Source organism: Nuphar pumila, chromosome 13 (assembly GCF_984573655.1).
Source record: "Nuphar pumila chromosome 13, dmNupPumi1.hap1.1, whole genome shotgun sequence".
Lineage (NCBI taxonomy): Eukaryota > Viridiplantae > Streptophyta > Magnoliopsida > Nymphaeales > Nymphaeaceae > Nuphar > Nuphar pumila.
The window spans coordinates 28,107,643-28,179,731 of NC_143261.1; the positions used below are offsets into that span (position 1 = coordinate 28,107,643).

The 72,089-nt window shown below is 38.0% G+C and overlaps 2 protein-coding genes and 1 non-coding gene across 3 annotated transcripts; all 3 read left to right on the forward strand.

The window, feature by feature from the left end:
- Window positions 1-12,227: 12,227 nt before the first annotated feature.
- LOC149818192 (small ribosomal subunit protein eS6-like) lies at window positions 12,228-18,276 on the forward strand. Its single transcript, XM_089984919.1, has 6 exons — window positions 12,228-12,341; window positions 12,446-12,510; window positions 16,499-16,556; window positions 16,639-16,747; window positions 16,838-17,110; window positions 17,762-18,276. Exons 1-6 carry the CDS (start codon window positions 12,336-12,338, stop codon window positions 18,001-18,003), a joined length of 753 nt encoding a protein of 250 aa, XP_089841045.1. The 5' UTR covers window positions 12,228-12,335; the 3' UTR covers window positions 18,004-18,276.
- Window positions 14,421-14,543, forward strand: LOC149818193 (small nucleolar RNA snoR103). The gene has a single exon (XR_016427507.1). It is a non-coding gene; the product is annotated as a small nucleolar RNA snoR103 (small nucleolar RNA).
- Window positions 18,277-35,365: 17,089 nt separating the features above from the next.
- On the forward strand, window positions 35,366-51,108 carry LOC149818194 (serine carboxypeptidase-like 35). Its single transcript, XM_089984920.1, has 8 exons — window positions 35,366-35,702; window positions 39,922-40,029; window positions 43,619-43,807; window positions 43,877-43,965; window positions 46,143-46,430; window positions 46,602-46,738; window positions 50,143-50,235; window positions 50,679-51,108. The coding sequence occupies exons 1-8, from the start codon at window positions 35,420-35,422 to the stop codon at window positions 50,932-50,934; spliced, it is 1,443 nt and encodes a 480-aa protein (XP_089841046.1). The 5' UTR covers window positions 35,366-35,419; the 3' UTR covers window positions 50,935-51,108.
- Window positions 51,109-72,089: the final 20,981 nt, after the last annotated feature.

Sequence of the window (72,089 nt, forward strand, 5' to 3'; positions counted from 1 at the left end):
CATAGACAAAGCTCGTAAACTCAAATTATGATAGGACAAATTGTTTTCATTTTATGTTCGTGGCTCTAGAGATTGTGATAGAATACTTCTATAAAAAAAGTCACGATCTCTTATAGAAAGAACTATATAATTAGTGAATGTTATGTTACAACAAAGAATTATAATTGGTTGCAAGCTAATCGGTATCAAGCAAATCACAATAGCACGTAGCCTTCATACGTACAAGTCGTTTCAGCCTTTTATCAATCATTGTGCAAATCATGATAGGAAGACAACTTGTAAAAGCAAATCATAATTTCTGCAGTACACAACGCTAAATCTTCTTCGATTTTTTTTTTTATGAAGACAAACATTACAATGATTTGTTCAGTGACACTTGTGTGTTACACTTATTAAACAAAGAATTATACATTTATAGAATGTCACGTTTCAAAAAAGAATTATAGAAATATAATAAAGAATTATAGAATTGCAATAAATAATTATCAGGATAAAAAAATTATATTATATTTATTCAGTGGCACTTGACGACTCAGATGGACTATGATATATAAATCGTCTCTTTCTCTTCTTTGGTGGACTCTCTTTCCTCGGTGGCCTCTTGGTTCCCTCGATCTTATTAAAACCACTGATAATCATCTTTATCAGTGTACCATATTGTGATCACATTTGTCTTCCCAAATTCTTCACCTGCTTTCGTAACTCCTTATTCTCCCTCTTCAACACCTTTAACCTTGTGGCAGAGACTACCTTCTTTTTTGTGAGTTGTGTTAGCTCCTCATCGTGTACTGCAACTGAGGGAATCGTTGTTGTAGCTGGAGGAAAATGATGGACGTTTTTTTATGCTGGGAGACGACATGATGGAGAACAAGAGAGACGCATGGGTTACCAATATTTTTACATTGCTTTTTCTCAATCTCCATATTTTGATGCATGGGTTTTCAATATTTTTAAAATAGTTGGGGTCATATTGGCGTTCTTTATAATCATATGCTATGGCACAAACACCTCCTTTGTACCAGCTATCCAATTGTTCCCTAAAGTGTTCATGCCAATTCATGTTCCTAGCCCCACCACTATTCAACATCCTTCTCACTTCCACAGGCTGCTTTGGGGTAGATTGTCCCAAGCCATCTTGTAGGAGAACTCCACTACCATGTTACAACTCAGCTTCAGATTTGCTAAACAACCAAATATCGCAGCCAGACACTCTCACAGCCTCAACAACAACCTCTTGGTCCTCGTCCTCCCCATCTCTATACAATCTCCATACAACTTGTACATTGAAGATTATGGTTTAGGTATAGACATAATTATTCATGCTAATGAATGCTGAATATTAAAATGATTTATAATAATGAGTGCTAAATATATTACAATGATTGTTACTAATGAGTGATTTGTATTAAAATGATTTACACTAATGAATGCTACATATTACAATGATTTACGATAACGAATGTTAAATGCTAAAACAATAACACTTTGTACTAGCAAAGACAAAATCCAGCAATGATCATTACTTAAGAATGCTAAAGATTACAATGATTTACACTAATGAAAGTTAAATGCTAAATCGATAATGATTTGTATTAAGAAATATAAAATCCTGCAACGCTCATTACCTAAGAATTCTAAATATTAGAACGATTTATACTACTGAATGCTAATGCGATAACGATTTGTACTAGCGAAGACAAATTTCTGTAGCAATGATTACTTAAGAATGCTTAACATTTCAACGATTTATACTAATGAATGATAAGTGCTCAAACGATTGTAAACAATTTTAAACTGTTTACCTCATTTAATTGCAGACCATCTAAATTGAACTTAGCATTGTCCTCATTGACATTTATTCTAGCCCACCGACCGATCTTGGAAAAAGCACAAATCACAGGGCCACACTGAGGACACAAGGCGACAATATGCTTTAACGTCAGACCTACAAAATAAATATATTAGTAAGACTATAACCTTCAACGATCTTAGTATACAACTACCAAATATGTAATAAACAATTATATGGACAAATGACCAAAACCCTCTCACAGTTTTTGTACCCTTACTCACACGGTAAAGTTGACTGTACAAATATGTGAGCATAGCAGCACTCCATGCATAGTTGTCGACTTCATCTAAGTCTTTCAAGAACTACATTCACAAGTAACTTAACCTCAAACCAAACAAATCTGAAAATAAAGTAAGTCTAAAAAAAATAAAAAGGAAGTCGCGCAACTCTTGGTCAACTCTTTTAGATGCACATGTAGCGGACCGACCTTCCCATTTATTACAGAAAGAATAAACTTTCATCGATGTGGAATTGCTTCCACCAGAAATACATTGACCTCAGTCCTCCATCAATATTCCTAGAAGGGCTGTGCACTTGTCCCATGCGTTATAGTTTGAATATGGTAATATGACAACACTTCTATGGCACTTAAGACCTGTAATCTGCATCACATCCTTTAGGGTCATGGTGATCTCAACAGAATAAACTAGAATGTGTTTGTCTTATGATTCCACTTATTTACCAGGTGAGTCATGGTGTTCCGACACGTTTTAAAATAATACTGGTCCAAAAGACCGCTGAAGTGCATATTTTGTAATCGATCCTTCTAATATTCACTCAGCTGTATATACCACGACAGAACTACAGGCCACTGACACCGCCCTCTGAGCTTTTCACATGGTGCTCTACTTCTCTTCTGACCTCCCTGTAACACAAAATAATATATTATTCGTATCAAATCAAAATTAGTAACATTTGTACTTCTACATGTCGTTGTACATAGTAGTCACTGTATATAATAATTATTGTATACTCACTATCACAGTAATCACTATACATAGTAATCGCTATACATAATAATACCTATCACAGTAAATCGTTCACAGTAATCGCTATCACACTAATTGCTATACATAGTAATCGCTATTACATTAATTGCTTTAAATAATAATACCTATCATAGTAATCGCTATACATAGTAATCACTATAACATTAATCACTATACAACGCTAATCGCTATCATAGTAATCACTATACATAATAATACCTATAACAGTAAATCGTGACAGACATGAGTGGTTTACATACCTTTGTCACACTTTTCTCCTCTTCATCCCCTCCCTCCATCCTACCTTTCTTGTTGCTTCATCAATCATTCCTCCTCCTCTCTCCTCTGTCTTTCTTGTTCCCTATTTATTTTCTCCTCCTCTCATTCTCTACCTTTCTTGTTGTTTTTTCGCTCCGCCGCCTTTTTCCTCTGCTTTTCTACTTCTTTCTTCCTTCGCCTCCCTCTTCTGCTTTTCTACTTCTTTCTTCATTTTTCTTCCCTTTTCTTCCTCCTCCTGCTTTTTCCTTTCTCTTTCATTCTCTTCCTCCTCGTGCTTCTTCCTTTCTCTTTCCTTATCTTCCTCCTTTGTTTACCTTTCTTTCTCTTTCTCGTCCTCCTTCTCATTTCTTTGCCTTTCATTCTCTTCCCTGTCTTCCTTCTCCTTGATTTGCCTTTCCTTCTCTTCCCCATCCTCCTCTTTCTCCTTCCTTTGCCTTTCATTCTCTTTCTCGTCCTCCTTTTCCTTCCTTTGTCTTTCCTTCTCTTCTTCATCCTGATGCTTCTTTCTTTGCCTTTCCTCTCTCATCTTCACCATTTGCCTTTCCTTCCTTTCCCTCTCCTCCTCCTTCTACTTTTTCAATTGCCTTTCCTTCTCTTCCTCCTTATTATTTCTTTGCCTTTCTCTCTCCTCTTCCTCCTTTTTTAATTGTCTTTCCTTATCTTCCTCATTCTCCTTATTCTTTCTTTGCCTTTCCCTCTCCTCCTCCTCTTTCTTCATTTGCCTTTTTTTCCTTTGCTTTTCATTCTCCTTCTCTTTCTTCCTTTGCCTTTCCTTTTTCTCCTTCTTCATTTGCCTTTTTTTTTTTTGCTTTTCATTCTCCTTTTCTTTCTTCTTTTGATTTTCCTACTCTTCGTCGTCCTTCTTCTTCTTTTTCATCTTTAGTTCTTCCTCATTCTTCTTTTATTGCTCTTCAACCTCAATATCTGATGGGAGCATTATACAATTCCAACGCTTTTTCCCTGTCTTTATCATTCTCAATCTTTATTATATTTTGGTACCTTTTATAATGCTCATATATATGGGGCTGGAGAATAATTTCTCCAATAGTCATCCTATCGAACGACGGGGCTTTCTTATCTTACAAGCTTTAGTCATTGCTAACCTGCACAACACATAAATTTAACTGCATCATTATATGTTACAACTGTCTCTCTAAGTATATAATATTACAAATTATCCCATTCGTTAAACAATCACCAACATTATAAATCATCGCAATATTTGACTTTATAAGTAAACATCGTTGTAAGATTTAACAAACTTAAGTACAACTCGAGGAAACTTCATAAATACACATCGCTACTACTTTAAATGTATAAATCGTTGTTGTTTCAAACTTACAAATCATTATAGAAATCGTAACCTTCAGAAGTACATATCATTGTAACGCTTGGGATTCATAAGTAAACATTGTTGTACGATTTAGCAAAGTTAAGTACAAATCATGGTAACTTCATAAATCATAAATACACATCGCTACTGCTTCAAACGTATAAATCATTGCTGCATTGAACGTATAAATCACTACTGCATTAAATGTATAAATCACTGTTATATTCCAACATACAAATCGTTGTAGAAATTTAACCTTCATAAGTATATATTGTTGTAATGTTTGGCCTTTATAAGAACACATCGTGCTAATTGTTTTTTGATGCCCAGAAGGTGGATAAGTATAAATCGATTTGTTTCAGTATGAAAATAGGTGTTATTTAGCATGAATATTGTAATCAGTTGTAAGATTTAGTATTCAGATTTACAAATTGATTTGTTTACATAATAAAACCTTAAACAAAACTCACTGAAACGCCATGAGTTTTGATAATCCGATAATGGAGGAGAAACACCCAGAAGGTAGATGCAATCGATGCTGGCAACAATGCTTTCATTGCGCAAACGATGGCAAAGGGTACTTCGACGACAACAAACAATGATAAAGGGTGCTCTAGCGGCAATAGACGATGACAAATGGTGCTCTGGTGGCAGCAAACAACGATAAATGGTGCATCGTCAGAGGGAGCTCCTGATATAGCAGATGGTGCAAATGTTTACTGCTTAGGGAAAAAACAAAATGTTTGGACTTTAAAGAGTTAACATCCTTCTCCTTTTTTCTGCACGGAGGACATTTTTGTCCTTTTCAAAAATCGACGTTTCACTTTTCTAGATGGAGGATCTCGAACCGTCGTTTCACTTTTTTAGATTAAGGACATTTTTGTTCTTTTCTCGAATCGTCGTTTCATGGCGAGAAAGGGTACTTAAGTCTTTGCAACCACACCGAACTTCCACGCTAAGTGATGCCAACACACACGGGGATACGAGCCCCATGTGTGTAATAACCCAAAATTTTTGAGTAAGTTTATGCATTTAGGGTCCAAGATCCATTATCAGATCCAAAAGAGTATATATAATGAAAGATTTGGGTAATTGGGGTTTGGACCCACATTGGAGTCAAATGGACCCAGCTAGTGGATCCTACAGTTCAACGCTGACCCAGATCCATTTGGATCCCTCATGTTAGGTTGATCCAGATCCATGTGAGGATGGATCCAACATTATAAAGCCGACCCGAATCCATGTTAGAATGGATCCGGCGTTGCGGGTCACGGATCGGACCCAGACCCGGACCCGAGCTTTGTTTTATAAAAACACACGAAAACAAGAATCGTGCTGGGGGGGCACGATTCTTGCAAGATCCAAAGGGGAAGGGGAGTCTCGCCCTTCTTTTCCCCCTACTCTCATCTTTCTCTCACCCTCTTTTTCTCACGCTATCTCTCCTCTCTTCCTCCTCCCGCTCTCTCTCTGTATCACTCCCTTCTCGTTGGCTTCGTGCAGGCACACAAGGTCACCGACGTCGGGAGGCTCTACGACCATCTGCGACAAGCCATCGACGTCGACAACCCTTTTTCTTGCAACACCGACAACCTCCCTGCTCCCGATCTTGGATGTCAAGGCAACCCCCTCGAAGTTTGGCGGGGTATTTCTCGGACAGCCAGCGCCAACCATCTCCTTCTTCATTCGCCGAAAAACAGATAGGATGTTGTTTACTTTTTTCTGGATGGGTGTGGACTGAATCCGGTAGTGTTTGGGATGGGTCAAGGGGAGAGCAATACCCTGATTTTTTCTTACATTCCAAGGGTTCCTATGGGAATCTTGGCTACCAGAAAAAAATCGACGTTGTGAGTTAGGGTTTCCGATAGGGATGATGACCCATTTGAGGGGGGGGGGGTCCTGGTCTAACCCTAACCCAGTGAACCCAAATCGAAATAATTTGGGGTTTCACTTACCTAACGTTAATATGGAAAACCCCAAATCTTGTTGATTGAGATTTCTTGGCTGAAGCATGGGAAGGCCCAGTCGTGGGGTTTCCGGTTTCTTGGATTGGATAACCCCAGATTTGGGGGTTTCCTACCGGGAGCCGATAAACCCAGATTTCCAAGGAGGGGAGATCGATTCTTGGTTGTACAAAGTAATACAATATAGAATTATCTAATTCTGTATGTCACTATTCTTATTGCATACATTGTTAGACGTAAAGGGATTCATAAATTAATTGTAACCCTTTTAGTTAGCAGAACACAACATGATTTGTGAATTGCTGTTAGCCGATCTTGTGAGTCTATTCCATGTAATATTACCAAGCAATGTTTATATAACCCCGGTTATGTTAATTTGAATCATTGTATTTTAGTTACTTATTAACAGATTTGAATTCTACTCATTTTCCTGTGTTGTTACTAACTGACAATAAGCTTGAATCCTTATGTTTTAGTACCTGTTAACAAACTTGATTTCTATCCATTTAGCTAATCCTGTGCTGTCAGTAACTAACACAGTCTGAATCTATATGGTCTAGTCACCTGTTTTCTATTCATTCATGTGCCGTTATTAATTAACATTAAGTCCGAACACCTATAGGTTAATCACCTGTTATCAGACTTAATTGCGATTCATTTTTAGTTATCCGATTCTATGTGTTCATTCAAAGTCTTACATATTGGTATATCAGTGAAGCATGTATACTTTAAGAATTTCTGGTAATCAGTCAAATGATTAAGGTCTGAGATGCCAGTCATTTTTTTTAATGAGTGTAAATGATGGTATAATAGTACATTCATATACATTTGTTTATGCAGATAAAATGAAATAATTACATTCTCTTGTTCTGATGAAATGGCATTAGTTTACACTTTGGATTTTCCATTGTTGCATCACCACATCGATTGTTAGATATATGGGTTGTACACACATTTATTAAAGGTATATCCTACACTGAGAGTTTTCCATTCCATAGTGTCTCTGAGGGTAGAATCATGAAATCATGTAAACTTGAAATGTATATGACAATAGATTATTGTTGCACCCAGTTGCTGTTTGGGCTATACAGGGTTCTTTAAATTGCGTTCTTCCAGGTTTCTCTAGTGATGTAACTGATTTACATGAAATACCACGTGCTTAAACTGCTTTTTGTCAGAAAATGTATAATTTGAATTGTTTGTATGCAACTTGTTATCTGTGTTGAGGAATGAGGTTGTTATATTGGTTACAAATATATGATGGTGCACTTAGTGACATATGCATATATGCTTTGCCTAATGGGCAATATGAATGGATTACCCGATGTGGGTACTTAGACTATTAGCTTGTGCTATGGCAATCAAATGATGAAAACTTAATTGTAAATATTGTGTGCTTGACTGGTTTAAAGGCATCAAAACATTTTAAGTGGGTTTATGAAATCAATACTATAAATGATTGAGACTGTTTTATAAACCTTGGTAAAATTACTACAGTTGTGATCAACTGCTAAGGTAGTAAGAGGAAGTGGGGAAATGCCCTGAACTTCGGAACAATAACTAAACAATGAAACAAGTTTCTGAGGCTTACCTTGGAGAGGGTAGGTGGTACACAACTTCGAGGACTTGTGTTGTGTTACGAGCGTGAAGCGGCTCGTGGGTCCCCATCCTCGGAGTTAGGGACCAGGACTACCTATGTGTCCTAGGTGGTAGTTCCATGTCTTCTGCAGAAGTTAGGGATGCATCCTGTCTTGAGTTGAGCCCTTGGGAGATTCTCTCGGCTATTGGTCGCTTCCTTGGGGATTCAGTCTTAGTTAGAATGTTCGGGTTAATAAAATACTCTTGAATAATATACCCCCGAACGTTCTCTTCTCAGATGGTCACCTGTGCCCGTGTGTACCCGCGGGGTAAGATAATTTAAACATAATTTTAGAGCAGTTAGGTATCACAGTGAGTGGAAATACTGGAGGTATGTGTTTATGTTCTTTAACATGCTTTATATTCTGAGCTTGTGATGAAATAAAATTATGAAATATGTAGATATGAGGTAGTTAAACACTTATCTGAGAGTTGCACATGTTAATGATTATGAATGTTGCAATACACATCTCACTTAGTAATGTTACAATCTGTTATTATTATGACTGTTGCATACCATACCTCGCATGCTTATTAATGTTGCACACTATGCTTTACCTGCTCAGTTATGATTGTTGTATAACTGTTCACATACTCATGTATATGAATGTTGGTTGTTGTTGCATAAACTGCCTACTTGTTTAGACATATGTTGAGATTCACCTTTGACACCCACATCACATGCTAGATTCATGACATACCTGCATTAAAAGTTACAGTTTTCCTACTTAGACGTGGTAGTCTAATTCCTATAATTTTTACCATTTTCAAGTGAACGAGTAGACTTATGACGGGATGAGGCATTGAATCAAGATTGTTGATTTACTGTTCCATTAATTCCTTGGGTCTATGGTAATTTAAATATTTATATCATAATGAAATGAAATACCTGTGTCGAGTTTTATCTCAAATGTAATGTTCCAAAATGCTTAACCCTATATTGGTTATTCTTTCCGTTGTTATAATAATAATAAAAAAACCACATAAATTTGGGTTAAAAATTTTGGGGCGTTACAATGTGCTTATATACGTGGCACTTATTCGGACCCCCGAACACAAAACGTTTGCTATAACGCATCTTCAGGGAGAGGGGGGGTGGGGGGGGAGAACATATAACCTGCTTCGATTCTTGAGTGTTATAAACTCCCCTCACCACCATCGTGTTTTCAAATTCACTCCCTCACCACCCTCTCATTCTCCCTTAACTGTGCACCTCATTGCACCCACGCACCACCACTCCTCTACCAGAACCACCTATGGCTGCCTCCCCTTCCCTTTGTGTCTCTCTGCAGAAGCACACCAAGCCCCCATACGCAGATGAACTCCCTCCCCTTCTTCTTCTTTGTTTTCCTTTTCAGCCAAATGAGGAAAGAGTCCTCTAACACTCCCCCTTTGCGTGTTTCTGTCAAAATTGAGGCAGTCCGGAGGCCCACCTCCTCTTTTGCCTTCCTTCTGCTTTTCGGCGCCCAGCTGTCGCCACCGTCCAAGCTGACTGACCTTCCTCTACATCAGTCGATTCTGATGAACTTGCGACAACAATGCTACTGCTGCTTCCTACCACACCCTCCAGTCACCCAAGCTCCGAGGTGTCCCTACATCTCTAGTGGGGGATGGGCTCGACTCAATTGAGCCTCCAGCCACCCAAGCCCTGTGGTGCCTACCCCTCTTTCTTAGAAATGAGGTAGGCCAAAGGTCGACAAAGTTAACTATCCATTTTTTCACCAGTTTCATTGCCGCTTTCACCGGACCACGTCTCGTCCCAAGCCGAATGTTGCTTTGTCGATTCTCCTTCCACGAACTGCCACCTCTTGCCACAAATTGCTGCATCATTTTGCAATCTTGCATAAGCGCTACAATCACGTGCATTCTCGTATCTCCATCATAAATACCGAGGCATAGGCAAGCCTTCGCCTACACTCAGATTTGCTGAAGGATCACACATTTTTTGAGGTAAAAAAATATATGCGATGACCATATTTGTACGGTCCTGATATATGTATTATGTATATATATGTATGATTTATTTATGTATGTAGTTTTGCCTATGCTTGCTTTATTTAAATTGCGTGCATATTTATTTATAATGATATTTATACACATACTGTTTTATTTAAATTATGTATGCATTTATTTACATATGCAATTTTGCGTCTGCTTTCTTTATTTAAATTATGCATGCATTTATTTACGATAACATTTATGCATATGCTGCTTTATTTAAATTATAAGTGATTTACTTACATACTTTTATGTGCGTACATGTGCTTTAATTTACTTTTTAAAAGCATGTATATGAGATTTTGGTTCGCATGCATGAGACATTTCAAATGTCAAACTTTATAAAACATTAACCCCATACGGTTAAAACTTTAAAAGTTGTTCAAAAAGAATAACTTTGATACGTTTCAAGAATATACAACTGAATTTATTTTTGAACGGGCAAATGCAAGACTTCGATTATGTATACTTTAGTTGCACATACATCAAAATCTTTGATATGCATATAGAAACAACCTGGATTTACCTTTTACTTGAGGTTTGTAAAATCATTTTTTATAACAATAATTTCCTAGAATATACCTGTTGATTTTCAAATACAAAAGTATTGATCTTTTTGAAAACCAGTTTAATTATCACCATCTTTGTATTACAAAACATACGAGTAACCTGAAATTCATCCCTTTGTGAGAGCACCCATTTCATTTCCATTTAGAAAGGCTTACACCATTTCTCTCTGAATGCTCTGCTTTGCTCTTTGGAATGAACGATGACAAAAGAGAAGTGGAGAGAGTTGCAAGTCGTTTGGTTGTGTTTTTGAGTCTACGGCTTTTGCCTACGTGCACCAGAACTCATAAGCAGCGCAAAGAAGAGGAGTCGTATACGAGGCCACTATCTCGCTAGACATGCTCATACACTAACCAATAAGTTGAGGTTTATGACAAACCTCACATTATAATGATACACCGTACTATGAATGAGTTGAGGTTTATGGCAAATCTCAAGGTGCAACAATACACTATAGTTTAAAAAAATACAAGTACGCAAAAATCTTTTTACCTTGCAAAATTCTCAAGGAGTATCGCATAAAGTATTGCAAAATTACTAAAAAATTGCGAAAGTCCTATATTACAAAATTCTTAAGAAGTATGAATCGTAATGTTATTGCAAAATTTCTCTCTCCCTTTGTATATAAATGATGTTTTATTTCTCAAACCCTTGTTTGCATGAAAATGCCTTATTTTTTTTTAATTATAGGGCTCTTTTGGTCGCCAATCAGTGGTCTTCATTCCTCTAAAGACATTCAGGCCATATTTTGACTTTGCAAAAATCTCTCGTCGAGGGCCGTTCATTCTGTGTTTCCTCCTCTTCTATCTAAAATCTAAAACTCTAGGATGAGACGATTGTTCTACATTTTTTTATTTGGTTATCATCATGCTTTTGCATATAGCTTGAGATGGTCGGTTGCTATAGCTATTATTTTTACAAGCTAAATAATGTGATTTGATTTAAAAAAACTGGCATCATTGTCAAGAAAACCATGTAGCAGAATCTCTCATCAATGTATATTATAATCTCGTACCAAAACTTTTGGAGACACATTTCAATTGAGGGCTTTGCTTACCCAGTTAACTAACTATGGCTGCTACCACATGATTCAAAAGACCCAGGTATTCGGGTTTGGGTCTGGTACCTGATAAAAACCTGACCCATTGAGCACCGTATCTCTACGTTTGGGCAGTACCAGTGCTACTATCATCTTGTCCACCAAGATATCCATAAATTTAAAAAACTAAAAATAAAAAGGTAGTACAATTTAAAGACATGTAAAAAAATCAAGTAAATGCTTATTCCATAGTTCACTGATAAAAACATGACTGTCACGTTGAAATAGCAATAACTTCAAAATATTGCGATATATTGAACGTTCCACTGGGTCGAGCAAAATTGACCCCGATCCACACTGTAATCGGCTTCACTGTGCTCGGATTCAAACCGCCACAGAAGTCAGCACAGAACTCATTTAAAATCCATGGATATGGACTACGTCGGGTCCGGATCCCGACTCTTTGGCATCGCTGTTTAGTGAGAAGGGACATTTTTGACAGTAAAGGCAAAGCCAGGGTTACAAGAAAACCCTCACTCGACCCTCCCCGTGGCTATAAAAGCCAAAACCCTACCGTCGCTTCACCCACTTCCCCCTTTCCCCCTCGCTCTCTGGTCTTCGTGGGAGGCGACGGCGAGGCTCTTCCCGCCATTGCTCTCGGTGGAGAAATCGCCCCAAAATGAAGGTATTCTCTAGATTTTCCGTCGGATCCCTGAGATACGCCGTCCGATTTTGTCCTAATTCTTGCCGTGCTTTGGGTTTCTTACGTCTTACCCTCTTGTTGTGCAGTTCAACATCGCTAACCCGACCACCGGTTGCCAGAAGAAGCTGGAAATCGATGATGACCAGAAACTGTGAGTACTTTTTTTTTTTGCGTTTTCTCGTGGATCTTGTGCTTCACCGTCGTTGATTCAGAAACCCTAGCTCGATCTCTGCGTATGGCTGATTCACGGATGATAGAAAACTTTATCTTTTGCTTTGTATTATGTATCTGATGTATTACCGTGTGCGTTAATGGTCTTTGATGGATTATTGATTCTTTTTGTTCTTCTCTCTTTCTCTCTCAATCCGAACTATTTTACTACTTTTTTTTTGCTATAATGAGAAGCGATATATGTAATGAAAGTGAACGACTTATTTAAGTGTATAATAAAGGGAAAAAGTAAGAAACGGCACGAAGCTTGTGAGCTTGAAAAATACTCGCTAGTGGTTGCTATTTAAGAACTCGAGGTTTCAATTATTCGATTGACAGGGGGAAGATTATGGTCTTTTGTATATCAAATCGTAGATTCAGAATCTGTATTTATCTCTGATGAAGAGATTGACACAATACAATATTTGATTCTAGGCAGTCTGCATGCTGAGGGTAATTAGTGAATGAAGAGGTTACTAGTTGAGAGTTAGGTGGTTTTGGTGGATGGGAGTGTCAAATTTTCGAATTCTATGTTGTTAACTGTTCCTGCAACATGTTTACGGGTGGATTGTCTTTTTGTTGTGCGTGTGAGATTCTGTTGCTCTTGGTGAACTTGGCATGATTGACGGCCTAGTGATTTTGATTACTCGACTGTGTGAAATGGGTACGTGGTGCTTAAATGTTTCGTCTGGAGGTGCCCTGCTGAAAGTCACTGCTGTCACTATTCTAAGTTTTGTTAATGTCCACTCAGCTTTTTTATGTTGTTTTGACTGCGAACAACTTTGCCATGTCTTCAGTTCGATGTTGACTACTTAATATTAAGAACAAGCCTAGAGGTATTTAAGGGTTCATGCTTTCTTTCATTGAATTGAAATTATTTATTATTGTAGGATTGTTTGGGGCAGAGAATCGGTATCTGAAAGCTGATTTCATTAATGTTTTGTTGCTTCTTATTCTTTTGTTATGATTGTAGAATTCTCTTGTCGTTCCACACAGAGCAAACCATATGGTGCGTGATTTTGATAAATAGAAGCTGTGGGATTATCATGACCTAAATAGACTGCAAGCATGGCATATCATTAAGGAAAATTGTGATGCAAAATTCTTTCGCCAATCTTGTGATCTTGGTTGAGCGTTTCTGTCCTGCAGGGGTTATTACATACCACCATCAGTAGCAGAATTTGCATGATGGGCCTTCATATGCATATCTTTCAGAATACATTTTATTTGGTATATGATTTGGGTATATTAATGATTTTCATGTCTTTTCCATCATCCATATTCTCACTGTTTGGATGTCAGTGAAATGCTTCTCTATGACAATAATACAATTCACTTTGTTTACTTGTCAATCTCTGTTCTGGAATTTTCCCCATAACTTGTCATATCATCACCAAACATGTTATTGAAGATTTGGAACTTATTTCATCCCTTTCAAAAGCAGTTTTCCAAATCTTTTTCTTGCACACTTGCTTAATCAAATGGGATTTGCGCAATACCCATCTGAAATCATACTTAGTTAATCAGATGAAATTTTGAGCAATACCTATCCAAAATAATACTTTTGTGAGCATGTGCCTGCTGTTTCTTTTTGATAATTACAAATTATGTGCTGCCATCGGATTTACTTACACGACAACCCTTTATTGTTAATATGGTTCTTATTTTTTTTGGTCATTGACTTGTTATCAGTATCTTTTCTGGATCTTAGTGCTTTATTTTAAAAAAGTGTTTTGCTTAGATTTGACAACAAACTTTCTCTTTGCGTGTGATGCTAGCTACCATTATTCATGGATCTCATCAAAGCTGTTTTTTAATATTTTCAAAAGATGTCCTAATTCTTGGTAGGCCACTTTAGATGTGTGCTTGCTGTAAATGTGGACAGAAAGCAAAATTTCATTTCTTTGAGGTTTTGGTGGTCTTTAGGTGGGCATATAATTAGTAATGGTGTCCATAAAGTACCACCATACATATTCCCAAAATACATACTTTATCACCAACTGCGTAGTCAACTCTTATGTAGTTGAATGATACAAATTTTTACCATGTAATGAGCATAGACTCTGCACTGGCTATTCTTTTACTCTTTTTCTTGCTTATCTTAAATGATGTTTGATGAGGAAGACATTGCATATGGTCTGCATCTGTTTATAGGGAGAACAGGATGATTTCTAGTATTATTTGTCCATTGTATTGAAGGAGTTGACTTGGCATTCTATGGAGCTTGCTTTTTGTGGACTCCTGCAACCAAGATAGGATTACTTGAGGCATATTTAGCTGATGTATAAGTAGCTGGTGCATGTCCAAGGTGGTAGAGTTTTAACAATTACATATAAGGAGTGTCTTTCACCAAAAAATATGAACAATCAATTTGAATCACTTCCCTCCACTCCAGACAGCACTTTCATCATTCTAAGGATGACTCTGTCCTAATCATTGCAGTACTATCTGACTAATAACATCTATCAAAGTCGCCACTCACAACACTGACTTGACTTCTTCGTTCTTTGACTGCCTTCTGGAGACTCAAGCTAGGCCTATGAGTGTAGAGTGGCGACTCTTCTCCACTTCGGAGCGAGCCTTCTCTTCTTCGGAACGAGCAAGTGCAGAGCAGCGGAAGCAATGGGAGAAGAATGGTATTTGTAATACCAGTTTTCTGGATCCACCAGGTTTTCGATGAAGTGGAGGTTTTTTATCCTTGAGACATCATACTCACTCTCTATTGTGCCGAATGGCTCCACAGGCGGTCATGCCTGCCCACAAGTATGGGATCGAAATTGATTCTGCTAAAATCTGATTTATTAGAGACCTCCAGCCTTGCTGGAGACCCATCCTTGGCACCGTTGCCGGGGACATAAGTTGGACACATCGTTACAGGCAAGAGCACGAAGCCTAAGAGAAACTAAAGTTATGTGGGATGGGAGTCAAATCAATGTCGGGGAACCCAATCTTTTTTTCAGAATCAATGTGTGGTCAACTATGGATGCAACTATTTGAAAGGTGTACCATGGGCTACCTGGCAAAACCTAGACCACCATGGCTCGCTTGGAAAACGTTTGGACGTTGCTAACCTCGTATTCTCCAATCTTTGAGCTCTTCTTGAATCAAGGATTTAAAGCTCAGCTAGGACAGTTTCTCTCTCTGATGGATGGTCAGGGTTCCACACCAGTTTCTTTTGGGCCTTTATTGGCTCAAGAAGTTGACAATCAACATGAATAGTGGTCTATTGAGTGAGCCGAGTGTCTTCTTTGAGAAAAAAATGTTCGATTAAGTTTTGGCACCAGTTTAAGTTTTGCATATGTGAATTAGGTGATATACTATTGTGAATTGTATGCCATGGAGAATCTTTTATGTACTATGTATACAAAAATGAAGCACAATAGTGTTTTGCTTTCATTGCCCACAAAAATATAATCTACTCCCTAGCAGTGAGCATTTCTTTCTTGATACAAAATAGAAAAGGACATGCGACCTGTTTTCTATTGTTTCAGCCTTGTTTCTGGTGTGCACTATATAAACATGTTGAAACAAAGTCCACTGGAACTGCAATATGTTTCCTACATATGGACACTAAGCAGCTTTGCAACATATTCATCATTGATCATTGTACTTGGATGAAGATATGAATCTAGATTATGAAATATGTAGATGATCTCTATCTGGTTTAAAGCTCCATATTTTGTTTCATTGTTTTTTCCCTTTTCATTGTTTGGAATGCTGATTGGTGGTGGACTAGTTAGTGAAATTGGAAGGAGGTAATTGTGTTTTGTCTCCTTAGCAGAAGTCTGCTTGTCTTGGAATCGGTGATGTCAATTCTTCATAGTTTGCATGCTTAAGAGACTCTTGTTCTATTGCTTATTCTATTCAATGTAGACATTTTTATGGTAGTATTTGTTTCCACGGCTGCTGAAAATTCTATACTTTTGCAGCCGGGCATTTTTTGACAAGAGGATCTCCCAAGAGGTTAGCGGAGATGCTCTCGGTGAGGTATGATTCTATAGCAATCTTCCATGTTTGTCATTTTTTTATTCTTGGGATGAATTCATGCTTATGATTGTTGTGTTTTCAGGAATTCAAGGGATATGTATTCAAGATCATGGGTGGATGTGACAAGCAGGGTTTCCCCATGAAGCAGGGAGTACTGACTCCTGGGCGCGTTCGCCTGTTGCTGCACAGAGGTAAGGCTTCAGCTTCATGGCTTTTAAGTTTGTTAATCATTGTGTGCCAAATATGGCTGACCTGGATTGGTCTATGCAATCATTGAATAGGAACACCTTGCTTCCGTGGATATGGAAGACGCAATGGTGAGCGCAGGAGAAAGTCTGTCCGTGGTTGCATTGTTAGCCCTGATCTCGCAGTTCTGAACTTGGTCATTGTGAAGAAGGGTGGGAATGATCTTCCTGGACTGACAGACACAGAGAAACCAAGAATGAGGGGTCCAAAGAGGGCATCAAAGATCAGGAAGCTATTCAACCTTTCCAAGGAAGATGATGTACGAAAATATGTTAACACATACAGGAGGACATTTACAACAAAATCAGGTGCTGGTTTATTTTCAAATAAATTTGGTTGTACCATGATTTTATCGTAGATCTTTCATAAGAATAAAATTTCTGTTCAATTTTTCGAAAATTGTGATTGTACGTTTTCCTATGTTGGTAAATTAGTTTTAGTGGCTTGTTGTTGCTTCCCCTGCTGTTGCTATTGCAACTGCTAATAGTAGTGCTTGTAAAATGCAGGTGAAGTATGAATTGATTGCTAGCATTCACATGCCTGTCATTGACGTCATTATACGTTTATAACTATTAGTCTAGAGGCCACAATGGCTATGATGGTCCTATTTTATATCCATATTGTGTTGCTGTTCATGTTATTAGCAGTGTATTCTGCAAGAACCGTCATTGCCTGAGTTTGTGAAGATTGTGATCATTACTGCCGTCACACACCACAAGATTATCAGCTTATTGGGATTATTATCAGTCCTTATTGTCCCTTGCTGCTGCAGTCATCATCGTCCAAGTGTTCTTAGTGTCGGCATTTGTTTGCATGAATGTTGAGTATCAGAATCAACTTACTGTTCTCCTGCTCCATTATTAATGTATTTGGGGCGGGGGTGTCGGCTGTATAATATGGTGCATGGGTTATCTATGATTGTGCTCTGTTTGATAGTGGAATACTTTGTTATTTGTCAGGTAAGGAGTACAGCAAGGCTCCAAAGATTCAGAGGCTTGTGACACCACTGACTCTTCAGAGGAAGCGAGCAAGGATTGCGGAGAAGAAGAAGAGGATCACCAAAGCCAAATCTGAGGCTGCGGACTATCAGAAGCTGTTGGCAACAAGGTTAAAGGAGCAGCGTGAGCGCAGAAGCGAGAGCTTAGCAAAGAAGAGGTCCAGGCTTTCTGCAGCAGCCTCAAAGCCATCTGTTGCAGTTTAGGCGAGCCTCTAATCTTTCACTAGAGGATTTTGTTTGGTTTAGGTTTTATGATTTTAGAGTTTGAACAGTCTCTGCTATGATTTTGAGGTGATTTTTTTTGGATTATATTGAATTTCAATTTTGTATCCTAAACTATGAGCTTGCTACTATCTCCGAGAGTTCTGGGTCTAAAGATTGTTCCCTCTTTTATCTTTGAATCCACCGGTGCATATTTATGCCACTCTGCCCAAGCTGGTTGACCAGTGACATAAATATGGTGAATATTTTGTAGTATCACGCCTGATAATTTTGTAGGATTTTCAAAATCTTGATATTATTGCGAGATTTTTAAAGCCTTGCCTACTTTTAATGTCATGATATTATTAGGATTTCATCACAGTATCATCATATTTTAATATTTTAAACAATTTACATGTTTTTAGTATTCTTAATTATCAATATACCAACCCTGGAATTTTGTAAGGGATAAAGGTGCTACTTCACCCGGAGCAGATCCAGTGGTTCTGGCCTTGGGCTGCACTCACGTTAGTGATTTTCTGTGTTTTTAGTTGCCTGAGTACCTTGTAATTACTCAGGCCCGATCACCTAATCACGCCTCTACTGCACGTCATTACAAACTTGTTTGGCCTAAGCATTATATTCCTCGAGCTGCAATCACTGGCTATGTCGAATTCCCTATTAACGCAGGACTGCCTTCAACGTATCGGATTTCAGCTTGCATCTAAATGCTATTTGTGCTATCATGCAGCTGATTCAATTGATCACTTCTTACCAACGGGCCTCTGCGTGGTTGGTAGGAGCTGTCAGTGCACGTCTAGTTGCGGTGGGTCGTTGCAGGTTCAAAACCCAGTGGTACGTTGAATAGTAACTGGTGTGGTCTCATCCAGTAAAGGTCACTTGTGAATTTCACCAAGTTGACAGGACATCACAAGTTCAAATCTCATGGGTAGCGTCCCTTGCCGCAAGGTCGAAGCTGGTTTTACTCCCACCGGTGGGCATGGGGGGACCCTTAAGGGTTTTTACCAACCAGATGCCAGCCAATGTGCCATATGGGAGGGGGATATTACCCTTGGATTATCCAAAAAAAGGATCAATATATACCAAGATCTTTATATTTTCTGGCTAAAAAACAAACGATTTCAATTTATCACAAGATTTTCCCCTGCTGAGAAAATCCCAAGAACGAGACATATGGATTACCCGGGAAAAATGATCCAGTAATTCTTTGGAGTCTAAAACTTGGTATAATCTGGATGGCTATTGGGCTGGAACCATGTGCTGTTTTTGTCCATGGTCTCTGTTCCTGCGTTGTTGGTTTAACGCCAGCGGCTGATAATCTTGTCTAATGAAAACCGAAAATGGGAACAAGGTTTCAGGTTTTTTCTTCCTGTTATTTAATAGTTATGTTATAAGAAATAACGATGCGTTCCCAGACTTTCAGATAAGTTGAAATCTTGCATGAGAACACTAGAAGAAACCACAACAGACTAATTCAAGGTTCCCCAACAGAGCCGAAGATGCTGGCACCGTCTTAGGCTCTGTTGGGGAACCTTGAATAGGTCTGTTGTGGTTTCTTCTAGTGTTTTCATGCTCTTTGTTGTTTGGGTGCAGTGGTTTTGTCAAAACACAGCATTGGTTCATCTTAGGCTCTGTTTGGGGAACCTTGAATGGGTCTGTTGTGGTGTTTTCATGCTCTTTGTTGTTTTGGTGCAGTGGTTTTGTGAAAACACTGCATTGGTTATGGAGCAACACCACATTTTAACGCCATTCACAAGAGCATATTTTTTGGCAAATACATCCTCAATACCATATTTTGGCGAAATCATTTGGCACATGGAGATGTTGTTCCTGTCACAATCCAAGGCTTTTCTACTATGACTAAATCCACATTTGGATGTTGGGCTGTTATTTCTAATTGAAGAACTTGGCAGGGAAATATTACTTGACCTTGTTGCTGAACGGGATTAACTTAAAGGCTCATAAAGCTTAAATCCAACTCCATACTAGGGGACTCAAATTTCTGTGCAATGCTGCTGTCACAAAACCAAAGGTATATTTAGTGTTGTGAGATCCTTAAAATAAGTCCACATGGTATATTTTGTATTTGTTATATTTTATAAATGACTTGAAGAAATTGTGTGGGATCAAAGACCTGATTGTGCTGGCTTAGCTTGCCATGCATATATGGTCGTCATCCCAAACGTGCAAAAGTTTGAGGTTAGGACCCGTGCCCCTAAGGCATATGCTGGATGTCAGCTTGTGCAGGGAGTGACGCCCGCAGGAATCGAACTTGGACCGCTCATTTAAGGGCCTAACCAACCCCGGCTATGCCAAACCTCCTGGGCAATGTTATCAGTATCGGCCGATACACATCATATCGGCAGAAAATAGATATGATGCAAGCCTGAATCGGTTATTTTTTAATAAATATAAAAATATCAAAATTTAATTTTTTATATTATTTACTATTATTTTAATGGTTTTAACACGTGTCACATTATGATTGAGTCACACATAATTAATATTTTTTTATTAATTTTAAGCCGATACAAAATGATTCACTTGAGTATCGGTATCGGCCGATACAGATACTGACAGCATTGCTCCTGGGGCAACCCTTGAGAGCTTAGTTGTCAAACTCATAATAGGGTCCACATTTCATAGTGACAAATGTCAGACGAAATTGTTAAAATAAAAAAATATTTTGGTTGCTGGTTTAAACGCCAAAAATATCATGATATGTAGCCTATTTAACAGAAAATGATACTTTTGATTTATATATATTTTGTTATTTTTCCTTACAAATTTATTTTGTATTTTTATTTTATTCATTTTCACTGATATTTCGTTGATAATAATTCAAAAAATAAAATTTTCAAATTTTCAGAAGAATTTGGCGGCCGCTGTTTTGTCGATTTAAACATTTGTTACTATGATTGCGTCGAATAATCACGATCCCAAAAACTGCTCAACTTTTCTATTAAATAAAACAGTTTTTTCATAAAGCAAGGAAGTGGTTTGAAAAAATCAGCCTCGGCAGCTCTTGAAAGTGTCTCTTTCAAAATCATCTTATATTGTTTTGCTGATTTCAACGATACCCTTCTTTGCTAACGGTTTGGGCTTCGGGCACACCCTCTTCTCCCAGATCCCCGGCCGCCGGAAAGCCAGGTTCTCTCTCTCTCTCCAAGAAACTTCCCTTCTCCCATCTCTCCTCGAATCTTCTCGCGCAACCTCACAAATAACAGCGCAACCCTCTCGCTGATGCGCTAAGATGGTCTTTACCAAATTTCGAGTCGTCTCCAGAGTCCATTACCCAAGAAGGACAAGTTTGGGCGTACTAGATTCTGAAATCGATGAGAAAAAAAAGGTAGCGTGGGACTGTTTCTAATTGCTTCATTTGTCCATGTTTAATTGATTGAGGAAGTGATGATTTTCACCATTTAGTGTTCTAATGCCTATTGAATTGATGTGGATAGAATTTTAGGTGTCGCCTGTTGGGGTTTTGTTTGGTGAACTGTAGATGGTGGATTGGGGGCATCTGCATCGGTTATGGGAGAAATGGGCTTCCAATCACATTGGTTCTTCTGGTAAGCAGAAGGGCAGAGTTCTCTTTTCTTGCGTTTTTCTTCCTTTTCCTTTTCTTGGGTTTTCAGTTTTCACCCTTTGAACATGTAGCGAGTTGTTAATCTTCTCTCTCTCTCTCTCTCTGTTGTTTTGGAGTTGTAGGGAAACCATTGAAGGCAGCTTTACTTCTCAACTATGAACCGAAATGGCCATCCCGTTATGTATCTGTCATGTAAGAATCTATGTCTTGCTTTCTTTTCTTTTCGTTTCGTTTCCTTTCCTGTTATTATTTTGGTATCCTATTTGGTATTGCTACATGCCTTCCATTTCTTAACAATGTAAGTTTGTATTTCTAATCTTGACGATGCGCTTTCCTGTTCACTTGCTTTTTATTTTTTTCCCTTTTATTTTAATACCCTCGTTAAACTGCAAGTATGTTCTTCTTGGTCATTTTTCTAAATTTTTGGTTGTTTGGATAATATGGTTTTAAATGTTGGATGTTTTTTTTGGAATGTTGGAGATGCATAGTATAATGCTGTTGCAAAGAGCCTGTTGTAGCAAGATAAGATGCTGGGGGCATCAAATTATGAGAGAAACTCTACCTATAGAGTTATATAAACGATTAAGGAGAGATTTGGTCTAATAAGAGTGAAAAATGGCATACCATTCATGTTCCCTAAATTTCTGAACACATTGCTCAAACTTGCCAATCAAAAAAAAAATTGGTGGTTGTGCTGCATCCAAGCATCCGCAAATACTTCACAGAATGATTCTGTCCTGTCTTATTTTTTATTATGCAGTTGAACCAATAAAAACGGAAGAACTATTTTATGCATGGAATATGGATCCAGCTTGCCTTTTTCGATATAGTGGATACATATGGTTCCAGCCATAGTGATAAATATCGCGAGAAATTGCCTAAGTTTAAAACGGCAATTTCTTGCCAGATTTTCAAAATATCGTGACTTTTTTTGGCAAAACATAAATGTCATGATCTAAATGCGATATTTACGTTTTAAACGACTATTTATCATGAAAAATCGTGTGGTTTTTATTTTTAAATAATTTTATTTATATTTTCTTATAAAATTTATTTTTATTATATTTTAATTTATTTTTTATTGCCGAGATTTGCCAAAAAAATGCGAGATTTAAAAAAAATCAAATTCTCATTAGTTTTTTACTGCCGAAAAAAACACGTTTTAAACTTTTGTCACTATGGTTCCAGCGGCAAACTGATTATGCAAGATTACTGTTTAGATGCAGAGGTGATAAAAAGTACACTTAAACACAACCAAGCTATATTCTTGCATGATATCATTGTAGTCGTAGGGTAAGTGATACACCATTAATCACAAAAACAAAAACTGATTGACTTATATGCTCTAAAGAATAGTTTATGATCTGCATGAGAGTGGTAATATGGATGAACCGTTGAAGGCATAGAAAATTCAAAGGAGATTGGTAACAAAAAAGTTACAAAGACATGACCTAGATTTGTGGTGTCAGAAATTGTCATGTTCAGGTTCGTAAGTCTTATGGTTGACTTTGTATATATTTGATGTTATATATATATATATGTATATATGTTGGAAGAACTCAAAGAAGTATATAGGAGCAGTCCTGATACTTTCTTGAAGCAAATGTATAAACTATGTGATTAAGTTGATGAAATCATTGTATGGATTGAAACAACATTCTTAAAAATGTTTTGAAGCTTCCAAAAAAGCATGGAAGGGTTGTGGTTTTATTAGGCCTGCAATGGTCTGGTTTTTCTCTTCAGACGTTTCTCTTATATCAAATGAGGCCGGAAAAATGTGTTACATGGTCACAAACCATACCTGTATGCTTGAGCCTCATGAAGACTTGCCTTGCCGTCTAGGCCATGTGGCTTAGCAGGAACTGGATCTTTCACTTCTTCTAGAGTCACCCCAAGTGTGGATGGAGCACCTCCCTTCTCTTTTGCAACCTTGTCTTTGGTGCACCACTGTAGCTTAGCACTTAAGATACATAGTTGCATTTGTGACTATGGCTGAAGGTCAACCTGCACTGCCCTGAAGTGCTGCTGTATATCCCAAAGGATGTTTTCTAATTCTTTGGCATATGTGTAACCATAGGCACTTCGCACATCTGGCTAGGTGGGTTGGCGCAAGACATTCAAGTTAAAGGATGTCATGAGTTCCATATCCGCGGTGTGTGTCCCTTGCCTTTTGGCCAAAGCAGTAGGGTTCCTGATGGGCAAGGGGGCCAGCCAAGGGGTTTTAATTACTTGGGTGTTGGCCATACGGCAGACCGTCAATCTCTTCAGGGCCCCACCATCTGAACTGGCGAGGTTCTCCCTTGATAAATATAAAAAAAAAAGTGTAACCATAGGTCCTTTCTATTGACAAATTGTTTTTCCCTATCAAATGTCTCTCAAGGTGGACCCTCTTTTTTACAACAATAACTAGCCAAATTTGAATTCAAGAAAGTTTCAAGTCCTCTTCATAACAATAGGTTAAGGTTGATACTGATAATTTATGTAGGCTACGTCTGTGATGAGAAAGTCTAGAATATTTTTTGGTTGGACCAGGGAAAGGTTTTACAACTCTCACTTGTTCTTTGTTTGGGAAAATGCATGAGGAACATTGCACCCTCCTTGATTTATCCTGTTGAGAATTTTCTTGACCTTTTTGATATTTTTTCATTTTTCACTAAATTATTTCAACATTTTGACAAGGTTTAGGACCTTGTACTTCAATTTTCCTGAAAACTGAATTGCGTCCATGTGCCTCTTGCTTCTTTACATCAATGGTTTTCAGATCAGCTTATGTTTTGTCACTTTGCTCTCCCCATTATCTTTGAGCTCAATTTTAGGAAAGCCAAATGCAACCAATTGTTTTGACAACTTTCATCTCTTGAATTCCTTCTGGGTGAATAGTTTCGTCTTTTGTTGCTTCCATGTTTCTTAAGGTGCGTATATCTCATGGCTTATTGATAAACAACTTCCTTGTCTATGAAGCTGCATGTATTGCTATGTTTTAAACTTTTAATGCTTGAATTGTATTTAAGTTAATGTATTGTCTTATTCTGGCAGAGCAGAACAATATGGGATCAAAGCGCCCCTTTCTTGACATTATCAAACGGGACAACCTTCAGATGGAACACTTTGTCATTGGAGCCAATGAATGTGAGTGCTCTTTTGCTGAGAAACTTGTGTATGGCTAAATTTTGTATGGTTTACATTCAGGTCTTCCATATGAGAATTTGAAGGCAGTGCTGTCAACATCAGAAGCCTAGTACTGTTATGTGACAAGCTTTAGAGCTACACATAGTAGCCTGCTTATCTAGAGGTGCTTGACCTATTTTGGTTTGTATGCACATATTTATAAAGGTGCTTTAGAGAATGCCTTATTGATTTTCCATTATCAACTGAGTCATCTCAAAGCATACTCAACCTGACTTGGTTGAGACAGAGCAGTTGACTCTGGCGTTTGAGACATTGACTAACAATAGAAACTAGGTTGTCCTCGAGTGTTATTTTTTGTCTGCTGTTCTATTTCTCTTTATATCTCAATTTCTTCTAGCTTTTCATGGTTAAGCTGTCATTTGGGAAATGGATTAATTGTTGACATCTTGAAGCCTTTGGTCCAAGTTCTTGTTTTGTACTCGAGAGAGACCAATATTGCATAGCAATCTTTAGGGACATATTTGAACATGGCATCTGCAAGGTATCTGTTACAATTGGCCTGCTATAGTGAATTCCTTCTGTTTTTCGTGTAGGCTGCTTCTAAAATGATTGAAAGCAGGAAAGGTGGATGCCACCATGTCCTTTGCTGCATCCAAGATTTTCATTTTTGTTCGTTCCCACCTCCCCCCATACCCCGCCCCTTGTGGTTTTCTGAAGGATTGTTACTGTGAGTGATTGACAGATTTGGTCACGTCAATCCATGAGAGCTGGTTTTGCGCCAGGTGCATAAATACATCTAAGCCAACTGGTGAAGGAGCCATTGTTATGCAGACTGCTTCATTAATCTTGGTTACAATGTACCTCTCTCTCTCTCTCTCACACACACACACACACACACACACACACTTGCATGTATGGGAACAACAACTTCATGGTCGAACATGGATTGTCCCAATCTTAATAATTATAGCCCTTGTACTGACATTTGATCTTCTCTTTGTATATCCTGAATCCACTTCTAGGTATGACGGTTCTATCAGTGCAGCTTCTCAGGCAATTGTGGCAGTTGATCAGCTTGCTTGGCAGCTAAATCGAAGAAACACCTAATGTAGAGATTCTTTTGGAGACTCATCATGCAATCCAGAGCCTGAATTTTCTGTTCAGGTTGCAACTAATTGTAGAGAAATTAGGGAGCCGCAGGTGGTGATCAAATGAATTTCAGGACTTGCATTTATGGGGTTATGGGCATAGATTGTTCGTCTCACATCCTCTGTTCTTCAGTAGTACACAATTCATCTGTTTGATGCAGCAACCATTGTGCATTTTGCTGTTTGAAGGAACACTTACCTACCACTTTGTTCACCAATGACCTGTGAATGTTGGGTCCATTTTTTTCATCATTCTTTTCACTCTGCATTATATAATTCAATGAATCTCAGGGAAGGTCGGGCCGTGGGGGTCAATCATCAGCAGTGTGCCTGACCCCTTTGAGCGTGTGGTTCCCTTCAATTCAATTTTTTGGGGTCAATGTCCAACATCCATTTCAGTGTGTAGATCTCATAGAAAATAAGGGCAGTGTGTAGATATGGTGAAACAATGTGCTTGATGTTCCCAATGCAATAATCACCGCCAAACTTCAAGTATTTATAAAGCACCCATTGTCTCATGCAGTTGTCATGAGAAATTGCAGAGCTGTCACCCTTTTTCTCTCTTTCCTACCTAACAAATATCCATGAGAAAATGCTACGTTGACACAACTGCCTTTTTTTTATGTTCAAATCCCTTTGTACTTTTTCATAAGTCTAAGCTGACTTTTTTTTTAGAAAATTTGTGCTTCTTTTCTATGGAACTCGGTAGAATATCATCAAAGTACACAACCACAGTTTTTTTTTGAGAAATTTGAATTTCTTGTGTCATAACATTCGTGAAAGTATTGGGTGTATTAGACAAACTGAAGGGCGTGACCATTTACTCATAGACCTCATCTCTAATTTTAAAAGCTGTCTTATATCTCTCTCTTGTGAATGTGAATTTGATGATACTCACCTTTTAAATATATTTTTGAGAAAACTCTAGAGCCATCACACGTCTAGTATATCATCTAAGTTGAGAAAAAGAGAGACAATATTTCACAATAATCTTGTTTATCTGCGGTACACTTGTGCTTTGTACAAGGACTACTCTTTGCAAACCCTTTTGCAGTAACTCTTCAAGTTGCATTGTAACTATGCATTATCCATAGGATTCATATGATATGCACAGGCAAGTTAGAAGACTAGCTTCAGGAGCAAGGTTTATAACTTGTTGGACCAACCTCATAAGCGGTAGTCCAAGTAACTCATCAGGCCTTGATGTTTTGAAACTTCAAAATAAGAGGTGCTATAGCATCTGGTACACTAGGAATAATACTGCAAACCGCTTTTGCTACTAGGACATAACAATAATTTTTGTCATGACAAGCATCCAAGAATTTCTTATATGACAAACCAACTAGTCTTGAAAATTTGACTGGTTTGGCTACCTTAGGAAACCCCGTCTTCTTGTTGGGCAAAATAATGATCTTTTGCCATGAAACTTAAAAGAGTGTGTTTTTGGGTCTTATATGAATAGTCTTCATATTGTATTGCCAAGGACATCATATCAAGATATGACATGCATCCATACATGCTACGTCATGCCATACTTCATCGGTATAGTATAGTCCAATTGTTAGTTTTAAAAGACATCTGAGTGATAGAAACCTCGTTCCTTACGCTTGAACCAAGCCATATTATATGGTTTTCAAATTTTACATTTCAATCATTTATGAAGACACTATATTCTTGCAAGCTCCACTATCAATAATGATATTACACACATGACCCTCAATTTTGCAATGATTAAAAAAAATATTATTCTACAACTATTTGCTACCTGTGAGAGCACATGGGAATACCAATGTAGGACAAATTCAATAACTTAATCTATAGCACTATCATTATCAGACTCAATCACATCCTTAACATCAACATGCTCAGTCTCGTCACCCATTGTGTCCTAATCAGCTAAATGTGTCTACTTGGTTCGAGCTGCAAGATGTCTCAACCCTTGACAACAAAAACAACTGTTACAGTGAGTGTTGGACCTAATATTATAGGCGGGTCCTAAATCCTTGTCTCACTGTGGGGATTTAGAGTTTGCCTTACCAACTTTGGATTAGAGAAATTGATTGAAGGACCCAACTTAGGTTGTAGGGACAAATCTCCCTTAACTCATTTTTTTGGTTTTAATGTTTTTATCCACGTTCATTGCATATCGGCTTGTCTGTCTTACTACAATTAAATTCATCACATAAATTAAATTAGGACTGAGTATGCTAATGTACCTAACAAGCTGCTGCTCAATCTTTGGGGCCTAAGCAACGATGAAGGGTGATAAGATAGAGTAACACGTTAAAAGTTTGTAATTACATTGCACTTGATCCTCCCTTGGTCTTAGATTGCCAACCGTTCCGATGATATAAAACTCTACTCCCTTCAACCCCCAAGGAGCCTCATTGCTTCACCTTGCCTTGTGGAAGTGATAATAACCTACTAGTACCAACTACATTTTTTTTTTCTTATCGGAAAACCTATCGCCAACCATAGTTTCTAAATGTAGCAATGCCAATGCCCTCGTAAAATTGTTTTCCATGTGTTGGTAATGGTAACTGCAATTCATATGTTTAACATATAAAATTTCAAGTTGACAATATACTAATAAACCATAAAAAAGTGTTTGTTTTCCATGTGTTAGTAATAAATTATTTTGAATGGACTTGTGCTAGTAATAAATTTTTTGGAATGAACATGAGCTAGTAATTAATCGTCAATTTACAAGTTTAGCAAATATAAAAGTTTTTTAAATTATATATGTAGAAAGGCATTTTCTTGACATCCTTTTTGTTAAATATTTCACAAGAAGAAATCCAAGCATGTAACCACAGCTAATCACGTAAAGATTCTTCATAAAAGTAAATTTGGTTTTCCATGAGTTATTAGTGGCAATTGTTGTTTACACATTTCAGAAACATATACATATTTTCAAATTATTGAATAAATAAATTACTTTTTAACGTGCTTCTAACAAGACACTTTAGCAGCAGAAGAGAAGCTTTTGATGGGTTTACAATCACATGAGCAGGGGTGAACGTCTAATCAGATGGCCGGCCAGATAAAATTCCGGCAACTATTAACTGGGCTTAAAGGGCTCAGCCCCGAACACATTCTAATCGGACTGGACATATGCAGGGATGTAAATGGTTGGGGTGCAACTCAATACCTGACCCGAATCCGAGTTTATTAAGCGGGTTAGGTAGCTAAATCTGCATCTAATTAATGATCGGATCCAGGTTTGGTATTAAGTTTTGCATTTAAATCCGAATCCAAATATGACTAAAACCTAAGTCCGACAAAATCCGATCCAATTAAGTGTAAATACCGGGTTTTAATCTAGTCGGATACAGGTTTGGTTTTATATTTTTTCATCTGAATCCGAATCCGACTAGGCCAAACCTCATTAAGTCAGACTTGGTAATGCTTAGATCCGACCAAAATCCGAACAGTTTACATCCTTAGACATATGTTGGGCTTGAATTGGAGTCGGGCCTGTCAAGGGCTTACTAGGCCCTATTTGGACACGTGCATGAGATTAAAAAAGTTTAAAAGTGAGCATTATAAATTTTAAAATAAAGGCTTCCATACTTTTTTGTTGCTATATATATATATTTAATATAATAATAATAATAATAATAATAATAATAATAATAATAATAATAATAATAATAATAATAATAATAATAATAATAATGAAACCAAATGACCACCAGAGACCATGAAGCCAAAGGAGGGATTGAAAGAAAATATGTAAGCTTGTGTCTGGAAGGGAGGAGATATGACAGACCTTTTCCCAAAACTAATAATACTGTCAAGTCACGAGTTGCCATGGGGAGCTCACCCCCTCCCTCAGGTCCCACACCGGTTTGTAAAATGAGAGAGAGAGAGAGAGAGAGAGAGAGAGAGAGAGAGAGAGAGAGAGAGAGAGATGTAAATGGGCTGGGTTTGTATTGGATACTCGATCTGATCCAAACTTAAATTTTTGGGTATGAACATAAAAAAGTGTCGATGTGAATAATCTTGGGGTCTACCTGAACTCGACCTGAACAATATGCGGGTCAGGTTTGGGTCATGAATTTTGCTGAGTACTCAACCCAACCTGACTTTTTCTGCTGGGCAGCTGACCCAACTCCTGTGTTCTATATGTATTTTTAGTAAAAGCAAACTTCTGAAATTATATGGATCAGGTTTTGAGATTTTATTTTCATGACCTAGCAAAACCCAAATCCAACAATTGTTATTTGGGTGGGTTCGGGTACACCTTCATGGTGGGGTACCCAACCTGTTGAGAGAGAGAGAGAGAGAGAGAGAGAGAGAGAGAGAGATCTGAAACCCGAATATATATGAACTCGATCCTTTTCTAAAAAAAAATATGAAATCGATCCTACTCAGATTTCTATCCTTATCTGGGTCAGATCCCCCACAACCACAAGTGTTGTCACGTGTTTTATATCCACGAAACTCAGTTAAACTCATCTGGTGGGGTCCGGGTCTGACCCAACTCATATTCACTTTTCCACCGCAAGGACCCAGTCTCATAGTTGGAACCGGAACTACACTGTGAAATCAGAGTCGGATCCCCTCTTCAATAATTATATCTGGTGCCGGATCAGGGTAGGAAGAAGTACAACTCGGAAGCTCCTTGCCGGATATGGATCATGGTCCTGTGGGATTTAGGCGATCAGCTATAAGACCCAATCAGTTAATCCAAACCATCATCATGATAATTATCACAACCATAATTAGGAGTATCATCATCATCATCATCATCATCATCATCAAGCCTTCCCCCACTTCTTACAAATGAATGCTTTAATTGATATAATAATCTCAAGTTTTTAAAATGTGTTAATGGGTCAATTAATGAAAGCACCAGTGGAACTCTGCATCGATACTGACAACATTGGTTAGGACACATTGGGCCATCATGTACAAGCAAAGTCCTCTAGTGCTTGCAATTAAGGGTGCAAACGGACCCGGTTAAGTCAGGATAATGTTTGCTACCCTCGTGGATTTCAAGCTCCCAGTGAAAAAACTTTATTTTTTGTTTTTCACATCTAACCTTTCAAATGTGATTTACATGTTTGGTTTAGTAGAAAACCATTTTTTGGATCATGTTTTTCTGACACGATTGTCCTACTTTCCAGATCGGTTGAAAAAGCAATGGCTACTAATGGACCGGGCCTACTGGGGCTAGGCCCAGTAAAGTCCGGCTTGTCAATCGCCGAGCCCGGCCTAAGCCTGCTTATTGCTGAATGTCTGGTCCACAGCACTCCTGCTAGGCCCATGCCCATAATTTGGCTGGGCCAATGTAGAAGAGGGACTATCCAACCAAAGGAAGGTATAAACCATCCAAAACCACTTTTAAAAATCATATGAAAACTCATTTTTTGGCAAATCTGATCATACAGATAATTTTCATGAGCATATAAACCTAAGAACTGATCACTCTTCGAGCAAATATTACCTTTTGATGCGTAGACTGAATTTTTATGATTTAGAAAAAATTAAAAAATTTCAAACCATTGATTTTTTATTGCATTATAAAGTCCTATATTAACACTGAAAAAATATTTGCTGCAAGTGCTGGTTCTCAAGTTTTTTTTATTATGAAGATCGCATCCGTACAGTCAAATTTGCCAAAAAAAAAAAAAAACTTCTATAATTGATTTGCAAAGGTGTTTTGGATGGTTTATACCTTCATTTGGTTGGACAAACACAAATGAGAACGTGTTTTTGTGATTTTTAAACTTTAAATATGTAGAACTTTTGAGATTTGTATGAGGATAGCCAATAACAGAGTTTATCATGAGCTTTTCTGCTAAGGCCTTGCTTGACTGCATGAACAAAAAAATAAGATAAAGTTTATCTGAAGAAATTAAAAAAGTTGATGCCCATGCTCCAGTCTTTTTTCTTGAGAAAAACTGATTTAAAATGACAGCTTTTTGAACATGCATGTTTGGTAATGTCTGATGAGATTCAGACTGTCATGCAAACGAGAGAATGAAGTGAATTGGAGGCCACACAGGCCTGGTCAGATTTCATTTCCTCATTATGATTTAAACATTTTTTGTTATCATCACAGGATGCTTGTGATAAGCTGAACGGTGGGGATCACAGGCTGGGTTTAGTTAGGTTTGAGACTATGTCCAAAATACAAAATCATGATAAAATCACGTTATCTTTACAATTTCATTTTTTTTTTCAAAATATCCTGATACTAACATGTCTCTGAAAATAATTTTTATATTTTTTACAATTTCATATATGTTTTTATATTTTTATTTTTTATTTCGAAACAATATGTTCTGTTCAAACAAAACCATGATGCTCTTTTTAAAAATTAAGGCTCTTCCACACTATTTAAATTACATGGCTTTGGTTGGAATGTGAGGCCGTCCATTGTTTGCATGGTATATGCTAATAAACATTGGTCAATGATAATCATATTTCAAATGCTAGAGCACAGTTCTGAGTGGTGAATCATAAAGATGGAGATCTTAGCAACATTTCACTAATGTGTGTAAATGATGATGAATAAAGCATGGCTATTATGATGGAGTTTCTCTCTTGTGCTGAGTATCATGGCCAAGCAAACCAATTCCCAAATCAATCAATACTACCCAAACAGTTTTACATGTCTGGGATTTCAATAAGCCATCTTTAATTGCATAAAGAATAATGCAGTGCATCATAGTGCATCATGGCATCAAAGAAAGCAATCATGCTATAAAAGACACACAATTATAAGCAATACTGTCTTCTCTGTGAAATGCTTACTTGTTTCGAAAGATTAAAGACTTTGTCAAGGTATTAATAACATCCATGCTATTGTTTGCATGACCAACAAATCTTAATCTAGTTATCTCTTCTTCATCTAGTTCCAAATTAGATACCCTGGATCAATAAGAAAAACAAAAAACACAATCATGTCAACAAAACAAACCTACATTGTACTGTTTTCATGCCATTGAACGACAAAAGATTTATTACAATTTGTGTGCAGCAAGCTCTTTTACTAGAGCTAAACTCCTCTCCTGTAATTTGGAACACTCCGCATTTGACTGGACTAGCTCTTGTTGCATAAAACTAGAAATGTTTACACTTAATTGCATGCTGTAACACATTCTGCTTTAAACGACAAAACGATCCAACATATATTCATCTATGTAGCACAAAACTGTCACCTTTGTCTTTCTTTTGAGCAGCTGCTGTAGTGCAGCTTTCTCCTTTATAGCTTCCACCTTTATAGCTTCTTCTTTTATCGCCCGATCTTTGGAGATAGAAAGTTGCAATACAATTAATCGTTCTTATATTTGTTCACATTCACAATAGTGAATGAAAACAAGCACACACTCAGAATAGATCAAATCACAAACTCTGTACACGATCGAAGTCAAGATCGCAATAGTGAACCTCAACGCCTTCAGGATTGGAGAAAACAGAGGACGTGTAGGAGAGATCGTAGTCGAGATTGAGGAGAAGGAAGAAAGAAAGAGCTAAAAGGGAAGCTCCCATGGAGAAAAGGGTAAGAAGGAACCAGTTTTGCTGCCAGAAAGAGAGAACGAGGGAGATGGACCCTTTGTACACGATCCTCGTGGGCGCAGAAGAATACGAAGGAGATGGAGTCCGGTTCTTCCTTCGGGAGAGCGTCGATGGCGGAGAAGAAAGTTATAAACTCGAACGAAAGGTGAAACACAAGAGAAAGAAAGGAAGAGGGGAAAAGAAGAAGGGAAGGGAAAGGAGAGAGGAAGGAGGGGAAGACAAGAGTCGGCCGACGGGGGTGGGCGACGACGTGGCTTCGACCGGTATGCAGACGAGGAAGAGAAAGAGAAAGGAGAAGAAGAGAAGGCTAGGGGGGCAGCTGCGTACAGTGAAAGGGGAAAAAGTGTGAAGGGGGTGAAAAAAAATTCGCGGTTTAAATAAAAAATTAGCGACAGAAATATTCTGTCTCAAAATCCGTCGCTAATTAGCAATGAAATTAGAGACAAACAAATTTTATCGCTCATCCGTCGTGAAGTTTCGATGAAGTTTGAGATGAAATGTTTTCATCGCTAATCCGTCGCTAATCAGCGATGAAAAAATTCTGTCGCAAATTTCATCGCTAATTTCAATTATGACGGCTGTTAGTTTTCTCTAGTTAATCCGTTGCAAATTTGCGACAAAAAAAATTCGTCGTAAATTTTCGTTGCTAATTAATGTTTTTCTTGTAGTGGAACTACTTAAGCCGTCTTATAGATTTTCTGATTTTTTTTTGCATTGTCCTCTTTGTAAACTTCAACCTAAAGCTTGATTCTTTTAAAGATGTTAGTATTTTAAGCATCTTGAAAAAAAATTGGGTGCCTACTTATTTTAAGCTTTTTATTTATTGTTGACCAATTATAGTGGACTGAGGGTTCTAGAAGACACAATTATTACCTTTATATCTTTTGTTGTTAACTTTACCTACTCAGAATAAATGGTGGGATCCTCACGGAACGAGTATTGAAACTAGGCCGGGTTCAGGTCGAGTCTATCGGACATATTTCTAAACCTGATCTAAAAATTGGTTGGCCTGTGCTTAATCAATGTAAAACCCGACAGCCTTCTTGACATTTAGAGAGTACATCCAGATGCATCCTTCATCCTTGCGGCAAAAAAATACAAGCTGCTCTCAACTGCATTGAGGAAGCCTTTGTGAATCTCCTTTAAGTAGTTTTTGATTAAATAAGCTATAATAACTAGCTCTAGTGTATCTCTAAAATTTGCATTAGCTAAAGCAAGGTGACTCCTGAGGGACGAAGAGAGTACCCACGGAGTTTTACACTATCAGGACGATGACCATAAGTATAGCCAGCACTTTCTAGTCTGAGGGTGGTTTCTCCCTATCATAAATAAAAATAAATATCTTTGAAAATACAAGTCTGCCGCTAAAATACGGAGTGAAGACGGGAAGCTGCATGAAAACTTCCGTGAATGAATTTGTACGGGTAAATGGATTCAGATATCCAATCAGAATCCAACACTTTATTTTCGTGCACAGATCCTGAAACTGAGATCCGAAGGTGCATTCAGATTGTAGATTAGATATGGATTTGTCTAATTAAGCTATTTCTCAGCTTCAGATCTGATTCGAGTCAGTACTTAATGTAAGATATGTTCGACTTTGGATCAAATCCAAGCTACTTGTATTTTTAGATTTTTACATGTAAAGAGCTTGTTTTTTGCCGGTATTGCCGTGCATATTTTGGGTTCAGATTCATGCATACTTCATTACTTTGGCATCAAGAGGTCCGATCTATTACATGCTTCTCAAATTACGATTTGGACAAAAATAATCCGACCCGTATCCGATCCGTTTGCAGCTAACGCTGACGGACCGTCGGCTTCTATAGGTATTTTAGTCTTTTTATTATATTTGTAATAGCTTGACTGAAGAATGACCTCATAATGTGATTTTATGAGAAAAGCAGGGGCATAAATGGTATTCACTCTGCATATAGCTCCAACCTTTCGAGAGAGAGCGACAGAACGGAACAGAGAGGAGAGGGAAGATTGAAGCTGAATTCCGATGGCGAATTCCGTCCGCCTCTCCGCTTTCCTCTTCGCCATCGTCGCCATTTCGTTCCTCCACCTTCTTACGGTAGCGAGAGGTAGAGAGGGGTACTCCGGGGGTTACAGATTGCCGGAATCCGATCTGGTGAGGGGTCTCCCGGGGCAGCCCGACGTGAAGTTCCGGCACTACGCCGGATACATCCGGTTGCGGGAGGAGAACGAGCGAGCGCTCTTCTACTGGTTCTTCGAGGCACAGGGAGGCGTAAAAGAGAAGCCGATCCTCCTGTGGCTCAACGGAGGTAAGCGAACATCTCTCACTCTCTCTCTCTCTCTGTTATCTTTCTCGATCCTGTTGCTTGTTCTCGCTTTAGATCAATCCCGTTGCAATCCGGTAGTGATCTTGTTGACTCGTTGAGGCGAGGACGATTAGGCCTGCGCCTTCTTTTTCACGATTTATTCTCTGAGATGATTCCCTTGTTTGTGATATCTTGCACTCATCTGAATCAGCAAACAAAGAATTCGCAAGACGAATTCGCTTCAAAAGAGAGCGAATCTTACTCATTTCTCGACTACTGTTTTAGACTCGTGACTAGAACGCGATTTCAAGATCTTCTTTGACTACTTTTGGGTGTCAGTGGAGATTTACTGCGGCATATAGCGATTTTGAAGAAAACGTAGGAATCTATCAGGATTTGCAAGTTTGGCATAAAAATCGAGTAAAAAGTGGCATAAAAATCGAGTAACTTGTAATTTTCACCGATTTTTGCAGGAAATTACTTGCTGTAAATTTCCTTGAGTTGTAAAAAACGGTCTCTATTTTTCGATTTTAAACGTTATCTACTTCGAGTGGCGGAGTTTTGCGGTTCGGGTTCAATTATTGAATTGAAGGATGAGCTGTCAATGCTGCTTTTACAAGCCGATGAGCAAATTTTTGAGCTTTTTTAAAAGTTTTTGTCGCGGTAAAAATGGATGATTTTTTTTACCTCTAAATAAGTTCGCGTTTAACTCCGGGTCATCTATTTGATAAGAATCAAAAGTTTTAGACTGTTCTCTTTTGGATATAGTAGAAAAAAATATCAAAACATTTAGTTCCTACTTTTTTTTACTGTTGAAGGATTTTACGGTGGCAGTGAATCTTTTAAAACAATTAATTGAACGAAAAATTATTTACCGCATCTCGAGAAATTCTTTTATAGTGAAATAATATGTGAATGGTTATTGTTCTCTTTTTTTACTGGCACAAAGGAGTTTCTTGTTCCTACAAGTTTACCAGAACTCCTGCAATTTCCTACCGGCGAATGTCGGAGGATTCTTTCTTCCAGCATCTTCTTTTTTACCTCAAATTTCGTACGCATTTCTCGTGAAGTTTTTCGCTCTGGAGCTTTTGAGCGGGAAAGGATGAGATGGATGGCGTTCTACGACGTTTCCTCGCCGGACGTCTGACTTCTCCGTTCTGTTTCCTTCAATTTTGTGCAACTTTTCTTCGGCGGAAAGTACGAAGGCCCACCGGAATTTTTTTTTCCATTTCAGGCACAGCTTGCTTTCGACGCCGTGCCTAAAAAAGTTAAAATGAAAAACATTAAAAGTTCATAATCGAGCGTCGTCATGTCCAGTGGAACAACTTTCGCCGATATTTTTATAACATTGTCGAGAAATATCGCCGTATTAAGCTGACGTACCTAACAAAACCACTTTGTAAAATTTTAAAATATTTTACTTTTTTTTATATATATTTTACCGAAATTAACGTAGATGTCACCTAGCTTTTGGGCAAAATGCTGCTGCAAATTAAAAAATATAATAAATCTGCACAATTAACTTTTTTCTTCACGGTTTTGTCCTTTGGCCTTTCGAAAGATTATGCAGCTGCGTCAAAACAAGTTTCACACCTGAAAAAACCAGGCACCAGACTAGTAAGCAAGTGGTTTTGAGCAAGGAAGCCTAATGGGGTTTGACACAGCAGAAGGGGCCTTGGCCAATAATCAGGATAAAAAGGTTTAAAATGTATAAGAAACTAAAAACGAGAAAAAAATAATATAAGAATTGAATGAGAATAAGGAAACACAAATAAAAACAAAAGTGATTATTCTTAAATTTTATAATTTTTTAGTATAAAAATCAAATTCTTAATAATTTCTGTCAATTTATAAAAAGCACGTGAAAAGAAATACATAAAAAACATGAAAAGCAAAAAATAAATAAATAAGAAGATCTGAAACGTGTTAAGTATAAGAGAAGCCTGAGGGAATCTAGATTCTTATCAATTTTAAAAGCTTGTATCACACTTCCAAAAAAAGTTTTTGAAAAGCAAGCTTTTCACCTATCTAAGAAGCTTTCGATAACTCCAAGATAAATATAGATCAACCAAAGGCCTTCAGGACTTAGCAAAGGCAAGAAGTGCACCACGGGTTTATACCATCAAAGGTAGTGTGACCGTAGGCATGGCAAGCTTCTACTATTTCGAGGGTGGCATCCCGTTCCTCGTAAAAAAAGTGGTTTTGACCATGGCGGCTCATTTCTTAGGCTCACGAAGAGCAAAACTGTCAAAAAAAAAAAAGTCATATTTTTTGTTTTTAGTTTGCAGCCGGTTTCAATCTTGTGTTAAAAGTTCATGTCATCTGATTTTACCGTATATTTTATTTATTAAGATTTTATATTTTCTTATATCTTTTTAAAATTCTCAAGAAATATTAATCCCTCGCCGAGAAAAAGCTGAAGCCGAGACTTTGTTGACATTACATCAAATGACCAAAATAGCCCTATTCCCACCGGCTTTGTTGGAGACATCCCTAGGGATATCAGTAGAAAAGTCGGGGCACGTTCGGTGTCTGCCGGCGAGGCGACATCGTTCTGTCCCTCTCCGGGAATTCCGCTCTCCCTTTCGGCTTTTGTTTTCTAATCCAGAGTCCCGACCCTATTGACGAGAGCGGAAATGGATCGCGTTCTGACGGACATTTTGGTTGTTTTGGAGATTTGGGAGGCGGGATAGCGGGGCATCTTGGTCATCAAGGGTAAACCAGGCCAGGGTTCATACTTCACAGTTCACAATCCGCGTGAGATACAGAAAATTGCCCGGTTTCATTTTATAAAGTAAATTATGAAAAAGCCGCTCGATTTTTTTCTTTATTACATTATACCGTATGTCGCTTCTTCATTTATTTCAAAGATCGCGTGCGGCTGAATGATTTTGTCCTTCGTCAATATAAAAAATCATTGTATGCTTATTTGCTGTTTGCTCAGCAACAAAGATGATGGTGCATGTGTTAATTTGCTGACAGAATAATGACCAACTGAGTGAATTTAAGACCAAGCAAGCTTTTGAAACAAAATGTTGATAAAAAGTAGGCTGCTGAACGGGAAGTTATGTGAATAGGTCAATTTATTTTCTGTTTTCATCTCTGTTGTTTTCATTTTCAGTTTTTCCTCTCTGTTGGTTGTGGTGGTAGGAACGAAGTTGGGTCTGGAGAAGGGAGTTTCAGATCGGCTGTAAAGTTCTGAGGAAACTGACCTTGTCATAATTTTTTTACTATAAATTCTTTTGGTTTATTTGTTGGCCCACTGAGGTGCTGCACCGCGGTAAGAGTTACTGCTCGAGTATCGCTCTTTGCGGCTGTATTTATTGAATAGAACGGGTTTTTTTTTTTCTTTTCTTCTCTTCCTCCGATTTCTGATATATATATATATATTAAATTTCTTGTTTCTGAAATTTCAGTTATGGTCCTCTGTTTTCCTGAAAACAGACAAAAAATGTTTCATTTATTATTTAATTCACAAGTCAAATTACAACAATAGCCTTCGTCATTAAGAGATCAAACTGTTTACCTTTGTGTATTTTTGAGTTTTCAAAAGTTAACGCAGGAAAAAAAAAAGGAATCCCATTGTTCAAGATGATAAATGTTAACCTGACGTCCTTATTTGACCATTTTTGGAAAAAATGAGGCCTCATCTTTGGAACTAGGGCAAACGGTTTGCCCCTAAATGGAAAATTTCCTACTTTCTTTTTGTTTTTAAATATCCAATTCACTTGAGTATCGGTATCAGCCGATACAGCTGAATCGGTGGCCAAACGATTCAGGGCCGGTACCGATACCCGACAACATGTCCAGATATATAAACCAAACTGTTGGCTCATGTCTGTGCCAGACTGTTGATCCGGTCTGAGTTGGATATTTTATAGGGTGTTTTGCCGGAAAAGTCTGGCTTGTTCCTTGCTTTTGGACCGGTTGGCCGGTTAACTTGTGTGGATCGAAGGGGGATGAATGGTGCGCGTCCTGATTTGATAAAGCCCCATTCTTTGTTGCTTGCTTGTGAAATGCAATATGCGGGTCGGAATTACCATGCTCGGATCTGCATCCATGAAGAAAGGAACCAAATCGTGCCTTATCGACGTATATGGATCCATATCCATTATAAACAACCAATTGTCTTTTCGTTTTCGGCCACCTACCTAACGTCTTTCTGCGTGAGCGTGCGTGTGTGCATTAATGGGATTTACCTGAGAACTTGAAACTGTTGCAGGTCCGGGCTGCTCTTCCATTGCCTACGGAGCTCTGCAGGAGCTCGGTCCTTTCCTGGTGCGAAACAATCATTCACAGCTCATGTTGAACGACTATGCATGGAACAAAGGTACCTCCTGATACTCCCTTTCATTAAGAGTGCGGGTCAGGTCACGGGGGACCGCTGCCGGTCCTGGGATGCCGTTCATCCATGGGGACGAACGGCATCCAACCACCACAGCCAGTTTCTTATGCCTCAAATGGTCCCCATAAAATTTTGAGCGGCGTTCATGCTCGCGATAAATGGCATTTATGTCGCAATGAACGGACCGCCTGAAAACAGAACAAAAAACCATGGTTGTTTGGTGCCGTTCATCACATGGATGAACGCAATCCGAGGGACCCAAATACATTCTGGGGGTTCCCAACATGATCTGCCTCAGCATTCACGCCTTTCCTTACCGTTGGTGTGCTCATTAATGCTTTTTTAAATTGTTTAGCTTCTTCTCCTTTCATTTCCTTACTTTTACATTTTAAAATCCTATTTTTTTATGATGGTCAAAATTTTAAAATCATGTGTTAATTTAAAAACTTGAAAGCGTCTCACCAACTCCCCAACTACTATGCATCTCACCCCAGCTCAAGCAATGTTTTAATCGAAATCTCCACAACCGGAAGAATCCAAAAGTCAAGCTCTTCTATGGCCATGCTGCCAGTTGTACAAAGCATAATTTGAAATTAACAGAAAGAAAAAAGAAATTTCAGGATAGTCTTGCTTGGAGAATATTTAACTTTCTTCGAGAACGTCAGAACTTCGCGTTCACTCATTCGTGCGTCAGTAGATCAATTGTCCTTATCACGAGAAGCTTTAAACCGTAGAGACAAACATCGCCGTATCGTTATCCCGTTGTAAGAGACCTTCGGGTTCACCAAGGACGAAATTGGCCCAGGCAAGCAACTCCCATGGATCTTCTTTATGCTGTAGTGAAGTGAGATTAGAACTTTCTGAGGTCCTTTAAGCTTTAGTTTGTTATAAGCTCATGTTTTTTATTGATTGCTTTTAGCTAGGGATGCAAACGGTTCGGATTTTAGGATAAAAAAAATATTGGTTAATCCAATCGGTTCGGATCTAGGACAGCCAAAATTTGTAAAAACCCCATCTTGAATCCGACCCGCTTGCAACCCTACTTTATCTGTTTTTTAAAACATCTGGGCGCCCAACAAACTTCTTAAGGGGTTCAGAATTTCAGGGTATGACCGTACTTCGTGACACCAATTGGCAATTTTTACCCTTTTGTTCTTCAACTTCATCGAGCCTTGTTCTCTTTCGTTTTCAAGGCCAACCTGTCTACAGTGAAAGCGGTTGATTATTTAATTCATTTTACCAAGCTGCTTCAGGAAACATTGATCAGGAGAACTATAAATGGTCTTGCTATTAAGTATTCACTACTATCATTAAGTGATGAAAAAAATTACTATTGAGGGCATATCCTATACGCTTGATTTAGCTCATATATATTGTCACACACACACACACTCCCACATAGGGGTGTCAACTGGTAGGGTTTGGTTCGGACTCAGGTGGAAGGCTTGGATTCAATTTTCAAATATGGTATTGGGTTGAGTCCCAGGTTTAATCGGGTCCACTATAAGAGAAACCATACCCAGACCCGAACTACATTAACCATACCTGGTAAAATAATATTTTTTTTTTATCATTTTTACATTGAAAAAGTGTGGGTCTTAGTCGGAACTCGGGTCAGGCTCAGCTCTGGTATAAAATTTTACAAACTATACCCGGTTCCATGTATTAATCAGATCTTCAGGTCTGAACCCGGGTTCTTTTATTTATCACCATACCCGAACCCTATATGGTTTGGTCGGGGTTAACCCAACCCGTTGACACCCCTACACCCACAGGAAACGTTACTGCAGTTTTGGGGGCCTCCTTCCACGCTGAAGGAGGTTCTCCTATTTGCATCACCATGGTGGCCTGTTTTTAGGGATGTCAGTGGACCAGGGTGAGGGCGGGAGACAAGGTCTCCACCACCGCCCCATTTCAAAATCCTGCCCTCCATTCTCGCACGGGTTTTGATTTTAATCGTCATCCTGGTTTCATGTCCTCATTCCCCAGTCCAAACGGGGTGAAGCAGGACGGAACCCCATTTCTCCTCGGTCCATTGCCATCCCTAAGGAAGGATTGGGGACGGGGCAGGGCAAGGCTAGGATCGGGATGGGACGATAGAAAGCGTAAGTCCATCCTCACACGAGTTTTGATTTTAACCTCCACCCCTGGTCCAAACAGGGCGAGGAGGGGCGGGGCCATGTTTTCTCCCGGTCTAAACGCTCGGTTTTCTGCCCTATGCAAACGGGCCCTAATTGGGTGTTTTTGCTTGAGATTTTCGTCTTTCATAAGAGTAGAAGTTTCGTGTACAACGTCACACCAAATGGCTTGCCTTCCCTTCAAAGCTTTTAAATGTTAAGTAGTTTCGCCTAACTTGTTCGCTGTGGAAATTGAGCATTTTGTATGAACTCCTACACTTGTGCCTGCATATTTTTATATTGGCCATTATGACACCTTCACTGTCATTAATGACTTCAATTATTTTTCCTTGTATCATTTATTTTCTCTTGATTTTTATTTTCCATTCGTGAAAGGCAGAAAATTCTATTGGCTCTGCATCATTTGCGTTTGTCTTTACCTTTTGTTGTTCTCTTCTGAAAAGTATCTCGTGAAATGATGGCACCACATGAAATCTGAAATGGTATTGCTACTCCATGTGTGAAACTGAATTTAACATTGTATTGTGCTTTCTGGTTAGAGGGCACTCTTTGGGCCTTCGTTTTGTCATCTTACAGACTGATCACGTTCAGCAATTCAATGGCTGAGGAAAGTTAACAGGATTCTGACTGAAGCCATTAATTAAAAGACAGTTATCATACAGAAGCATTGAGACAGTTAATATATCATGCTTGAATAGATCATAATTAAGGCTCTGTTTGGAAACTGTTTATTGGAAATTTAAAAGTAAATTCGATAATGGTCATGGATTTAGCAAATCCTTAGAGTTGTTTGGGAGCAGTCTTTAAAATCCACTAGGGATTCCTCACTTCCATGTTCATGCTGTTTGGAATGCAGTTTTTACTCTTATAATGAACTGAAAAGGTCACCGGTCTGACCATCAAAAGTGTCACTGCGGTGTAGCATCTGGAAATAGGAAATAGAACTAGCAAAGGTCATGCCAGTTCCTATTTTTTCCCTTTTACCCGGCTTTGAAACAGTTTTGGAAGTGGGGGATTTCACACTCACCACTCCGTGACTTCCGATGGTCATTTTCCAAACAGAGCCAAGGGTGAACATTGGGTGGGTTACCTGACCCGGCATTGGTTGAGTTTGGGTGCACACACACAGCTCCAAATCTGATAAAAAGGAGGCCTGATCTGCCATGAACAGTAAACCATGCTGGGCTCAGGTCTGCGTGAAGAAGCATTTCAATCAGGCCCTTCCAACCCATTCAAGCCCGGTGCGATGCCAGGTACCCAACCCTATTGTGATAAGACCTGGGCCCAGCACATGCCCAATAAGAGTCAGGTCTGAGTCTCCTTAGCCGTCAAGCTGTAATGGGCATCAGATCGGGAAAGGTGGATCGAGCCAGCCGGAGATCCACCCTAAAATAAAACCAAAGGGGACTAACGCAGGTTTTCTTTGATCTGCTCAGTGGCGAACCTTCTCTTCCTTGAGACGCCGGTGGGAGTGGGTTTCTCTTACACCAACAGATCCGAAGATCTGACGAAGCTTGGAGATCGGATTACCGCAGAAGATTCTCATGCCTTCCTTCTCAATTGGTTCGAGAAGTACCCGAGTTTCAAATCACATGATTTTTACATTGCTGGAGAGAGCTACGCCGGTATACTCTCTCTCTCTCTCTCTCTTCGTTTTAGGCTTTATGGCTATAATTCTTTCGCATACTTCGCAGGGCACTATGTTCCTCAGCTTGCTGAACAAATATACGATCATAACAAGAACGCCAGCAAAGGTTCCTATATCAACCTCAAAGGGATTATGGTGAGATATAAAAGAATGAATGTGGACTCTTCGTATCTTTGTTGTTTTGAAAAATGAGAGCCATGCGTGTTGAGGTATACGCTTGGGTCTCACATGAAATCTTGGAAAGCTTATACAACTCTTACTGGAGTCCCTGTCCTTCAGCCTACATCGAGTAAAGAGGAAGTGACCGGACCCTCAGGCCTGGAGCAGTAGCTGACACCCGGCCTACCATCCCTATAACGGTGGTCAACCCATAGGGATGCACAAGAAGCCAAGCTAGCTCGGGCTTGGCACGAACTCGTTCTGGTAGACAAACAATATCAGAGTTTGAGCACAATCTCAAGCTCGGTACACATAAACAAGCCGAGCTTGATCAAGCAAACAAGCTTGGTTGAGCTCGATTAGCCCGATTAAACTCGGTTTGCGTAGTTAGATAATGCCCAGATTAAACTATATGTACAATTTATGTTTACAAATTTAACACATCAACTCACCTTGCTCAGACGGTAAGGTGTAGAGTCTTACCGAGTAGGTGGGTAGTTTGAAACCAACTGTATTCAGTGAAGTTCATTTTGTTTTACTAACTCAAGCCGAGTTAGGACAAAAGTTGTTCAAGCTTGGCTCGGCTTGAGCTCAAGCCAAGCTTAAATATCTATTTTTTGATTTGAGCAAAGCCAACTCAAACTCGGCTCGTGTGCATCCCTAGAAGTACCTTCGCGTGGACACATGGGAAAACTCACTTTCCATTTGTAAGAATTCCCACTTTCTATTTATTGGAAGCACACCTCTCTCATTTCTCAAATTACATCCCTTTCATTATCCGATCAATTTCTATGGTTTCTTCTCACTTTCTCATATATTTTTTTTCATTATTTTTCATGTTATTATTTATATTTTTTATTTCCCCTTCACTTTCTACTTGCTTCTCCCTCACCTCCTCCTCGTTTCCTTCGCATTTCCGTTTTTTTACTTACATGTTTCCACAATTGCGTTTAAACCAATTTTGCTTCTGGCTTAATGCTACTTTTTAACAGTCGCTTCTACACTTCCGGTTCCGGTTCATACATCCCTTCTCGTTATCCATTTCGTTTCCTGGCAACTATAGATCAACCAGGCGGAGCGAGTCACCTCCAGGCTGTCTACTCGGGGATGGCGGGACCCAGCCTCAAGACATGTGGTGCCATTACACCGCTACTCAGGCTGAGTACTGGATCTACTCTAGATCCTTCGCTGAATTTCCAAGAACGTACGTAACAGTTACTTTCTTGGACCAATGAGCATCGTCTCACATACATGCACTCAGCTGGTGCACTATAATTATTTGGGGCCCATAGGGTACCAATTACCAAATAGCTAATTGGCCAAGTAAGGGAGGAGGGCGGATCAGGTGCATCGATGCCTCTCATCTGAAGAAGACAGCGGATCAAGTAAAACCGCGTTTTACAAGTTGCATCCCTAAAACGAGAAGTGAAGCCTCTCTCGTTTGGCATAAACAAAAAAGTAGTTGGTGTGTCCCCCCCCCCCCCCCCCCCCCCCCACACACACACACACACACGACAGGTGTCACCTCCACAATGATCGTTTCACATAAAACGTTTTATCTGATTCGCTGATGGAATGCCCATTACGGGAGGGCCCACTTTCTGATTCTGCTCATCTTGTGGATTTTCAAATAGAAATATCGGTATCCTAAACTTGGTCATGTTCAATCCTATTATGGGACATATATAAGACAAATGTTGTGATTTCTTGAAAATACTATAAAAGAAAAAAAGCAATATCCCAATAGGCGATAAAGTCTGCAACAAGAACATGATATATTGAAAATATCATGATTTTGTCAGCAATTTCTTGAAGAAAACTCCAAATCAAAATTTCTAGTTACTTTAAGTATACATGTTTATGATTTCCGAATTTTTAATCCGTTTATTTTGGCAAGTTTTTCCTCCATAATTCGAAACACGAGAAAACAAGCATTTTAATATCGAAATAAAAATGAGCGGGTAAAATGCTGTTCCAAACTTGTGTGTGATCATTCTTGTATTCATTTTTCGTAGCGTGTTTGGAATGAGAGAATTTAGCGGAATTGGAACACAATTCCACTAAATCATGTGGCCATTTTTTCCACTGAATTTCCTGAAACCAAACACGGCCGGCAGGGTCGTATGGGCTTTTGATGAAGAGAAACTTTTCAGATCGGGAACGCAGTGCTCAACGACGAGACGGACCAGGAGGGGATGGTGGACTATGCGTGGAGCCACGCGGTGATACCGGACAAGCTCCACGAGCAAGTGAAGCGCGAGTGCGACTTCAAGTCCGCCAACCAGACCGTCCGCTGCACCTTTGCCACCGGCGCCTTCCTCCAGGCCTACAACGACATCGACATCTACAGCCTCTACACGCCGGTGTGCGTGGCCTCCCTCACCAGAGACAGAGAGCATGCCTCTCGCCTCGTCGCCTCTCCCCGAGCCTTCTCTCAGCACGTACGCAACCTCTCTCTCTCTCTCTCTCTCTTCATTGGTTAACACTCAACTTTAGCATAAAGTTATTGCCATTGCTTACAAATTTGCAAAGCCCTGCTTCTCCGCATATTCCCAAAAGAGGCGTCTTCTTGAATAATTTTTCTGAGAAGTCCACCTGGTGTTGTTGGTCAGGAGCTCTGGCATAGGCTGCCATCCGGTGTCGACCCTTGTACGGGGAGATATACCACTGCTTACCTTAACAGGAAGGATGTTCAGAATGCTCTGCATGCTAATGTTACGAATCTCAGCTACTCGTATAAGCCCTGCAGGTACTCTCTCTCTCTCTTTATATATATATATATTATGATACACTCTTGTTTACATGGAATTATCCACCAAATGGTCAATCTATGGTATAGATGTGAGGATGTGTTTATCATGATTTATTTCGTATAATAAAAAGTTGACTATATATATTATATATATTAAGGCATAATATAACGTGAGACGCGATAAGCATTAATTAGATTGGCTAAGGTTTGGCCAATATGCAAACTAACTTTTCTTTAGCTACTGATTGCTTCTTTTCTTCTTCCCATAAAGACCCGGAAAAAAATATCCTTCCTTTTCTGTGAAATTGCTTCGTTTCCTCACCCCTTATCCATCCTGAAACGAGCTATCTTCTTTTGATTGTCATTCTTTTACATCTTTTTGTTGGTGAAAAATATGAACACAACTTACCAAACCTGTTATGGTTGATTCGGTTGAAGTTCGTATAGACGTGAGTGATTGGCCTTTGATGAGCTCAGGCGTCAAAAGGTGAGCAGGAACCCAAAGAGAGATCACCTTGGTATCAAGCTACTGTAGATCTCTATATATAGTGGGACATGAGTTGAGGGTACCTTTCACATCCACGTCCCTCAACTCTAATTGCACCTCTTGGTGCACCTTAAGTCAAACCGGGTCACATCCGGTATAACCTAATCCAAAAAGTCAACACCTTTTGCTTAGATATATCCAGGCAGATGGCAGATAGAGCAAAGGGGCATTATTCTCCCACCTTATTGTTTCTCTTCTATCCTTTGTGGTCTTTTGCAGTTAATGGAGTTACATTGATGTCCTTCCAGACTGCTCTCTGTGTCTCAGATAAATTAAAGATATCCACTTCATCCTTTTCTACGATTTTCATATTTTAATACGCCAAAATGATTTTTTCAACACCCCTATGAGTCTGAAAAGACGTCCTGATAGACAAAAGCTGAACCCAAGGTTGCTTCTGTAATTTTAGAGCGCAACCACTTCCCCGCCCGTTTTCTTTTTGTCCATCTAAAAAAGCACCTAGCTTTGACGATTAGGCAGTGTAAAATGTAAAGTTATGCTTCATGGGAATAAAGTTAAATTTTCATTTGGAGACCCAGAGAGCCTCATGATTTTCAAACGACATTTCGGTACCCAACTTTTCAGTGAAACTGTCAAAAGAAAGTTGGAAGTTGATTTCTTGGTTAAGATGTATATAAAAATGTGTCATTTTAACATTTGGTTTAGAAAGGTGTTATTTTGGGGCAGTTTGGTAATTTTATTATGCATAATTTAACCTTAACTAATCTAACTGAGGTCTGTATTTAACACTTTTGGTAAAAATGTCAAGTCTTAAACGTCTTTCAGACTCTCAATTGAAATTTCCCTCAAAACTAGGGTGGACATGGGCCTGGCCCAACTCATGCCGGGCTCGGGCCCAGAATTAAGGAACCTGCCCGAATAAAATAGGGCCTGGTCCGACCGGACAACTTATCAGATTTAAGGATGTCGTTCCATTATCAGATTAGTGAGCATAATGGGGCAGTGGTCAATATCGGGCTCTCCGCGCACCGTAACAGGTGCCCAACCCGACCTGATAGGTGTTTGCCCCATAATAATAATAATCGGATCGAGCTCTGGGCGGACATTTATATATCATTGGGGCTTGTCAGGCCTTTACGGTCCCATGGGCTGGCCCGGGTCTGGCCGGTGTCCACCCTTACTCAAAACCCAATCTTAAGACTTTTGGTTTTCCATGGTAGTAGTTTTACTGCTCCCAATTAGGGGTGTCAACTGGCCTGGTTTACCCGGATCAAACCTTATAGGGTCCGGGTAAGGTGACAAATAAAAAGACCAGATTAAGACCCGAAGGTCTGATTAATGCATGGACCTGGGAATAATTTGTGAAATTGTATACCAGACCCGGACCCAACCTCAGTTTTGATTAAGACTCACAATTTTTCAATGTAATAATAATAATAATAAAAAAATATTATTTTATCGGGTATGATCCAGATCTGGTTCATGTAGTTCTTATCTGATCTGGGTATGATTTTTCTTATAGTAGACCCGATTAGACCTGGGTCCGGATCAGATACCATACCCAAAAATCTGGTCCAAGTCTGATTTAACCTGAGTCGTAACCAAACCCGACCCGTTGACACCCCTACTCCCAATGAGAAGCAGATCAGGTCATGCTGAACATGAGCGTTTTTTCTCATGCCGACATCGTGGCCGTCTGTTTGTATTTTGGATGAATGCCACGTTGTTTTGTTGACTTTTGAGCTTTTTAAAAGGCAAATCGGATGGCCACGATGTCTGCATGAGAAAAAAACACTCATATTCAGCATGACCTGATCTGCTTCCCTCTCAATGCTAACAAAACTCAGAGATCGAGTCTATTTTTAAATAGCAAGAAGGTGAAGGCCATGATCATAGTTAGGATTATTCTCTCTGTTTCTCCATCTCTTCTGTATAAGGAAACTTTTCTTACTGTGGAAAATTCTAATTCTGGAGATTTCTAGCTTTTTTCACCGCTCTCAGGCCAAACGAGGAGGATTCCTTTCTGCCAATAGATGCTCCTTCATGGCCTCTTGACCTTTCATTCTCAAGTCTTTACTTGTAAGGTTGAAATTGAAGCCCTCCTGCCCCAAAAGGGGTTGGCTTAGTGGGCTGGGGTCTTGGCCGCTAGACGGGTGGTTGATGTTTGATTCTCATGGGTGTTTTTCCTCGTCGCAAGCCTATGCCCAGCATAGTTCTTGAGGGCAGGGGTAACTTCGGAGTTTTATGCCACCAACGACAACATGACAGGCTGAGCCAGCACAACAAGGTCTTTGTGCGTGCCGGGTGTGGTTTCTTCCGGTTAAAAAAAATAAAAAATTGAAGCCATACCATGTATTCCCAGTTTCGAGCAGGAAATGGGTACGTGGATCAGACATGAACCATATCCATTTTAAGTCCACCTAGAAAAGGATCGTGCCTTCGCAATTATCTTTGTGTTTGAGCTAGCTCAGCTCGTCGCACTGCCCCTACTTATTGGTACTAATGGATAATGAGGCTCTATATCCTACGGGTATCCCCTCCGTTTTATCATATGCGGGTTCTTTTCTTTATAATGTTTTGGCCAATCTATCATTTGTACTGGTTGAAACTTGAAAGCTTGTGTCTTCTTCTGGGAAGCAGATCAGGTCATGCCGAACATGAGTTTTTTTTCTCATGCCAACATCGTGGCCGTCCGTTTTGTATTTTGAAAAGTTAAAAAGTCAACAGAACAGTTATATGCTACGTGGCATTCATCCAAAATAAAAACAGACGGCCACGATGTTGGCATGAGCTCATGTTCAGCATGACCTGATCTGATTCCCTTCTTCTGTTTTTGGTTCTTGAGCCTTGGTAGCATGAAAATTTCTGCTAACCCATGCATCTTTTTGTACAGTGAAGTCATCCCTAAATGGAACGATGCTCCAGACAGTGTCCTTCCCATCATCAGCAAGCTCATGAAGGCCCGGTTACGCGTATGGGTTTACAGGTATGACCATGAAAAGCTGAGGGTTAATTTATGATGAACTTTTCTTAGGATCTTGCTTCCATTCCAATGGGTTTACAGTGAACTCATTGTAAGCCGTTCATTTTAAACCATTTCGATGCCGAGAAAAAAAAAGTAGGGCTCATCCTAGTGATGGGCATCTCATTGGTACAGGTTTTGGATGCCGTTCATCTTGAGATCAACAACATCAGGTAGTGGAATTGATCCCATCTCTAAAAAAAACATGCCCCGCACCCATGCCCTCATAGAGCCCACCAGTTAAAGGCATACATTCAAATATACTGCTAGAATCAATGAATCATGGTAGAAATAATTTCATATTTAACTCATACCCATTGGGTATCTTGAATGCCAAACGAAGATTGTGTTACTAATATTGTTCTCCTATAGAGGAGCTAAAATAGTTTGATTGGTTTTAATGGCAGCGGCGACACTGATGGCCGGATTCCGGTGACATCAACAAGGTACAGCCTAAACACGATGCGGCTGAGGGAAAGGTCAGGGTGGAGGGCTTGGTTCCACAAGCAACAGGCTGCAGGATGGACGGTGGAATACGAGGGGCTAACGTTTGCAACCGTAAGGGGAGCAGGCCATGAGGTCCCACTCTACGTCCCCCAACAAGCTTTGTCATTGATCACACACTTCCTTTCAGGCAGTTCTCTGCCTTCTTCTCGCTTTTAAAGCTGTTCTCCTTTGAGTTCTCTGCATTTAATTAAGCAAACAATTTTTTACATTGTTCAATCGCCTATTGAGAGAAGATGCAAAGAAACTCCAACAAAAACTGGTGTAAACAATTTTTATGCTTTCGTTGAGGCAAATTTCCAGTCAAGGAATTTATCTAGCTGCTTACAAAAATGTGCGGCATTTTCCACACCCTCAAGAAGCGCAAAGCACGAAAGCCCAGATATTTTTGGATTTGTTTAGATTCTTGCTTACTAGTAGTAATGCTGAATATCTAAAAATGAGGGTATTGCATGGAATAGCTACTGCAGTCTAGGCTCTGTTTGGGAGCCTTGTATTGAGATGGAAGCACCATTCCGGGGAAAGCCAAAATATAGAGTTGAGGATATGGAGTTGCCAAAAACATCATCTCATGAATGGTGTTGAAATGGGGTTCTGTTTCACTCATCCCCTATGTCATCCCCCATCTTCATAACCCTGTTGTTCTGAACAAATCCGGCCCTATACATGGATTCAGCATGATCGATTTAATAAGAATCGTCTCTTGGACTATAATTTTTTCAATGAAAAAATATGTTTTTTTTAAATAATAAAATTTTCTGTTTTGTCAGCTGATTTTTTGAATCACCAAGAAATCCTGCACACAAGTAGGATTTTGGCAATTTGAATATTGGTCTTCACCAAATGAATGAGTAGATCACATCTGCTGAGTCCGATTTGATCAAAACAACTTGCATCAATGACACAGGAGATGAGTCAAACCTATTTGGTTGAAGTGTGGTGTTGGTACTGCCGACATTCCCAATGCGGTGCTTTGGCAATACCGCTTCTCCCAAACAACAGAAAGCACGATCGCAAGGAAACCACAACGCAAGTCCCTATTCTGGGCTCCCAAACAGAGCCCAATATGCAGGACCTGCTTAAAACAACTCCAATCTGATGATATTGGAAGGACCCACTTGGGGCTGTCAATGAGTCAGGTCTGTATCTAAACCTGAAGATACCAGCTGGGTATGGGCATAAAAATTGCTGCCCTGAATATTATTAGGGCCAAATCCGACTCGAGTAATATGTGGGTTGAGTTTGGGCTATGATTTTTATAGGATATAAGACCCAACCCTTCTTGACCTGCGTATCTTAACGTATTTTTAATGAATATAAACTCTTTAAATAATCCAAATTCAGATTTGGGATTTCATTTTAGTTAATGACCCAACAAACCCCAATCCAGACCCAAATCTGGTAGTTGACTGTTTTTTAAGGTTTGGGTACATCCTGATGGGCTGGGTACCGCCTGCAGTTGAATGCAGGATCCGCATAGAATTCTGCCATGTGATTGGTCCAGACATCTAGGTATGAGTTGAAAGATCATTGGATCCTGTCTTGATCTTCTGTGTACCCAACATAGGGTGGCATAAATGTCCGAGTAGAGATGAGTTTTAGGTTGTTCAGGTTTGGTTTGTGAAGTCGAGCTAATTTCAATAGTCTGGGCAAGGAAAGTTGTTGATTTTAGTGATGTCCAAGTTGAGCTGAGATTTAGGTTGTTCAGTTTGGGTTTGTGAAGAAATATAGGCTTTGGGCTTATTCTAAGTCTGGTGATAAGGCCGAGGGAAACTTGTTTATTTTAGTTTAATTCTATTTGCAAGCACAAGTACTTCACTTTTTTCTTTATGACAATATACCCTTGCCGACAAGCGGGTCACTTACTGGGCTCACCCATGGCATTTGCATGGTCTTTCTTTTTATGCACAACATAAATATAGGTAGAGTGTACTTTCTGATAGAAAAAGCCTGTACCATCACATTCATTTTTCTTGACTTTTTTTTTTTTTTTTGGATATGTTCAATGATAAACGCAGTAGTGCAAGCGTGTAGAGAGAAGTTCACTGGCAATGAAAGGAAGCTGAGCCACCAGTGTCGTAAGTGAACTGTGATAGGTGCTTAGGCGGTGCCTATGGATTAGTAGGTTCATCGACTAAGGAGGGTGGCTGAGAAGGCCTTCGGTGCTTTGAGAGCACCGTGAAAAGCGCCTCAACTAAGATAAGGGTGCTAAGAAAGGTACACAGTGGTAAGGGGTTTCACAAACAAAAGAGGGTGACTCATTAAAGCCTTTGATGTTACGAGTGTCTGTGTAAATACACCTTAATAGAGGTGTTTGCACCTAGAAGTGCACTCAAAGGGTTATGCCATAGTGATGACTCCACAACATAGGGGGTCACCATTTAAGGCCATTAGTGTCATGGTTGCACCATGTGAAGCGTTTCGAAGACACTTCAAGAATTAACCGGACAACTCAGATTTAGTGTTGTGATTATTTTATTATTTATGATTCTAGGTAACCAAAGTTGCCACTTGGGGTATGAAAATTACCTTTTTATCCCTTTTGGTATTGTCATTTACCTAAATATGCTCTTAGAATGATAAATTACTATTTTACCTTTTTGTAAGTTAACTATTTTTTTAAAAATATCTTTCAATCATAAAATTACCATCTTACCCTTAGACAATTTTAGTATTTTCCAAAATATACCTCTAAGTTATGAAATTACTATTTTGTCCTTGAATAATTTAAATATATTAAAATCATATATATCTGAAATATCAATTTGGATTAATATTTAGATTTTGTTAAAAATATTGCATCTAATCTCCCAGGTATAGAGCAGGTTTTTGACTTGTAGAAGCTGGCCCCATTTATTGACTTGAATTTTTTGGAGTGGTTAACCGTGGTAAATGGGTCTGAATGAGTAAATTTTTTTATCTAAACCTAATATAGTATTTTTTGGATAAGGAGCTTAAAGGGAGCTCGATTGTATTTCAGAAAATGACCATATTATATTTTAAAAATAACACATTCTTGCAAAAACCTATAAATATGCTAAAATTCTCGGCATTTCTAAAATCATTAATTCCTGACTTATTTAGAACCATTTTACCTTTCACAACATATTTCTGTGAACCTCTTGACGTTCACATAAATATGTTATGAACCTTTCAATGTTTTTCCTCCTTTGTCTTCTCCATGTCATACAACTTTTAGCATTTGCTTTCCCTCAACACCTTCGGTGATCTCCGAAATTCTCTTGTACGTCTCCCACTCATGAATGCTCATTTCTTCTTATTTTTATGTTTTTCATGTTCTCCACAGAGTATCACAAACATAATTGTATTTTTTTCTTTTTCTTTCTTGGATTGCAATTTAAGGCCAACAATCTCTGATCGACAAGTTTTTTGCTTCTTTCTCTTCATTCTTTTGGAAATGAATTTGTTAGCTTTTAAGACTCTTTTCATATAACGATCCCAACTCATACCCCTTAAAAAGTGCAGATTTTTTTTTTTAAATCATTGCGAAAACATTCCTGGAGACCCCGGGCCTTTACAGTTTCACTCACCATTGGATAACTCAACCAACCATAAAGGCTCTTACATTTATCACTTCAAACCATAGCAACTCATTATTTATTAATTATGAAAGAAAGAATGTTTAAACAATAATTGCAAGTGACATATCAGAGTCATTTAAATTACATAAAAGTAAATAAGAAAAAACTAAGCCACACTATCCCTCTGTGAATTGTCTAGCAAATAGTTACTTCACTGATCTTCTGTGGCTGCGAAAAACTACAGAAGTAGGGGTGTCAGAACCGAAATTCTGAGTACAAGTACCTCAAATGAAACAAATGAGCAAAAAGAATATAAACAAGAATTCATGCAATATTTTAGAAGAAATGCATTTACGACAAATTCATAATTCTATAAAACATTCATGCAATAAAGACAATTATTAAGCATGAAAGAACATTTAATAAATAACATAGATCACAATTTAAGCAATACAACCATTTAACATGCAGTAAGAAACACCATTATGCATTCACCAATATTTAACAGTTAAGAGAATATGTAAACATGCATGATCTAATGCATAGCAGGAATATGCATGGCTTCAGTGCAATGCATGAGTAAATTATTATCTGTTATTAAAATTTTCTTTTCATATGCATGTCCCTATTAAGTATACACAATTTAAGTTCTTTTTAATTACCATTGCCCGCAGATACACCAAACAGGTAAAATTTCTGAAGTCAAGTTAGATTTTCAGGTTATCTTAGCACACAATTTGTATTTTATTACTGGTTTTCAAACTTATCCCTCAACCGAAACAACGTTCGAAATATTAGACCACCCATCTAATGTTGGGGACACCAGGGACCACCCATCCACAAGTGCCACTTTTTTTGGTATACCAAAACAATAACTAAGTCTACACACCATTCAAGTGACGGATTCTCCTTAAAATTGTGGCTAGGAGAAGAACCTCAATATTGGGTTCATGGGCAACAACAACGCTCATAGAGTTTTTGTATCTTCGTGGTTTCCTCAAAACCGAAACTCCAAGATTCCCGCACTCTTGACGAAACATCTTAGAAAATACATTACACTGTTATGTTATTTTTATTAGATTATTATTATCCCATTTTTTTAATTTGTAATTCAGCATGCAAATAAAGGCAACAACTCGCATCTACCCATGGGAGAGCCATCAAGAGACTCCCGCCTGTGGAAACACATAGAATAGTGCAATGCAGTGTAAAATATTAATACGATTTTTGTGATGCATTTAAAATAAATAAAGAAGCAAACCATAACTCAAGGCAAACCATAACTCAGAATTAATAAAAATTAAATAAAATTTTTTATATTTATTAATTATTTAAAAGCTTCCAAAAATAGTCAAATTGACTAGGAAGACTTTTTTATACATAATTAACTCTAATTTAAAGCCACGATTGAATTTAAAGCTTGTAAAAATGTTGAGCATTGGATTTGGATCTAAATTCGGACCTAAAACCCAAACTCATACCCAAAACAAAAATGGATCAAGATCTAGATTAAATCCAGATCAAAGTAGGTCTTAAATAAGATCCAAATCCATAATAATTCAGATCATAGGCATTAGATCCAACCCAATCCAACTTTGGATTCATTTTGACAAACTGCTAAATTTTTAGAGCAACACGATTTTCAGACCAACCGTAGCCCGAATCAAGGAAAATAAAATGTCGTTGCACTCAAAATTATGAGACACATCAAATAACATATTATATGAATATCAAATTTTGAATTTTGCCTGAAAATAACCTAAATTTTGCCTAAAAATAACCTAAATTTTGCTTGAATTTAAAGGTCAAAAATAAAATTCTTTCTTATGCTTCTATTGGCTCGTTACGATCTTGTCGATGGGACCTGGGCCAAGCCCCGACTCAAAGACATTAGTCTAAAAATCGAGCCTCAAACGATTTTTCTCCCAAACTTAGCTAAATTTTCGAAAATATCATGAAATGACTAAGTATAAAAATATGTGATATTACATCCCTACCCCCTTAAAAGAATTTCATTCTCGAAATTAGAATGTGTCAAACAACTGTGGTTAGCGCCAAAATCAAATATTTCACGTGTATAATGATTATCGGCTAAGAAGATACCTTCGATCAGATCAGTTTGATCTCCCTGTGTGGTAGCCATAACGGCATAAACTCTCCCGTTGGTCATTCGCTGACCCTGCTGCCCCTAAGACCTCTAGTGCTATTGCTGTCTTGCCTAAGCCGTTGGCTTGTTCAGACAGTAGGGAGCAATGTGTCCAGGCTAATGACATTGCAAACAACCCCCCTTAAACATCGAGCAAAAACATGGGGGATGACTTTTGTTACACCTGCGACACACTGATTGGGCCTTCCCCTGTTGAGGTTGTCCCTGTTGCGCGCCCAGCTAACGTTTCCCCTGGGTCCGCTGCCTCTTGCCTCCCTACTCGTTCCCACCTGCGGGTGGGTTCTTACTCACACCACCAGCCGAACTAGCTCCATTGTTGCCCTTCTTCTGTGAGTCGCCCCTGAACCTTTCCCATTCCTTATTCAAGACCGCTGCAGTCTCAATCGCCTTCGCTAGTATAGTGGGCCGACCTCCCAACACCCATACTCAAAGTCTGTCCTTCAGCCCGCGTACATACTTCATCGCTCTTGCCTTCTCACTCTTGAAGAAGTTCAGGCAGTACCTTTCGAGACTCCAGAATCTAGTGGTGTAGTTCATCAGACTCATGTTTCTCGAAGTCAAGTCGGAGAACCTCTGCTGCATCTGCTCCTCGGTGTAAGAGGAAAAGTATGCGTCTAAAAACTCTTCTCTGAACACCTCCCAAGGAATCACGTCCTTGTCAGAGAAATTTACCCTTCGCAGTGTGTCCCACCACTTCTTGGCATCGCCCTTCAGACGGTATGTACCAAATGTGATCTTCCTATCATCAAGAACATGTAGGATGTCAAACACCCGCTCAGTCTCCTTGACCCAGCTCTCGGCTGCCTCTAGGTCAGCCTTTTCTGAAAAAGTTGGCAGATCCAACTTCAAGAATCGCTAATAAGAAGCCCCACCGGGGTTTGGAATCACCTCAGGGGAATGGATGCGGGTGGCTGCCTGCACTGCCTGTGCAACGTATGCCATCTGTACTGCCTGAGCTGTCTGCGCTGTCATGGTCTCAGTCAGAGTATGGAGGGCATTCATCATGAAATCCATCTGTTCCTTTCAGTTTGCGAGAACACCAGAAGAAGACGAAGCACCCATGCGTTCATACATCAACAATATACAATTTTTTCACAAAAATTAAACCTCGATCGATCTTACCTGCTTAGGGTTGATCCTGAACAATTCATTCATACAATTACATCAAAATATTTAATAGACATTAAAAGAAAATTAACCATAAATGCAAGCAAGCACAAGAGATTTAATGCTTAAATAAAAGTATTAAATAACCTTACCAGTGAAGGAGACTGCGCGAAAGTACGAGACACGACTTGCTGACACTTCAGGACAGGGCTCACTTACCAAAATTAAAAATTTAATGCTAAAAAAATGATAAAAGTATAAGATTTGGTGGTGGCTTTGATACCAAACCTGTAACGACCCCAACTCATACCCATTAAAAATTGCAGATTTTCTTTTTAAAAACCATTGCAGAAACATTCCCAAAGATCGGGGCCTTTACAGTTTCACTCACCATTGGATAACTCAACCAACCACAAGAGATATTATATTTATCACCTCAAACCATAACAACTCATTATTTATTAATTATGAAAGAAAGAGTGTTTAAACAATAATTGCAAGAGACATATTAGAGTTATTTAAATGACATAAAAGTAAATAAGGAAAAATTGAGCCATGCCGTCCCTCTATAAACTGTCTAGCAAAAGTGTGATACTCGTAGCTCTCCCAGAAGCTAGTTGCTTCACTGATCCTCTACGGCTGCGAAAAACCACAGAAGTAGGGGTGTCATAACTAAAATCCTGAGTACAAGTACCTCTAATAAAACAAATGAGCAAAAAGAATACATACAAGAATTCATGCAATATTTTAGAGGAAATGCATTTACGACAAATCCATAATTTAATTAAGCATTCATGCAATAAAGGCAATTGTTAATTACGGAGAAATATTTAATAAATAACAAGGATCACAATTTAAGCAATACAACCATTTAACATGCAATAGAAAACAACATTATGCATTCACCAACATTTAGTAGTTAAGAGAACATATAAACATGTAAACATGCATGATGTAATGCATAACATGAATATGCATGACTTTAGTGCAATGCATGAGTAAATTATTATCTCTTATTAGAAATTTCTTTTCATATGCGTGTCCCTATTAAGTACACACAATTTAAGTTTCTCTTTTTAATTATCGTTGCCCGCAGATACACCAAACAGATAGAATGCCTGAGGCCAAGTTAGGTTTTCAGAGTAGCTTAACACACAATTTGTATTTTATTACTGGGTTTCAAACTTAGCTTGTAATAACACTGATTTTTTTTATTATTATTACCTGACTTTATCTTAAACTAATAAGTAATTTTCTGAATCGTGCTTAGGATCCAAGTTTTGGATCCAGGATCCATAACGGGTCTACATATATATTCTCATATAGATATATAATTATGAGAGAAAGAAATAGAAAAAAAAATGATGATAAATGCTAATAATATTATAAAAATTTAAATATAAATGAATATATATATATATATATATATATATATATATATATATATATATATATATATATATATATATATATATATATATATATATATATTGAGGGATCCACAATTTGATCCAACCTGCGGATCCATATCGTAAAGGTGGTGCAAGTCCAAACCTGCGACTGGATCCCGGGTCTCGGGTCCCGACTCGGGCTACGTCCCGTGTAAAAAAAAAATTGTTTAAGTTAAGTGGACGCTATAGAGCTTGCCCAATAAGGAAGGGCGTTAGGGTTCTCTCAGAACCCTACTGCAGGCCATATCGATGGGGGGGGAGGGGGAGGGGTTGCGCAGCCACCTGGGTCCTTCCTTTTTGAGGGACCACCCTCCTACAAATCCCCACCCGAACCCTCTTCCTCTCATGCTCTCTCTTTCCCTCTCTCCCCGTCGCCAAACCCTCCCTCTTGCTCCCTGCGTTCGACCGCCGCCACTGCCGTCGCGGACAAACTTCCAGAGGAGCGGGATTTCAGTTTTCCCTCCAAGCATGGCAGCTCAAAGGAGAAGCACCGAACAAGTAGGTCTTACTGCTATTTTTACTTGTTTGGGTATTGAGTGTGTTCGAGCAGTCAATGTGGGTTGCGGGGAAGCCCTAATTTGAATAGTAAGGGGGTTGGGGCTTACGCTACCGAAAACCCCAAATCTCTGATTTGGGGTTTTTTGAATTTCAGAAGGAGGGTTGATTCAAAATGTTTACAGGCTATGGGTCTTAGAAGACTGTAAGTCTTTTATTGAAAGGAAGGTGTGGGGGTCTGCGTATCCGAAATCCCAAAAAAATCTCGAGTTGATAGGCTCATTTACTTTTCATAGCTTCTTTTAGATTGGGATTGGATGTTGGTTTCTCATTAACAAATAAGTGTTAGTTGGATTTTATTCTGGTTTTGTAAATGGTTGAGGCTTTTTTTGAATTCAGTTAAATCCAAATCCATGCTTCATGTAAAATACACGTGATATAACATAAAGAGCTAATATGACCTAGATCTGGTAGGTTCCTCAATCCCTGTGGAAATCCATGTCCACGATCTCTATGCCTAACTATATTAGGTGGTGCCCGTATTATATTCTCGTACCCCCAAATTGAAGGGATGTTAAAGGGTTTGATGCTATCCCCTGTACACCGATGTGTTGACTTTGCTAAAATCTTTAATTTCATTAAGTCACTTTAATCAACCTTGTCTATCTTTTTTTTTTCATTGAGCAACTGAATTGCAGTGTATCCTGTGCAAACCTACCAACTAGGGTATCACAATCCATTTTTTTGTTTGGCATAGCACAAATGCAGAATCTTAGTTTTGCGTATGTGCTATGCACCAACCGTTATAATTGCATGATCTGTGTTGGAGAAGCTGTATGTATTTGATAAGTTAAATGATCCTGTATTCGAGATATTGACTAGGGTTCATGCCTGTATACATTGCCTAATAGTGATCATTTTTTTGTTGTTTTATTTATTTCTGTATTAGGTGAAAAAGCAATGTGTTGATCATGCTTAAATGTTGTAAATGACTTGTGTTTTATTTCATCAGATTAATCAATGATAGAGGCATGCTTAAATCCTGTACATATTCTGGTAGATTTCATGAGCTGACCCCGTGTATATTCCTTTGAAATACACGGTTTAGACATGTGTATATTCCTTTGGATTTCACAATTTAGTATATATCTATCTTCTTTTGAATTTCATGATATAGTTCTGGGCATAATCTTTGGAATTTCATGAATTGGTCCTGTGCATAAGCTTGGAGATCTCATGACTTGATCCTGTGTAACTTTCTTTAAGTTTTATATGAACTATTGAGGTGAAGCATGATTAGGTCCCGTGCATTTTCTTTTGAGTTTTATGGGCCATCGATGGCTGATGCATGCTTGAGTTTTGTGTATGCCTTTCTCTCCTTTTGTATCTGATTAGTCGAGTTGTTCTCATATGAAATATAGTGAGAATCACGATAGTTCATATATAAATTGGTCTCATTGGTGACATAGAGGGCAAATTATTGATGTTGTAGCACATGAGACATCACAACAGTGGTTTGAATTGCCAAGCTAAGGTGAGAGTGTCCACAGTGGCCACGGGTTAATAACTAGAACACACACATGTATTGAAGTTTAATTCTTTTGCCTGACTGGTTTAAAGGTACCGAGGGCATTCGTGCTTGACGGTTTCAAGCTACCGGAGCACTCTGAGTGGGTCTGTGAAATCAAATAGAGAAAAGTTTGGATTATATACCTTTGTAATATAACGAAGGTTGGGGATCTACTACTATGATAGTAAAAAATAAAATTTAGAAAAATGCCTCTGTACTTCAGAAAAAACCCGGACACATCAGAAAATATAAATTAATAAGAGAGTAACCCACTCAGATTCAGGCTTACCTTGGAGAGGGTAGGTGGTATAAAACTCTGAGGACATGTGTTTATTGCTTCGAGCGACAATGACTCGTTGGTCTCTAGTTCTTGGAGTTAGGGGAACCGGACTACCAAATGTGTCGTAGGTGATAACTGCACGTTCTTCTGCAGAAGTTAGGGATGCATCCTTTTTTGGTTTTGGGCCTTTGGGAGGTTCTCTCGGTCACTGACCACTCCCTTAGGATTTACAGTTTCAGTTAGAATATTCGGGTTAATAAAACATCAATGAATAATAAACCCCCAAATGTTCTCTTATGTTACATTTGCCTTGGCTCGTGTGTACCCGCAGGACAATTAAAGATAAACATTTGAATTAGACCATCTTAGGTATCACATCTGAGTAGGTAGTGACACATTTACAATTGTACACATAAACAATTACTTTTGAGGTGTGGGCATTTACTTTTAGCATGCAATGAAATCTGTGGCTATGAGATATTTTAATTCTGCTAATGCTTTGACCTGTTGGTTAGTTTTTATAAACTGTTGTTGTCATAGTGTAGAATCTTTACTTATTCTTGCATATGCTGGAAATCTTACACGACACCCACATCACATACTTCACACATGATATACGTGCAAGAAAAATTACAGTATTTCCTACTTAGACAGTTGTAGTCTAATTCCTATAAATGTATCATTTTCAGGTGAAGAATAGAGTTTATGAGCGGTTGCGGGATGAAACTTTGATCGGGATTTGATTTACTGCTTTCTGGGATAGTTTGATTTCCTCTTGATTTATTAGTTCATGTCATTGAAACTCTGATGTCATTATTTATTTGATAATGAAATAAAATAAGTGATGTTGCTTGCTCTCTGCTGTAATGTTCCAGAATGCTTAACCTCATATTATTAATTGTTTTCGCTGTTATAAAAAAAAATTCTTCAAAATTTGGGTTAAAATTTCAGGGCGTTATATAGCCCTCGACCGAAACAACCTTCAGAACATTAGACCACCCATCTAATGTCAGGGACACCAGTGACCACCCATCCACAAGTGCCACTTTTCTTGGTATACCAAAATAATAACTGTGTCTACACACCACCCCCAGGCAAAGTGATAGATTCTCTCTAAAACCGTGGCCAATAGAAGAACCTCAATATCAGGTTTAAGGGTAACAACAATGCTCACAGAGTTTTTGTATACTCATGGTTTCCCCAAAACCGAAACTCTAAGATTCCTGCACTCCCGATGAAACATCTTAGAAATTACATTACACTGTTATGCTATTTTTATTGGATTATTATTATCCTATTTCTTTAATTTGTAATTCAGCATGCAAACAAAGACAACAACTCGCATCTACCTCTGCGAGAGCCATCACAGACTCCCACCCGTGGAAACACATAGAATAGTGCAACACAATGCAAAATATTAATATGATTTTTGCGATACATTTAAAATAAATAAAAGGAACAAACCACAGCTCGAGACCCACCCGACCCACGATGATTCATTTCAATCATCGATGCACCATATGCAAAAACCATAATACTATGCCACATATAACATAATGTCAACATACTTTCAATGCATATTCATGTATGCCAACATAACAATGTGCATGCAACAATAATAGTCATGCACATCCATATATATCAATTTAACCATGTGTATGAGCCAACAATATTCATATGCATGTGCATGATTTTACACATTCATGGTAAGGGTATGCTTCCATCCCATACTCATATTCATATCACATGCTTTCTCTCCTTCATGATTCAATTTCATTAAACCTGTATGCAAGCATATAAATAGCAAGCAAGCATATTTTGACAAACAATTTCGCAAGATTCAAGTTGTGTCATAATGACATATTCAACGCCCTGCACCACATTTTTGGTTAGGGTGCCAAATTGTTTCTGACATCCATTACAACTTAAGTATAGTATATCTTTACTGGAACATCATTTTCAATTGTCTTACTTGGCCACTTGCGTATGTTCATTTATGTTTTTGTTACAGGGCATGCATCTCTCTCTCTCTATATATACTGCTTGTTTTGAGTCATGTTTTTCCAATTCTCTTTATTTCTTAATTAGTTGTCATAAAATATGCAACCTGACTTATCCTGCAGAAATCATCGTGCGTCCATTGTTCCAGTTATACAAGCAAAGACCCCTTTGGTAACTTTTTTTCTTACCCTTCACTCGGGTGGTTCAATAAGAATCTACCTGCTGCACCTAAAAAGGTGCAGCGGCCACTGCCCCCCCTGTGCAACACAGTAGGCCAAAGTGTTGTGTGCACAGGTGACAAACTCGGCTGTGGACTAGGGATGATGTGAGTCCCCAACGTGTCAACATGCTATAGTGTCCAGCAGTTGCAGCCGAACAACCTGTTTCGAGCCGAACAACTATATGATATATATATATTGTCAAGTTGTTATCATCGCAAAATTTTACTTTTGCAACTCAAACTGACCTTAAAAAAAAGATTTTGAAAATAACTCGCCTCCGTTTTAAAATGTGGGATAATTCCGAAGAATGGGACTCGCCTGTCGGTACGAGGTTCAACCGTTTCTGGCGCCTTTACCATGGGTAATTGAACCAAGGATCAATTATATGCTTAACTTTGCTCAACTTGTCTAAATCATGTTCTATTTCCTAAATGCACAAAGAATCAGGCATGTGCTATGAATTTCTGAAAATGCATATTTGAAAACATGATGTTTGCTTTGAGATTTAAAAATATTTGGAGATTCTTGGAAAATATAACACTTGGAAAATCGTGAATCATGGTTGAAATATTGTATCTGAGAAAGTGAAAATCGATTTCTAAAGAATCTAGAGGTTTTGTGAAAATCGATTTTGAGAAATGTGAAATAACTTTGGAAAACTTGATTTCTTTGAATTCAAACTTTGAAATTGAAATTATAACTTAAAAAATCGAATTTGGAACTTGGGAAATGCTTGAAATATCATTGGAAAATCAATGTTTTGAGAAAATCGATTTTTGAATAAGACTTAGAAATTTTGAGAAAATTGATTTCTCTGAATTGGAGTTTGAACTTGCAAATGAATGAAATGAATGAATATAGACTTGAAAGACTTGATTTTGAGGAATTGAAAAAATCCTTTTTGTATTTTTGAAAAATGCAGTGCATTTTGAAGTTAGCCTAAGAGTGTAGGCTGAATGTGGCTTATACGAAGATTACAAATCTATGTATCATTCGTATTCTGACTATGGCCATAAATACAAATTCCACCAAGTTTGTCAACTCCATAAAAGCTAGTGCACGTGCCATTCGTGTAGACCATAGTGAATTTATAAAGAATGTGCATGAATTTGGCATACATTGCAGTTATATATCAAAGTTTAAAACTATATGCAATGCAAATCCTAATCTAAGAAGAAAATGTAAATTCTTATTCCAAAGTTTACATTTAATTTACATCACTAATTGAATTTAAATACAAGAATTTAAAAGAAAGTAAAGTCTTCAATGTTCCTGCAAAACTAGAAAAACTGATTAATGAAAATATGTTGGCTTTTCTAGATTTATCCAGTAATATCTGAAAATTGCTGGATTTTGGTAGACATAAGCCTTTTCCATGATTCCCTGATATAAACTTAATGAAATATGAAATAAAATTGAATAAATAATGGAAATAAGATTTGAAAATTCGAAATTGGGGTCAAAATAACCAAAATACCCCTCATAGCAAGACTATGACCTTGAAATCAGGGTTTTCAGAAAGATATTTTGTAAAATGCAACTTTTGAAATACAAATAAGGATAAATTAACTCAAATATGATATGACATGATAAAAAATATGAAAATTTGGGTTTAAAATTTCGAAATTGATGTCAAATGACCAAAATGCCTCTGATAGCAAGACTATGGCCTTGAAATCAGGGTTTTCTGAAATAGATTTTGGTAAAAACTTGGGATTCATGATTGAAATAACCACAAAATCAAACATGAAACACCCTAACATGATTCTAAACATGAAAAAACCCTAAAAATACACACTTATGCATGAAAATCAAGAAATATCACAAAAATTGTGATTTTGGTAGTGTTTCGGGATCCTATGGGTGCCCTGTTTTGCAATTTGATTAATTCAGGAATCAAACAGATTCCAAATTTCATAAAAAATGGTACCTGCACTTTTTATGACCCTAAAATCAGATTGAAATCATAAAAATAATTTTTTGACATTATTTTAATCCGAAAATTGCATTAACAACCTAAAATAAGCTATTTTTAACCCGAATCAGGGATCAATCCTCCATGAAAATTTCTTAATTTTAACAAAGGTAATCTAAACATAAAAACAGAGGTTTTCTTTTTTACAGATCTAAAAAAACATCTCTGGTTAGGGAGAAACCCTTTCGGCAATCTGAACTAAAATATAACAAATCTAACAGGGGTTAAAACAGATACTTCGGGTTGAAAATACATAAATAAATAGTAAATTTAATCAAATTTTTTTGAAATTTTAGCAATAAACAGAATACAGAAAAATAATGAACCTCTTTTTTTACAGATCCTTAATCGGATCTGCGGTCTGAGATCTATGATCAACACAAGTCAGATTAGGGTTTTGGTAAACCCTAACGAGTTTTAAATTTAAAATCTGACTCTCTGTCAGAGGAAAAATACTAAACATAGAAAAAAATTTACCGAAATTTCACAGTAAATAGATCATTTCAACACAAATTCATAGCACTTTATGGATCTCAAATCGGATATAGGATGAGAAAAATATTATAACAGCAAGTTACCCTTTTGATTTTAACAACGATTTTAAAGCTTGAAAATCTCGATTTGATGTCTGATTTTTCTGATGGGGTTCCCGAATCTCAAAACCTCTGATTTTTTACAGTAGTTCATTTACACATCCATGTATCACATATACAAAAATCAGAATTTAACAGTAAATATTTCAATCCGAAACAACATACTCTTTTCTGTTCTAAACTAAAAACACACAGAAATTTGATAAAACCTAATAAATCATGCTTTAACTAATGAAAATAATAATAAAAAATACCAAACAACAAAAATAAATTAATTTCTATGCTAAAACACATGTAATAAACATAAATAAGTAAAAAAAATAAATAAACACAGGGAATCCATGGCTGGAATTCGATTTTACCTTAAAAAGCATGGATTTTACCCATTTAACGGGTAAATCACATGTTTTAATAGTTAAGAACATGAAAAACCACACTATAATCGATTCTAATGGATTAGAATCCCTGGAAAAACATCAAAACAGAGTTAGATCATCTTCTTGAACCTCTCTTGAGGTTCTTGGACTTGAATCCATGGTTTAATCCATAGAATAGATGGAGCCAATGGTTAAAATTGATTTAAAACCATTAAAAACATTAAATAAACTAAAGAAATTAGAAGAAATAATTACCTTGGAGTTGCACCAATGGAGGAAGGGCTGGAGAGAAGAGAGAAGATCCAAGAATTTCCAAAGAGGTAGCTTGAAAAATCATCCCCCCTATAGCCTCTATTTATAATAATTTTTTAGGTTTTAAAAATCACACTTTTGAAAATTTTGGACTCTTCTAAGGGGGGCTATTTTGGGGTGGAGTTACCTATCTACCCCTAGTTTAAATTATCCTAATTAATTCCTAATTAACCCTTAGGTAATCCTAAAAAGCCTCCAAATGTGGTGTCACTTGGCATTTTCTCACATTGGGTTTTTAAAGTTTTAACTAAAACTTTTAAAAACAACAATTTAAAAACCAAACTTTAAAAATGAGTTTTCAAAATAGATTTTGACTCTTCTAAACTTCTAAAACTAACCAAGACACTGACTAAGCCTAAACTAACCCTGACTTTCTCAAATGTGGAGCCACCCTGAGTGGGCCCTACTTGAGTTTTTCAAAAAATGATTTTAAAACTTGAAATTGAGAGAGTTTTCAAAAGATTTTCAAAAGCAAACTTGAAATTTAAATTTTTGAAATGGCATAGAGTTCCAACTGGGTTAGAACTTCTCTGGATATGGTGCCAACTGAGTGGGCCCACACCAGGTTTTGAAATAAACACTGAAAATAACTTTGAAAAGAGGTTAAAATTAATAATTGAAATTCAAAATCTTTGAAAATAGAGTCTCAGGTGAACTGAAACTCCGGGTTAGAGTCTTGAATTTTTAGGACTCTGTAATTTTGGTTTTTAAAAGCCAAATGAAAGAATTTTTGAAAAGATTTTATGAAAAATGATGAAATAAGTCGGAAAATACAATCAGGGTTAGACTCCTAACTCAATCAGAGCTCTGAAATAGAGTCCTGAATTAACTGGACTCTACAAAATGACCTAATTTTTGAAAACAAGTGGAAATAAATGAAAATGGAAGTAAAAATGAACTTTAAAACAAACTCCTGACTGGATTAGGACTTCGGGACAGAGTCCTGATCGGACTGAAACTCTAGATTTTTTTGGTATTTTCTGAAAAACAGCTGAAAGAACTTGTTAACATAGTGAAAACAATAACGAATATTGGAATAAAACAAAGTTCTGATTTAACTAAGACTCTGAGGACAGAGCCCTGATTGAACTAGGACTCTCAGATTTTTGGATTTTCTGAGAAAACAAATGAGAGAATTTTGAAAAAACAGTTAAAAATAGGATGAAATCAAAGTTTTGGTTTAGAGTCCTGATCTGATTAGGACTCTGAGAAAGAGTCTTGATTCGATCAGAACTCTAAGAATTTTGGCTTTTTGATAAGCAAATGATGAAATTTGGGCAAAGCTTTTGAAAACCAGTGAAAGTGAAGTATGAAAACCAATTTTGGATAGAGTCCTAATTCGATCAGGACTCTGAGATAGAGTCCTGATTTGATCAGGACTCTGGGATAAAACTTCAGAATTTTGAAATTCTTTGATAAAAGTGTAACAATTTTGATAGATTGAAAGATTTTTGAAAGATTTTTTCAAAATTGAAATCAGGTGCAGTGTCCTGATCCAACTAGGACTCTCTGAACAAAGTCCTGTTTTGACTAAAACTCTGAGTTTCTGATTCATTTTGAAAGATTTTAAAAGATTTGATTAAAAATAGATAAAATAGCTGTAAAAGATTAGAGTCCTAATCCGATTAAAACTCTGAAGAAGAGTCCTGATCTGACTGAATTCTGAAAAAGAATCCTGATCCAACTAGGACTCTAAAATTTTGGGCCAAAACAGAAGATTTTAAAAGGTTTTCTCCGAAAACAGGTAAAAAGCTAGTGAAAAGTAGATTTCTGATCCGACTGGATTCTGAAAAAGAGTCCTGATCCCACTAGGACTCTAAAATTTTAAAGATTTTTGACAAGTAAAGGAATTCAGAAGCGACACCACCTAAATGGGTCTCATCTGAGAATTGAAATCAGTTGAAAATTGAGTTTAAAACGAATCTAAGATCCTGGGGGTTGGTGAATGACATAATGTTGATTAAAACCCCAGGTTTTAAAATTGATTTTGAAAGAAAAGTTTAAAAAGATCGAATCTGGATTTAATATTTTGAAAATAGGAGTTCTGGATCTCGAAAATGAGATGTAATGACATGCAATGCTATGCAATGCAATGAAATGATATGTCGAATGCATGCAATGATATACAATGACACATGAAATGTAAGCACTGGATGAAGGTGAAAATTTGGGGTGTTTACAGATGCCCCTCTTTGCTGCTAAGCTGGTTGAAAGCTGAGCTTAGTGGCAAAGAAAACACACCAAATTTGGATTATAAAAATGCCCAAATTAGAAAATTTTGGCTGGGTATGAAAGAATCAACTCTGACGGTGATCATGATAGGTATGGAATGGAAAATTAAGAAGAAATATTCATTTTGCGAGATTGAAGTTCAGGTTTTTCTTTTATCCTGGATGGGACGAAAATACCTCGTATGAAACGACGCTCAGGTTTTAACCTTTGACCTGATTGGGGAAAATGAAATACCTCATCAAAGGAGGCTCAGGCTTATACCCTTAACCTGATCGGACGGAAAATAAAATACCTCATCAAAGGAGGCTCAGGTTTGTACCCTTATCCCTGACTGGGCAAAATCCTCAAAAGAAGAAACCGTGATGGAACCTTCGGATTTTGCACAGTAAATCCGATTGGGGTTTTGCAAAAGGATGAAATTGGGCTCCCTAAAGCTTGAAAAAGGGTTTGATTTTGGGCGCCTCATTGCTGAGACTGAATAACTTTTGAATTTGATGACCTTTTGCGAGAAAGTGATTTGTGACTTAACCTCAAGCCAAAATTGGACTGTCTATGGTGGGACAGTGGGGACATAGGGAAGTGTGCGAATCTGAGAGCCCAAGCGCTCAGACTATATCCAAGAAGGGAAGGAATCTTGAAAACTCCTGTTATCAAGTCCTAAAAGGGATAACAACTGATGTCAGGATACGCCAAAGATGAACATCAAGCTTTTGCTTCACGCCAGGATTGCTAGAAAGTATTGTCAAAGTGTTGAAAATTATTGTTGATTCAAAATAATTGAAAATGATGCATATTGTTTTGAAAATATTCCCTCTTTTCTACCTGAAGTATTACCTCCGACTAGGCTTAACTCTGTAGAGTCAAGATTCGAATTCAAATTGCTTGCGATTGACTTTCTTTCAAGAAAGCTATTAATTTCCTTGATATGAGCAGAAAAGAGAGTATTCTTGATATTATGAAAGCAATTGGTGAAAGAATATTGATAAAAGAATTTCACAAAATTTAAAGAAGATTCTTAGTAGATTTAGCAGTTTGATATCCTTGGATTCTTTTTTCATGATGGTCTTTTTGTACTCTTTTGGGCTTTCTTGGGATTTTGAGGATTACATCATCCTTCATTTTGGAGATGTCCTTTTCTCTCTCTTTTTTTTTTGGAAGGGTACGTCACAAACTCCTTCATCTCAGAGATGTTCCAATCCTTCTTTTCTCTCAGGGATTATATTGACGGTTATTGACTCTTTGGTTGGAAATCTCTTGGTGATAGCAAAAATTAAATACCTTTTAGGGATTGTCGGGAGGTTCATCGCATATGCCTTCATCTCGACAATGCTTTGGACTTTCCTTGGAAGGATCCGTCACAAACTCTGTCATCTTGGAGATGATCCAAATCTTCTTTGGCCCCGGGGGTCTACTCGCTTAATTCGCCTTCACCTTGACGACAATTGAAAGATTCCTTTTGCGGATATTTAATTGCAGCTTAGATGATTGAGAAGATATGAAGATTGAGTGGATTTTTCTGTATCACCCAGGATATTTTGACTGCTTTAATTTCCAAGAATGGTCTTTAAAAATGTGCCATTGACTGCGATCAATACCGATCACTTGTGGCTTTGCAACAATATTGAATTTTCTTTGCTGACCATATCGAGGATTTATTCTTCATCCTTTTGGTTGACCAATTAAAAGATCTTGAGTTTTGAATCTTTCTTCGCGAAAGCTTTGTCCTTTCGGAAGTAATACTGAAGGTATTCTGAGGTAATGTTTTTATGCAATAAAGATTTTGAAATCAACAAATATTTAATGACAAATTGGTAAAATTTTCTTGAAATCCTTTGTGAAAGCGAGCATTTGAAGTTCAACGCAACGCATCCATGACAGAAATTTTCTTCTCCTTTCCCCAAAGGAGAAGATTCAAAAATTTGGAAATAGGAATTACTTCTCTCTTCCTTGAAGAGGAGGTGTTTGCAAAACGAACTTTCGAAGAGAAATTAAGCTTTCGTCAAAACTTCCTAACATTAGGCTTCTCTTATGGAAAAGGGGCCGGTAATGGTGAGGTCAGTGAATTGGTCATGAAGGAGCGAGTCCATCACACTCTCCCTGAAAAGAGGGTCCTTCCTGATGAAATGGCCTAGTACAAAATTGTGGTCACAAGGAAGACGAACTTCCGTCGAAGCTCTCCCTGAACTAAGGATTCCTTGTATGAAATTGAAATTTTGTTTTGCAAACGGTTAACAAAGACACGAGTCCCTTCAAACTCTCCCTAAAAGGGGGCTAAGTGAACAAAGGATAGCATGCGAAAAGAATGAGCTCCCTCGAACTCTCCCTGTACAAAGGGTCTCTCGCAAGAGAAAATTATTGGAATTTGTATTGGGTGACCAAAAGGTCGAAATTTGAAAGTTGAAATTTTGAATTTTGATATTTGAAATTGGAAATTGGAAGTTTGGAATTTGGACATTAATATTCAGAAATTGGAAACTGGAAATTGGAAATTGGAAATTGGAAATTGGAAATTGGAAATTGGAAATTGGAAATTGGAAATTGGAAATTGGAAATTGGAAATTGGAAATTGGAAATTGGAAATTGGAAATTGGAAATTGGAAATTGGAAATTGGAAATTGGAAATTTGGAATTTGGAATTTGGAAATTGGAAATTGGAAATTGGAAATTGGAAATTGGAAATTGGAAATTGAAAATTGGAAATTTGAAAGTGAAAATTTGGAATTTGGAAATTGACATTTGGAAATCGACATTTGGAAATTGGAAATTGGAAATTGGAAATTGGAAATTGGAAATTGGAAATTGGAAATTGGAAATTGGAAATTGGAAATTGGAAATTGGAAATTGGAAATTGGAAATTGGAAATTGGAAATTGGAAATTGGAAATTGGAAATTGGAAATTGGAAATTGGAAATTGGAAATTGGAAATTGGAAATTGGAAATTGGAAATTGGAAATTGGAAATTAGAAATTGGAAATTGGAAATTGGAAATTG

What these genes read in the sequence shown, in the direction of transcription:
- LOC149818192 (XM_089984919.1), top strand. An exon ending in TCGCCTGTTGCTGCACAGAG is followed by an intron (nt 16,748 to 16,837) that starts GTAAGGCTTCAG and finishes ATCATTGAATAG; the next exon opens with GAACACCTTGCTTCCGTGGA. An exon ending in GACATTTACAACAAAATCAG is followed by an intron (nt 17,111 to 17,761) that starts GTGCTGGTTTAT and finishes GTTATTTGTCAG; the next exon opens with GTAAGGAGTACAGCAAGGCT.
- LOC149818194 (XM_089984920.1), top strand. Translation starts at nt 35,420, where the DNA reads ATGGCGAATTCCGTCCGCCTCTCCGCTTTCCTCTTCGCCATCGTCGCC. An exon ending in CCCGAGCCTTCTCTCAGCAC is followed by an intron (nt 46,431 to 46,601) that starts GTACGCAACCTC and finishes GTTGTTGGTCAG; the next exon opens with GAGCTCTGGCATAGGCTGCC. An exon ending in TTACGCGTATGGGTTTACAG is followed by an intron (nt 50,236 to 50,678) that starts GTATGACCATGA and finishes TTTTAATGGCAG; the next exon opens with CGGCGACACTGATGGCCGGA.